We start from the raw sequence: 72089 nt of genomic DNA, 5'->3' as shown, positions 1-72089 counted from the left end.
GGTTCTACGGTCATGGCAGATATGGTTCACTGCCATGTCAGATGGCCCTTCTATGGAGCTGATGTTTCTGCGTGATGAAACTGGACCCAGAGGGGATCTCTTTTCATAAGGCTATCATGCTACTTTACTGGAATTGTAGTTGGTATTGGGGTTTAAGATATATTTAGGGGATTGAATCTTTTTACTGACAATATGATAGCCAGGCCCTGAGCCTCAACAGACTCCAGCTCCTACAATCTGAATTATTGGACTCACCTCACTCAGCTAAGATGGAGTTGAAGAAGGACAACCACCACACCATGGAGCCTAGAGTGCCTACAACTGAAAGCAGGAGGATTGCATCCAGTAACCATGTGGAATCTGAGCCTCCTCTTGACATAGAGGTGCAACGGACACAACCAATCCAAGGACCTCAGAGAAAAGGTGGCAATGGAATGGGAAAAGTGGACATGGTGGCTGATGGGAATGGGGAATGGCAGGAAGAGATGAGATGTGGAGGCACCTTTGGGACTTGGAGTTGCCCTGGATGGTGCTTCAGGGGCAATCACCAGACATTGTAAATCCTCCCAGGGCTCACTGGATGGAATGGGGGAGAGTGTGGGCCATGATGTGGACCAATGACCATGAGGTGCAGAGATACCCAGAGATGTACTTACCAAATGCAATGGATGTGTCATGATGATGGGAGTGAGTGTTGCTGGGGGGGGGAGGTGTGTGGTGGGGGTCGTGGGGTTGAATGGGACCTCATATTTTTTTAATGTAATATTTTTACAAAATCAATAAAAAGTCAATAAAAAAATAATAATTAAGGAGATACACAGAATTCAAAATGAGATATTTAGAAAATCAAAAGTCTTTGAGAGTCTTAAAAATGTATGCTTATCGAATAAAGTAAAATGGATCCAAAGATTTTGAGACATGTGGTAGTACACTAAATTATTGTAAAATTTTATTTTATCCAGGGTTGTGTAGTGAATTTTATCATTTGCTATAAACACACTCAAGGTATTATGTAAGCATAATTTGGTAAAATTTACCAGTGATTACAGCTATGTAATAATCTTTCATATAATTGTTTTAATATATCTGCTGTAATGGTTATACTCATCTGTTGACTCAGCCAGAATATGGTGCCTGGTTGTTTGAACAAGTAAGCACTGGTCTACTTGTTATAATGAGTACATTTCAGGACTTTAGTCATTAGTAAGTTGATTGAATGTATGTATAATTACATTTGACAATCAATGAAGGGATTTATATTTATGATCAACTAAGGAAATTGCCTTTAGCAATGAGAGACATATCACCCAATCAGTTGAAGGCTTTTAAAGGAAAAGTGATGGCTTCAGCAGTCAGAAGGGAGAATTTCCATCACTTCTTCAGCCAAATTCCTAGAGAATTTGATAAAAACTTTCATTGGAGTTCTCAGTTTGCAGCCTGACACACAGAATTTGGACTTCTATGTTCCAAAAGTCTCAGGAGAAAATATAAGCTTCATATTACAGATATCTCTTGGTGGTTCTGTTTCCTTAGAGAACTCTAATACAGCTTGTAACTGAGAGTGGTTAGAAACAGAATTTTAAAAATGGGTTTCAGAATTTGTTCTGTGGTTTTTGTAATTGCTTTCTATGCTGATTAGATGCAAAGGCACTAATGAATCTATTTCCAGTAATTAAGATGTGACTAATAATTCATGGTGTGAGCTGACAATAGTGATATGAAAATATCAACATTGGCTGTGGCTACTCACATGCTTATAATAGGCATGATTGTGAGTTAAAGAGTTTTAGACACCTTAATGGAATTTAGTGGAGTAAAGAGTTGACTTTTTATTCCACAATGACATTGACTGGTTGTTCCTAAATAAGCTGGATACAGTTATAAAAGAAATGGATGTGCTGAAGCCTTCAAGTTTGCAGCTAAATTGCTACATGAAGGATGGTTGAAGGACGTGAAGACGTTTATGTGTACCTGGAAATAAATTCTAGTTTCCTGCAGCTGCAGACTTGAGCTCTCTGAAAATCAGACCCAGAGTCTCATTATATAAGTAGCAGAGTTACAACAGAAACTAAATTCTCAACCTTGCATAGTGTCTATTGTTTAAGTGAGGGCATTGACTGGGAAGAAATGGACCCTGAAAATTTGAATGGGGACATGTGGATTGATAATGACATCAGAGGGCACATTGAAAACTTAAATTCTTCTAAGTCTTTGCCACATTAACTAATAATGGCCTTTACTAAGGAAACAGCCACCTTACCTTCATCCTGCACTGAGGAAACAGTCATCTAACCTCCACTTGCCTTGAGGAAACATCCATATGACCTCAAGTCATATTTTATAATATTGTCTGCAGGGACCTTGATCAATAGTCCCTCCTACAAGATATTATACTGGTCCATTATATTGATGATATCAGGGTGATTGGATCTAAGCCTACTATAGCAACTACTCTAGACTTATTGGTAAGGCATTTGTGCATCAGAGGATAGGAGATAATTACAGCAAATACAGAGGCCTTCCAAGTAAGTATGGGGAATGCAAAGATATCCCTTCTGAACTGAAGGATAAGTGGTGCTTATGGCTGCTCTTGTTATCAAAAAAGACATACAATGCATAGTTGACCTCTTTCGATTTTGGAAAAAACATATTCCTCATTTGGTTTTGATACTTCAGCCCATTTACTGAGTGACCAGAAAGGCTGCTAGTTTTGAGTGGGGACCAGAACAAGAGACTCTGCAACAAGTCAAGCCTACTGTGCAAATTGATCTGCCTCCTGGGTTATATGATCCAGCAGGTTCAGGACTGCTGGAAGTGTCAGCAGCAAATAAAGTTGCCTCTTGGAGCTCTTAGCAGGACCCTATGAGAGAATTACAATACAGACCCTTAGGATTTGGAACAGGGCCTTGCCATCCTCTGTAGATGACTAACATCCTTTTGAGAAACATCTTTTGGTATACTACTGTGTCTTAGTAGAAACCTAACCTTTAACTATTAGCAATCAAGTTAGCATGAGACCTGAGTTGTCTATCATCCATAAAGTGTTCTGCTGCATACCTGATTACAGGTTGCTTACCTTGGACCATTTCCATAATGGAAGAGGTAACAATTTGTTCTGACATGATTAGACACATACTGTAAATATGGGTTTTCCTTCCCTGCTTGCAATGTGTATTCCAATGCTACCATCCATGTACTTAAAGAATGACATCTACCATCATGTTATTCCATACAACATTGCTTCTGATCAAAAAAACTACCTCACAGCAAATTATTTGGGAGAATGAGCACATGCTCATGGAATTCATTGGTCTTACCATGTTCACATCATCCTGGAGCAGCTAGAATGAGATAACAGTGTCAATTAGTTGGCAACACTGTACAAGGCTGTGGCATTCTCTAGGAAGCTGTGTATGCTCTAAATCAGCATGCACTCTATAGTGCTGTTTCACCCATATCCAGGACACAGGGCCAGTAATTAAGGGGGAGACATGGGTGTTTCACCACTCACTATTTCCCCTGAGGATGCACTAGAAAAAAATTTTCTTATTGTTCTTGAAACCTTATGCTCTGGTGGTCGCAAGTATTAATTCTAAAAGGAGGAATGCTTCCACCAGTAAACAAAATGTTTTGATTTACCTGGAAGGGAAGACTGCCACCTGGGAACTTAGTGCTCCTCGTTCCTCTGATTCAACAGGCAAATAAGGGAATTACTATACTAGCTGGGGTGACTGGTCCAGACTACCAAGAAAAAATAGGATTACAACTACACAATGGAGGAAAAGAAAAGTTTGCCTTGAATACAGGAAATCCCCTAGCACATCTCTTTGTACTATTATTATTATGCCCTGTGATTAAAGTCAACGGAACATTCAACAACACAATTCACACAGGACAAATGGGGCTCAGATTCTTCAGAAATACACCCCACTAGACAAAGCAGCAGGACAGCCTAGGTACTTGTTGAGGGTAAAGGTAACATGGAATGGGGAGTGGAAGAAGGTAGTGATAAATATGAACTACAACCTTGTGACCAGTTACAGAAATGAGGACTGTGATATTTATGTATATTTCTTCCTTGTTTTGTTATGGGTATAACTGTATATTTACATAAAGAATGTATCCTTTCTTCCCTATCTTATCTCCTTATCATATGAATTAAGCTGTGTTAGTTTCATTAAAAATTTTTTCAGTTATAGTATATCTAGTTTAAGAATGACTTTTATCCAAGGACTTACAAACTATAGTAGAGAATTTAGTGCATTTCTGGATGTATGCAGGACAGTAGAGTACTTTTAGGTGATTAATATGACTGCTTTTTAAAAAAGAGATTAAGTATGGTTTAATATGATGCAATGTATATGACTGTCAAGTTGAAAAGGGGTAGAGTATGATGGTTAAGCTCATGTGTCAAATTGACCAGGTAATGCTGCCCAGTTTGGTCAAGCAAGTACTGGTTTCATTGTTAATGTGAGGATATTTCATAGACTTTAATCATTAATTAGTGGATTACATCTGTGGATGATTACATCTACAATGAACTGAGGATATTGTTTTCAGAAAGGAGAGACACCGAATCCAATCAGTTGGAGACTTTAAAAGAAGATCTGATGATTTCAGTGTTCAGGAGGGAAAATTACCATCTTTACTTGAGCCTGTCACCTTCTCCAAGAGATTTCATCATAAACTTTCATCATAACTTTCATCATAGTTCTCAGCTTGCAGTCTACCCTAAGTAATTTGGACTTGTGTGTCCCCACAGTTGGATGAGACAATTTGATAAGAGTAAAGGAAATACTACTGCTTTATTACTTGTCAAATTTGTCTTTTCACTGTCATTTTATTTCACTTTTAATTTTAGAATAAAGCATAATTATATATATGACAAGCAGTAAGGCAGTAATATTTCCCTACTATATACAATAATCGTATATTCTGCTACTATTGTAAAGCTGTAAAACTCAGTGTCACGGAATGGGATACATCTTATAATTTTGTAGAAAATGTGACCATTTTGTAAAGAAAAAATGCACAGTTTAACAATGAAAAAGAGATGAAACCACAAGAATAGCTCAAAAGTAATGTATTTTGATATAAAATTTGTGATGGTATACTTCCACAGCATTGTGTTTTTCTATATTATCCTTGACTGTACAAGAAAAGAATATAAAATATATTCTTTTATATAAAAATCAGTACTTCACCTAATAGTTTCTTTCTCCCCCCAGTGTGGATGCTCACTAGAAAGGACCAATACTTGATGTGGTAGAATATTAAAAACAAAAAGAATTTACTTCTGTTAAATGCAGACCTACTAGTTCTCTATCCCAGATCAAGTAGATGTAGAACCAATTAACCCCTGGATCTACACAGATGCTAATTTATTTTTGAAATGTCTAGTTTGTTGAATATATATCCTCATAAATTATATCAAATAACATTTTTCCAACAATCTGCCTCTTACAGGTTCTTAAACTACCTTCCTAATTTGGACTATAACAGTATTCATCTCTTATCAGTTCAAATGCTAACTCTTCCCTTCAGTGCTCATTTTTAGTGGAACTTTCATTCAGGCATTATCCCTAGAAAATGAAAGTGTGCATTGAGGAGTTCAATACTTGACCTTTCTGACTTGTTTGGTCCTCATATCTGATACATTTTTTTCCTCACTAAGATCCTCTAACATCTATTTATCTTTTGTACTTGAATTGTTACTAATGTTTTGCTTCTTGTTTTTTATTATCTGAATCACATTTCAAATAGAAGAAAATTTTTGTCCAAGTATGAAGTTATTATTTATTCATAATATTCTACATCTATTTTCTCTGTTTTCTTGTTTCTTCCAGATTCTAGCACTCCTAATTCAGTCCTCTTTATGACATCTTGTAAACTGGCAGAATTGGTTTCTGCATAAGGGAAGAGAGAGCATATGGATATCACAAAAATAACAAGTGAGAAAGACACATGGATGCCACAAAAATACCCTATTATTCTTTTTCACTTTCTTTAAGGTAATGCCTGGTCCTCTTTGGATTGGAAATACATGTCTGATGCCTACATCCATGGATAAGAAATTATCTTTTAAGTGTTATTCCATACATACATGAGGTGAGGCAGGCTGAAGTCTGGCTGGCAAGCATAGCCGCGCCCAGTGGGGGATATGTGCAGCCCACCACTCGGGTGTAGGACAGCTGGAACGGGTGAACTGCCCTCAGCCATGGAATGGGCGTACTGCCCTCGGCCCCGCCCAGGCAACCGACACCGGCTTGCTGATAGCCAGCAGAAGCTGCCTACACTCACATCACCCCTCCCGCACTGTCAAGCCGCAGCACAAGCCGCACCATAAAAGGCAAGGAACTAGTCCCTACCAATCACTCCCAGCCCCGTTCCCCTTTCCTGCTGGTGCCGCCCCTTCACCAACCTAGAATCTGCCTCTTCCCCCCACCAACTGCTCGCCACCGCCAATCCAATCCCCCTTTGGCCACAGCCAATCAGTCCCCTGCTCACTCCCCCATAACCCTATATAAACACATGAACTTCCCTTAATAAATTAGACCTGCATGCTCACCTCGTCTCCGTGGTGGTTTCTCCGCCACGCGCCCTCCACGCCTGCGAGCCCCCGCAGGAGCCTAGGCCTCTCCTGCCCCATCGTCCACCGGACAGGACGTACTGACCGCAACAGGATGTACCGACCGCAACTGGTGCCCCACATGGGGCACTGCCCCCTGTGAATGGGTAAGGCCCTACTCCGCCTCGCTCCATAACTTGCCGGCCCCTCCCTGCCCATGAACCCTGCTCTTTCCCTTTTCCCCATCTTTCTCCTTCTCCCGATCATCCTCCTTGCCATCCTCGCCATATTACACCACTACTGCCCCTCACTTTTGCGCTTGACCGCTCCGACCGCCGTCTTTCTCTGCCTCCTTACCTCCCTTCTCATTGCCTTTGTCGTCGCCATTTTCCTTTACCGCTGATTAGGGTGCCTCCTGCTTGCCGCCCTGTCCAAGACCCCGGGTAGCCGCCGCTACCCGATCACCGCGCTCGCTAGGTAGGGCCCCAACCCTTCCGGCTCCCTAGGCCTAAAATGGGCGGTAGGCTGTCATCTCGCCAAGCGCCCCAAGTCCGTGCCCTTGCCGGACTCTTAGACACCCACAAGTGCAAAGTTTCAGTTCGCCGACTGCAAGTTTATTGGGACCTTCTCCTTCCTTTTAACCCTTGGCTCACGACTTGCCACCTTTGGGACCCCGGTACTTATGAACGCCTTATCGACCGGGTCACCAATGCCATGGAGCACGAAGGGAAGTGTTTCCCCCCCGGCCTTGTGCCTACGCTGATTACCATCCGCTCCTGCCTCCAGGGCTCTCGCCCCCCCACGTCGCAGGTTCTGTCCTCTCAGTTGCGCGATAAGGAGGAAAAGGCATCTCCCTCTTGCCCCAGGTCTGGCTCCGACTCGGACCAGGACTCCGACACGGAGTCTCTTGTCGAGCAGCTTAACAACACACTCAACCTAGACCCGCCCAAGCAAACCAACCTTAAGCCCCACCAAGATGGCGAACTTCCTCCTTCTTCCCCCCCGCCAGAAAAGAGGAAGTCATTTGAGGAGGAACCAGACCCGCCCCATAGGGCGGTGACCTCCCTCTACCCGCCCCTCCCTGTCGAGGGCAGAAGAGCAGGCTGGCCCTCTGACGCTACCAACGTGCATGCATCAGGTCGGCCATTTTATGAGCCCAAGCAGCCATTTTGTGATGCCTTCGGTGCGCGCGCGCCTGGTCAGCCATCTTGTGAGTCTGAGCGGCCATTTTGCGCCCCGGCTGGCCCTGCACCCGCATCTGCTTGGGCGCCCCCCCCCCCGCAGACCCCTGGGCTGGTCCTCCGCCCAATCCCTGGGCACCAATGACAGCCCTCCCTCAGCACCCCGCTACCATGAGCACCAGCCCTTTCACTCCCACCCCAGCACAGGCGCCCCCACCAGCCGGTGGTGCTCCCCCGAGCACCCTACCCCCTCCCGTCTCCTGCTTCCCCATGAATGTCACTCCCTCCCTGCAGCGCCCACTCCCCTGGTATCCCCATGACCCGGAGGACATTAGATGCCTTAGAAAGGCAGTCAAGGAAGACGGGTTGGGGAGCCCATATGCCATGCAGATGTTGGAAGAGATTTCCACAAACCTCTGCATCCCTTATGACTGGACCTCCTTGGCTCAGGGTATCCTCACCCCTGGCCAGTTTATAGATTGGAGAGCCCACTTTCATGCTGAGGCAGAAAAACAAATTGCAACCAACGCCGCAACCGGCGTACAGATCCCAGCAGACGCCTTCACCGGCTCTGGCCAATTCGGCAACCATGTAGTCTACCAGCGCGCCCCGGCCGGCTTCTGGCTTCAGCTGCGCGATATTGCCCTCTGAGCATTTCGCTCATGTTCCGCCATTAAAGCTGATAATTTCACCAAGCTCACACAAGGCAAGGATGAGGACTTCCCCGCCTTCGTCTCCCGCGTCCTCCAAGCCTGTGAGCGCAAAGTCGCAGACCCTCAAGCCCAGACAGCCCTTGCCCGAGAGCTCATCTTGCAAGGCGCCAACCCCATCTGTAAGCAGGCCATTGTTCCCGTCAGAGAGAAGGCAATTCATGACTGGGTTCTAGCCTGCAGTGGCCTAGATATGCATACTGCCGCGCTCACACAGGCCTTTTCGGCCGCCATGGCGCTGAATGCAGGCTGCTTTAAATGCGGCAATACTGGGCACTTTGCCAGAGAGTGCCCTGAGGCGCCCAGGCTGCCTGCTCCCACGGCCACTCCCCCCCCACCACTTCCACCTCAGCGGCCACCCCACCGGGGGCCTCCCACACCCTGCCCCCGTTGCGGCAAGGGTTATCATTGGGCCCGAGACTGCCGCTCTAACAGCGCGCCACAGCCTTTAAACTCCACCAGGGGCAGGCCTCAGCCCCGTGCCCAAGAGGCACGCCCCCAGCTGATGCCCGACCCCAAACCATAATGTGGACCATGCCCGTCTCCCTCGAGAAGCCCCTCCGAAGCTTTAAAATTAACAACCGCTGGTACCAAGGCACGCTCGATTCCGGGGCTGAGGTATCCTGTTTCCCTGCCCACTATGCCACCCAATGGGCAGTCCAAGATGGGCCTTCGGTGGTTGGGGCCACTGGCACGTCCCCCTCTCTCCGAGCCTCTCTCCCTATAGAATGGGAAGATTCCAAGGGACACCGCAGTACCTTTAAACCGCTATTCCTGACCACCATTGACCAAATACTATGGGGCCGAGATGCCCTAGAGGCCTGCAGAGCTGTCATCACCACGCAGCCCCCCCAATAACTTGCGCCACTGCTCGTTTAACACCTCCTGCACCCACTCCTCTGCAATGGGATACTGAGGAGCCTATCTGGGTGGGGCAGTGGCCTTTACCTTCCCATAAACTTGCCACCCTCAGAGCGCTCGTAAGTGAGCAACTCAAGGCTGGTCACATTGAACCTTCCACAAGTCTGTACAACTCGCCAGTTTTTGTTATTCAGAAAAAGTCCACTGGCAAGTACCGACTCCTCCATGACCTCCGTGAAATTAACAAGCGTATCTTGCCTATGGGGTCGCCCCAACCTGGCCTCCCACACCCCGTAGCCATTCTGTGCCATTTCCACGTGGCCACCATTGACATTAAGGACTGCTTTTTCTCTATCCCACTCCATCCGCAGGACTGCCAGCGCTTCACCTTCACAGTACCCCTCCCTAACCACTCAGGTGCCTCTGATAGATACTAGTGGAGGGTACTCCCTCAAGGCATGCGCAACAGCCCTGCCATTTGTCAGTGCTATGTTGATTGCGCTGTCACGCCACTACGGCCTTGGGTGCGCATTATTCACTATATGGATGATATCCTCGTAGCATGCGAGGAGGCAGAGAAGCTCCAAATAGTTCTCGGCATGCTGCGAACTAACCTTGCTGACATAGGTCTTACCATCCAGCCCGAAAAGGTCCGGGTTGAACCGCCATTCACATTTCTGGGCTTCCAAATTGACAGGTATGTCACACCAGCAGCTCCGCAGCTCGCTGTCCCAGAGCGCCTCTCCCTCACTGAACTGCAACAACTCTGTGGTAATATTAATTGGGTTCGCTCCACTCTGCCTATCACCATGGCCCAGCTCCAGCCACTCTTTGCCCTTTTGCAATCAGACTCGGGCCCAGCCTCTGCCCTAACACGGCGTATCAGGCTCACCCCAGAGGCCAGGGCTGCAATTCAGGCCGTTAACAAGGCATTAGACAAGTGCTGCCTGCACAGGTTTGACCCCAGCCTGCCTTTGCTGGCTTTGATCCTGCCCACTCGAGGTACACCCACTGGAGTCCTCTGGCAGACTGGCCCGCTGCTCTGGCTCCATCCAGCCAAGAGCAGGCTGCGTAAGATCTGCCCTGCTGTCAGGTTATGGATCAGCTTAGCCTCGGACTTAATCACCCTAGCTATCTCTACCTTTGAGGTCAAACCTGCCACCATCATCTGGCCGCTAGATGCCAAGCAAACCGACCTCCTCATACGAGACAATGAAGACATGCAGGTCCTACTAGAAGGGTTCTTGGGTAACTTTGACAATCACTACCCCAGCCATAAGTTACTTCAAGGAATCACCAAGCTCCCCTTTCAGAGCCCCTTCCACCCCTTCCCTACTTCCAATCCTATCCCGTTTGTCACCACTGTGTTCACAGACGCTTCCACCACCAAATTCGCCATGGTTGTTTACCAACATGCCGTGTTAGAGCCCAAGGTTTTCACCCACATCAACCCGCATTCTGTGCAGGTGGGAGAATTACTGGCTGTATGCCTTGCCCTGCATACCTTCCAGGCTCAGCCAGTCAACATCTTCACTGACAGTCTATATACCCTCCAAGTCTGTCGGGTCCTAGCACTCTCCACCTTCTTCCCGGGCTCTACGCCCATCGACGAAGCCCTTGCCAGCCTGCAACGTCTCCTTGAACACTGCCAGGCTCCCTGGTACATTGCACATATCAGGAGTCACTCCGGCCTGCCTGGCCCCCTCACTTCGGGGAACGAGACAGCTGATCGGGCAGTTTCCATATCTACTGCCCAGCCCACTGGAGATACAGTCAACCAGGCCAAAACGCTGCACGCCAGGTTTCACTTCTCGGCAACCTCACTTCGTCACCTATTGGGCCTGCCCATTGAAACCTGCAAACACTTGGTGCGCAGCTGTAAAACCTTTCTGCCCCTTGGACTGCTACAGCCACAGGGGGTTAATCCCCGCAGGCTCAAGCCCAATTCGAGATGGCAATTGAATGTCACACATGTCCCATCCTTCGGGCGCCTCAAATATATGCATGTAGCCTTTGACACCTTCTCTGGCATGTGTTACACGGTACCCCTTGCGGGAGAGACCGCCAAGCATTGCATTAAGGCATTGCGCCAGGCTATTCTCTTCATGGGAGTTCCATGGGACCTAAAAACTGACAATGGGCCAGCCTATCGCAGCACCTCCTTTACCGCCTTCCTACGACTTTACAATATTACTCATCACTTTGGGATCCCCTATAACCCGCAAGGACAGGCTATAGTTGAGAGCATTCACCGCCGGCTCAAAATACAAATTCAAAAAGAGAAAGAAATGCTTCCCCAAGCGCAACCAAGTGACCTAGTCACTGCATCTTTAATATTCCTCAATATACTCACCTTTGACAAAGAGGGACTATCCGCCCTCCATAGGCACTGGGGGCCCTCCTACCGGCCCACACAAGCCCCCTTTGTTTATTGGAAAGACCCAGAAAGCAATACTTGGAGGGGGCCCTGCCCCCTCCTCACCCAAGGGAGAGGGTTTGCTTGTGTTTTCCCAGATGATGCCCCCCAACCCATCTGGATCCTGGGACACAACATCCGCCCTGCACCCGCAGACCCAGCGCCTGACAGGGAGGGAACGCCGACGACTGAGACACCTAACCCACCAGATGACGCGCTTCATTCTGGACGACCCAATTCCTCCAACAGAAGAACAACTGCTCCTCAATCTCTATCACCAAGTCCGAGCACAAACTCCCCTCCCGCCTAACCAGCCCATCAACCTTGTAGCCCTACTAATCCTCCTTCTCTCCGCAGCCACCGCCCTGCGCACTTCACGACCCGTGTGGGCTGCAGTCCGTCACCCTCCTGGCTTTCTTTTCCTCACCCCCGAAAGCCCTACCTACCCCAAGATTTATCATACTAACTGTTCTCTGCAGCTACCGTGCAACCCGAAGGAAGCGCTCCGATCTGTTACATTCAACATTTCACTTACCCCCCCTCCAGATGCTCTCCTATTCACCTTTTTCCCTAACACCACAGGGTCTAATACAACTACCAGTAGCACTGGAGATCCGGTCCCCGACCTCTATCAAAATGCCCTTATATTCACCCCCTCCACCAGGGGAGACCTTTTCCCGACCGCAACTGGTGCCGACAACACCTCAGGCACCTTTCTGCTTAAATTGGCTAGTTTATTCTGCCCGTCTTCCCTCATCGCATATGGGTCTATTGGACTCCTTTGTATTCTTCTTTTCCTCATCTTCTATGGTGTGCGCCACATTCTGCTGTCTCTCCGAGATACCCAAAATCAGCAGAAACTAATAGCTGCAGCCACATTGGCCATAAACAAAAAGAGAGGGGGAGATGAGGTGAGGCAGGCTGAAGTCTGGCTGGCAAGCATAGCCGCGCCCAGTGGGGGATATGCGCAGCCCACCACTCAGGTGTAGGGCGGCTGGAACGGGTGAACTGCCCTCAGCCATGGAAGGGGCGCACTGCCCTCGGCCCCGCCCAGGCAACCGACACTGGCTTGCTGATAGCCAGCAGGAGCTGCCTACGCTCACATCCCCCCTCCCGCACTGTCAAGCCGCAGCACAAGCCGCACCATAAAAGGCAAGGAACTAGTCCCTACCAATCACTCCCAGCCCCGTTCCCCTTTCCTGCCGGTGCCGCCCCTTCACCAACCTAGAATCTGCCTCTTCCCCCCACCAACTGCTCGCCACCGCCAACCCAATCCCCCTTTGGCCACAGCCAATCAGTCCCCTGCACACTCCCCCATAACCCTATATAAACACATGAACTTCCCTTAATAAATTAGACCTGCGTGCTCACCTCGTCTCTGTGGTGGTTTCTCCGCCAGGCACCCTCCACGCCTGCGAGCCCCCGCAGGAGCCTAGGCCTCTCCTGCCCCATCGTCCACCGGACAGGACGTACCAACCGCAACAGGACATACCAACCGCACATACATTATCCCACGTAGAGTATTTCATACCAATAATCATATTTTGAATTCCACACCTTAAAATGCTTTCAGCGGTTTTATTATTATTACTCTTAATCATTCATATAATATTTCAAATTAGACACAAAAAGAGAGAAATAAATCCATTACTAAAATACAACTACGACAAACACACACATATTCCATTTTCACTTTTGACTCAGTAATTATGGTCATTTCTAAGTTGGCATTTTTAGGAAATTCAGATGAGTTTTCCACACATAAGTCAATTCTTCAAAGTTTACTCATTCATATATAGGATCCTGCCAGGCATGACCTCCTTTTAGATAATAGACAAATAGATGGATACATGTACCAAAATAAAAATAAAAAAATAAAAATATGAAATTAGGCATTAATGGAAGATTTTAGGACCCAGAGAGTTTTAAAACTTAAAAAGACTAAATAGCAAAATGGCAGAAGAAAATCCTGCATTATCTGTAATGTCTTAAAATATAAATAGATTAAACTTGAAAGTCAAAAGACAGTGATTGGCATCATGGATAAAGAATATTCCACAACCAAATGCTGTCTGCAAGAAACTAACATTAAATTCAAAGGTGTAAGTAGATTGAAAGTGAAAGGATGGAGGAAGAAATATATATACCATACAAGTAGTAACCAAAGGAGAGCATGGGTGGCTGTACTAATATTGAATAAAATATAATTAAAATTAAAAAATTATAAAGGACAAAAATGGTCATTATATACTGATAATGGGTCAATTCATAGACATAAAATTATAAAAATGTTTGTAAATAACAGGTGATGGTGAACCTAAGTAAATTCTGGTATATATGAAAGGAGAAATTGATGATTCTACATTAAAAATAGGAGACTTTAATGCACCACTTTCAATCATAGATATAAGATCTATACAGAAGTAGGGAAAAACAAAATTTGAATGACATTTTAAACAACTAGACCTAATAGACATATATAGGATACTTCATGCAACAATAAAAGAATATATCATCTTCTTGAATGCACATGGATCATTCTTCATGAGACTATTTCAATAAATTAATAAAAATAAATTAATGTCAATAAATTAATAAAAATATTGAAATCATAAAATGTATCTTCTCTGACTAAAATATAATTAAGGTAGAAATCATTAACAGAGAGAAGTGGAAAATTCATAAATATTTGGACATTAAACAGAATTCTCTTAATCAACCAATGGGTTTAACAGGAAATCATAAGGAAATTAGGAAGTATACTGAGGTGAGTTAAAATGATAATAAAACATAAAAAAAGCTTATGGAATGCAGCAAAGATAGTACTGAAAGGGAAATTTATCACTCTAAATACTTAACATAAAAGAAAGATATCAAATGAGAGAGACCTAATCTAAAAATTGGAAGGACAAGAAAACAAGGAGAAAACTAAACCTGAAGTGAACAGAAGGAAGGAAATAACAAAGTTTAGAGAGGTGATCCAAGATATAAATTATAAAAAACAAAATGGAGAATCAACAAAACCAGAAATTGGTTCTTTAAAAACATCAATAAAATTGACAAACCCTTAGCTAGAATGATGAAGAAAATAAGAGGTAGAACACAAATAAATAAAACCAGGTGAAAAGGGAAGCATTACTACAAAAAACATTGAAGTAAAAAAGACTAAAATATGGCAACAATTAAAAATCACAGCAGGGGGGGTACTGGGTTCCTGGCCAGTGGTGCTCTGTCGTGGTCCCTAGGGGAGCAGCGACAGTCTCCCAGGTGCAGTGGCGGGGACTGGGAGGGAGTGAGGGTTCAACAGTGAGCCCATGACGCTAATGACTATGCTTGGGAGCTGATAAGCCTAAAATAAGAACAAGGCCTAGAGCAGCATTGTGCCTGGGAATTTCCTCCTGTCAGTCTTCATGTTACTCAAATGTGGCCAGTCTCGAAGCCAAACTCAGCATGTAAATGCAATGCCTTCCCCCCAGCGTGGGACATGACACCCGGGGATGAGCCTCCCTGGCACCAAGGGACCACTATCAACTACCAACTGATGATGCAACTGGAAAATGACCTCATACGGAAGGTTCAATGCTGATCAGCGGAATATCCCTGTCTACATAAAATAACATGACTTTAAAATGCTGTTTGACCTAATGTAAGGGGGAAATGGAAAGGAGAAATGAGTTTATATGGCTACGAGTCTCTAAAAAAGAGTCTGGAGGCTGTCAGAAGGATTGCCCTTATGCACAACTGAGCAGAGTCAGAGAGACAGATAAAGCAGATACAACCCCCAGATATCGGTTCCTTCGAGGGCTAAAGAGACCCATGGGAGTTATGGTCATGGCCGATGGGGTTAACTACCAGGTCAGATGGCCCCTCTTTGGAAATGGTGTTTATGTGTGACGAATCTGGACTCAGATGGGATCTCTCTTCATAAGACTTTCATGCTAATGTGCTGGAGGTGCAGTTAGTGTCGGGGTTTAAGATATATTTAGGGGATTTGAATCTCTGGACTGACAATGTGATAGCCAGGTTCTGAGCCTCAACAGACTCCAGCACCTACAATCTGACTTATTGGGCTCACCACACTCAGCTAAGATGGAGTTGAAGAAGGACAACCACCACACCATGGAGCCTAGAGTGATTACAACTGAAAGTGGGAGGATTGCATCCAGCATCCAGGTGGAATCTGAGCCTCCTCTTGACATAGAGGTGCAATGGACACAACCAATCCAATGTCCACATAGAAAAGGTGGCATTGGATTGAGAAAAGTGGACATGATGGCTGATGGGTATGGGGAAAGGCAGGAAGAGATGAGAGGTAGAGGCGTCTTTGGGACAAGGAGCTGCCCTGGAAGGTGCTTCAGGGGCAATCACCGGACATTGTAAATCCTCACAGGGCCCACTGGATGGAATGGGGGAGAGTGTGGGCCATGGTGTGAACCGTTGACCATGGGGTGCGGGGGTGCCCAGAGATATACTTGCCAAATGCAATGGCTGTGTCATGATGATGGGAGGGAGTGTTGCTGAGGGGGAGGAGAGGTGGGGTGGGGGAGGTAGGGTTCAATGGGACCTCATATATATATATTTTTAATGTAATATTATTACAAAGTAAATAAAAAAATAAATAAATAAATTGAAAAAAAAGACTAAAATACGATACTGTGAACAGTTGTACATCAACTACTTAAATAACAGAAGTGAAATGGACAAAATCTAGAAATACACAAACTACCTACACTGACTCAAGAAGAAATAGTTCTTGTAAAACCACTAACTAGAAAATATATTGAATCAATAATCAAAAACTTCCAACAAAGAAAATTCCAGGTCCAAATTGCTTCACAGGAGAATATTACCAAGCATTTCAAGAAGAATAAACACCAATCCTCCTCAAAATCTTTCAAAAAACTGAAGAGGAAATTCTCCCTAATTCATTCTATGAGACCAATACTACCCTCATGCTAAAGCCAGATAGTTTCCAAAAGAATAGAAAATCACAGACTAATATATCTTATGAATACAGATGCAAAAATCCTCAGCAAAGTATTAGCAAACTGAATACATCACTTTAAACAATTCATATGACATCATCAAGTGGAATATATTCCACACATTCAAGGATGGCTCAAGGGAAGAAAATCAATTAATATAATACATCATGTTAACAAAATGAAGGAAAAACAATATAACCTCATTTGATGCAGAAAAATTTTTCAGAATATTCACCACCCTTTCTTGATTAAAAAAATTTAGAAAACAAAAAATAGAAGGAAACTTGACCAATATGATAAACAGCATGTAAGAAAAGCTCACAGCTAAAGTCACAAATAATTGTAAAAGAATGGACGGCTTCCCTCTAGGACAGGAAAAATACAAGGATGCCAATTGCCACCATTGTCATTTAACTGAAATTCCTAGGGAGTGCAATTGGGAAGAAAAATAAATAATAGATATCCTAGTTGGAAAGGAAGAAGCTCCCTATTGCAGATGACATGATCCTATATACAGAAAGTCCTGGAAAATCCACAACAATGCTGCTAGAGCTAGTTAATAAAGCCAAGTAGTGGAGAACAATCTCAATTCTGGAATGTCAGTAGTGTTCTTGTATGGTAGAAATGAACAATCAGAAAAAGAAATGACAACTTATTCATTGTTCGTGGGAATGTAAAATGGTACAGCCACTGTGGAATAGTATTTGTCAGTTTCTCAGAAAGTGAATTATATAATTAACATATAACCTGGCAATCCCATTTCCAGGCAAACTCACTTCAATTCAAAAGAAACAAAATCAGTGACTAACAAATATTTGCACACAAATGCTCTTTGCATCATTATTCACAATTGCCAAAGAATATATAGCAAGCAAGAGTCCATTAGCTGATGAATGCATGAATCAAATGCTTTTATATGCACTCAATGAATAATATTCAGCAGTACAAATAGTAAATGAAGTTCTCATACTTGCAAAAATAAACCAAATACAAATGGATCAATATTGCACGATCTCACTGATATGAAATAATTAGAGGAAGCAAACTCATAGAATCAGAATCTAGGATAAAGGCCACCAGTGAATGGGTTGGTGATCAGGAATAGAGACTTAGAATTTCTTTTTGGAACAATGGAAATATTTTGGTATTGGATGGTGGTGATAGTGGCTCAACTTTTTCAATGTAATTAACAGCACTGATATTCATATCTGAATGTAGTTAAAGGGGGGAATATTATGTTGAATATATGGTACAAGAATAAATTTTTAAAATTCATCAAATTTCACATCAGCAAACCCTAAATTAATCCATAATCCATAATATATGAACTATAGTTCATAGTGCAATTATAAAAATGTTCTTTCCTCAGTTGTAAAAATGTAAAACAACTGTGCGATGTGATAAAAAACACTTACTATTTTAGCAAAGTTTTTATGGCACAATATATGCTAAATTAATGGACATAGAGATGTTCACTTTACAGATTTTGAATCTTTATTATTCTTAACCTTTTAAGAAATTGTAAGTCCTTTCAAATTTAAAAAAAAAAACCTAGTGATTTTTAAATGGCTGCATGCAAAATTTCATTTCATGTCAATTTAACATATCCTAAAAGTAGCATAACAGGAATGTGGGAAGATGTTGGAATAGAAATGTCTAGCATGACTCCCTCCACCAGGACAACTGTTAAACAAGCTTTAACTATCTGAGCCCACTATTTTGACACTCCTGAGTCCAATGGGACACTGTACAGCATGCAGGAAAGATCGGGAGGAAGAGGCTAGTAAATTTTGCTAAGACCAGTAAATTGCTCTCTCTGTATGGCAGTTACCAATGCCCATCCCCCACTCTCATAGCAGTGAGCATGGGGCCACCCTAGTATAGCTTGCTGGTGTTAGGGACAAAAAACATCCACTGACCCAAGATAAAAGGCATGGTATGATTGTTGATCAAGGCCTTTGATCATCTACTTCAGATCACTTGTGGACATGCCCTGATGATATTGTATATGTGGTATAAAATATAAATTTTTTTAAAAATCTATTGTTCAAACCTCAAGAAAATAGGTTGGGGAGGAGAATTAAAGATGGTATGCTACCTCAGAATGAATCTTCGGTTGAAGGCCTACATTTGTTGGTCAGGTCAAGAAAGCACAGCTTTAGGGAGCTATGGAAAAAGTTCCTGGCACCCTTTCTGTCCCCTCCATCATTACTTTCTCAGGACATTTTGAAGAGCCTAAATCAACATAAGATTAGAATATCCCATTTAAGTTGACAATACTTCCTAAGCAACCCACAAGATGTCAAATATACCTATTTATAGCATTCCTCTTTTATAAGGTGAAAGAACAAATAATTTGTGATTTTCCAGGAGCCCTATAGGAAGTCCCAAAGACAATTTTGGATCAAGAAAATGTATGTTCGTATTTGATCAGGGGAGGACAAAAAGTCAAAGTTGTCAGGAGGTTTGCAAACTTTATCAAAATTGATCATGGGTTACTGTGAAACAATAATTGGCTCCCCATTTAACAAAAGTGACAAAAAAGATTTAAAACTAATTAAGGTAAGTAAAATTATTCTTTTAAAAACACAGTTATTTTAAAAGTGAGAAGACCTGAATCTCAAACATGCAGGGACATGATAAAGGCAACATAAATTACAGGAAATTATTGTGATTAAACACAGAATATCTGCCCTAGGCTGAATTAGTCAGAAGGTAAATAAAACTTTTTACAATCTCTTAATAAGAGCAGAACAATAATCCCAGAAACTACTGTCATATAAGAGAGAAAACCAGATTTTAGCTTTGCACAAATATACTGTTTCTTAAATTATCTGATACAAAAACCCATTAAACTTCACCCATGTTTGACTGTGAAAAATAGAATTCCTTTTCCACAAACGATTTACATCTTTTTATTTCCATTCAGATTTTATCCTAATTTTTTATATTTTTTATTCTGCAATAACCAATATTTTTGCTTTGACAGACTTCTCTTTCTTTTATTTCTTAACAAAAACATATCCTTCATAACTTGCATAAATGACTTACCATAAGCCTAATTTTTTTGTTCTACGATCTCTTTAATTTTTTTAATGTTACCTTAAAAAAATATAACAAGTTCCTATATACCCCACTCTCCCTCACACCACTCCTCCCACTTCAACAACCTCTTTCATCATTGTGGCACATTCATTGCATTTGGTGAATACATTTTTGGAGCACTGCTACACCACATGGATTATAGTTTACATTGTAGTTTACACTCTCCCCGAGTACATTCAGTGGGTTATGGCAGGATAAATAATGTCCACCATCTGTCCCTGCAATATCATTTAGGACAACTCCAAGTTCCAAAAATGTCCCCACATCACAGTTCTTCTCTCTCCCTGCCCTCAGCAACTACCATGGCCACTTTCTCCACATCAATACTACAAATTCTTCCATTACTAGTCACAATATTTCCATAGTAGAATATCAGTAAGTCCACTCTAATCCATATTTTATTCTGCCATCCTGTGGACCCTGAGATAGTGATGTCCAATCCATCTCTATATCAAGAGGGAGCTTAGATTCCACATGGATGAGGGATGCAATTCTGCTTGCAGTTGAAGACACTCTTGGTTCCCCGGTGTGGTAGTTGACCATGTTTACCTCCCTGTTAGGTGGGCTGGGTATGTCCAATGAATGAAGGGGTAGGGGTTGCAACTCTGCTGAGGCTCAGGGCCAAGCAGGCACATGGATAGTCCAGGGTTTCAAGTCTCCTGAATATACACTAACCCTAGTGCCAACCACAGATTCAGTAAGTGTCAGAAGAGGCATGTGTAGAAAGGTCACATCTGAATTCAACTCCATCACATTCAGGAACATAAATTCCAAAGTAGGGCCAACTGACATGGCACTGAATTCCAGGGCCATCTGCCATGACCACAGAACCTGTGAATCTCTGTAGCCCTCAGGAGCACCAGTACCTGGGATTTTTTTTTTTAATGATCTTCAAATATTTATTTATTTATTTATTTTAATTATTTATTTTTAAAAATTACATTCAAAAAAATATGAGGTCCCATTTAACCCCACTGCTCCCACCCCCCACTCCCCCCACAGCAACACTTGCTCCCATCATCGTGACACATCCATTGCACCTGGTAAGAACATCTCTGAGCATCACTGCACCCCATAGTCAATGATCCACATCATAGCCCACACTCTCCCACGTTCCATCCAGTGGGCCCTGGGGGGATCTACAATGTCCCGTAATTGTCCATGAAACACCACCCAGAACAACTCGACGTCCTGAAACCAGCTCCACATCTCATCTCTTCCTCCCATTCCCCAAACCCAGCAGCCACCATGGCTACCCTTCCCACACCCATTCCACATTTTCTCTGTGGACATTGGATTAGTTGTGTCCATTACACATCTATGTCAAGTGGGGGCTTAGATTCCATATGGATACTGGATGCACTCCTCCTGCTTTCATTTGTAGACACTCTAGGCTCCATGGTGTGGTGGTTGACCTTCTTCAACTCCATGTTAGCTGAGTGGGGTAAGTCCAATAAATCAAAGTGTAGGAGCTGAAGTCTGTTGAGGCTCTGGGCCTGGGTGTCATATTATCAGTCCAGAGATTCAAATCCCCTAAATATATCTTAAACCCCAGCACCTATTACAATTCCTATAAAGTAGCATGGAAGTCTTATGAAAAGAGGTCCCCTCTAAGTCCAATTCCATCATGCAGAAACACAGGCTCCAACGAAGGGCCATCTGCCATGGCAGTGAACCCCATCTGCCATGACCATAGAACCCGTGGGTCTCTTTATCCCTCAAAAGAACCAATACCTGGAAGTACCTGGGATTGTATCTACTTTGGCTGTCTCTGGCATCCTGCTGAGACATCCATAAGCACAACTCCTCTGATAACCTCTTGATGCTTTTTTGAAGACTCTTAGCCATATAAACTCATTTGTCATTGCCATTTCCCCCTTTTATTCAAGGTAAAAAAGCAGCTTTTAAAACATGATTCTACATGTAGCTGAGATATTGTGTAGGTCTAAGTTTACCCTTTTATTCAAGGTCTTTTTCTAGTTACATCAGCAACTGGTGCTTGGTAGTAATCCCTCAGTGCCAGGGAGGCTTATCCCTGGGTGTCATGTCCTATGCTGGGAGGAAGGTAATGCATTTACATGCTGAGTGGCTTAGAGAGTATAAGCCTAATATTTTAAAGGATGAAAACATTTTGGGATCCATCTTTAAGCTGGTAAATGATGCAAAGCTCAGTTATTGTTTAAATAACTTTTGTCTGAATAATAACTCAAGTTGGTGAAATTAAATTTACATTTTTTAAGCCATCTTAAATATATAGTAGCATACCTTAAGGAATCATTTAAAGATGCTGTTTTAGAATCCTTAGAGTTTTTAGAAATTCATAATAATACTCAAAGAAATGTACCCCACTACTTAGGTGGAGACCTGGGTCCTCATATTCAAGTGCATGTCTCCAATGTACTGCCTGGGTTAATTCAGGTGTTCCCAAGTGGCCACTTCAAACTCATATCATGCTTGATGAGATATACCCATTTACCCAGAAGCAAATATAAATTGGGCCCATAATGATGAAGCATTTATGCTCAGGGGATTTGCAGGAGAGGACAAAAGATATTTAAACTATGAGGTCTAATTTCAACCAAAGATTCCCAAAATGAAAATTATTTGGAGTTCCCAAAACAGGAAAGCAGCTGTCTTGAGGTGTGTGAGAACTTCAATCCCACCCACCCCACTCACAACAGACAGAAGGAGCAAGTCACAAAGTAGAAATCTAGAACAAACAAAAACCAAGACCAACAATAAACCTTGAGAGCTCTAATAGGGAAGTCATGAACACACTCAGTGGCCATCTCCCAGCCCTCAAATGTACCCTCCCTTCCTTTTATCTCTTTCTTGCTGTAGCATTTTGTCATTGTTTATGAATTCCAAAAGTAGATATTGAATTATGTTTGTGAAATAGTCTGGTTCCTCTGCATATACTAGATTGCATTGGATTCAGAGGTTTTACTTTTGCTTGATTAAATTGTGATCAGGGCATTAATTGGGCCATGTAAATAGGACATTGAGTCCCTGGAGTTTCTTCACAGAGAAAACTACATGGCAGAGGAGTGAGTAGGAATTTTGGGCACTGGAACTCCAGGAAGTAAACACACAGGAGAAGAACACAGAGAAATAGTGATGGTTCCATAGACATGGCAGAGGTCCCAGGAAGAGAGATAGTCTGATAGTCTACAGCTGACCTTGTGGAGAGAGCAAAGCAGCTGTGCCTGGAGAGGAACAAGCCCTGGGAGAGATATGAGACTTATCACAGCCTACAGCTGATATTGGAAGAAGCTGGGACCACGAAGCCTTAAGAGGAATGGGGAGGCTGAACCGTTGCAGACATCAGCAGCCATCTTGCACCAACACATGGCAACAAACTTTGGTGGGGGAAGTAATTTATGCTTTATGGCCTGGTAGTTGTAATCTTTTACCCCAAATAAATACCCTTTATAAAAGCCAGCAAATTTCTGATATTTTGCATCAGCACCTCTTTGGCTGACTAATACACTTGCAAAAAGATGTTTCCATATGCTTCCATTTTGAAGCCCTAAGAGATGTTAAAACTCAACTGTGCAAAACAAGCTACCCAGAACTGGAATAGCCTGACCATACCTTGATTCCAAAATCCCTAGTATCTAGGGAATGTAGAAGAAGCCCTAATATCTAGAGAACATAGCAGGACTCCCCATAATGGGAATCCAGTATTCTTTTGGTTATTGTGTGGGTCTCCACCCACTGAGACATTTCATGAACTTTTGATCATATTAATATACTTCAGAGGCATGCCTCTGGTGCATGCCTCCCTACACATTCCCCATGACTGATACTCCACACCAGTGATCCTCCCCTGACACAGTTATGCACTTTCTGTGATCTAAATCCCCCCAAAGTGAAGCCAACAAAATAACCAAATAAAATTAATAAGAATATGAAATAATAATAGTTTATAAAATAACAAATAAGTGATTTTAAAATTGTAAATAATATAAAAATTTTTTAGACATTTTGTCTTTCATCAATATAAAATCTGTTGTCTTATATATATACAGTGACAATGTTTTGCATATATTCCCCCAGTGTCGTTTTTTTTTTTTCCATTTTATCCTCAAAGAAGCTTTAGGTGACAGAAAAGTCACATAGAAAATATAGGTGATTCCCATATACCCTACATCCTCCCCCTTTCTCACTCTCCCCTATTAATAACATTTTACATACAATGGTTCATTTGTTAAATTGATGTACAAATATTGAAGTTTTACTACTAACCATGGTCAATGGTTTATATTTTGAACTGTACATTTTTATCGGTTTTTTCAAAATGTAAAATGGCCGGTATCCATTATTGCAAGATCATACAGAACAATTCTAATGCCCTGAAAATGCCCTATATTCCATTTATTCCCTCCTCCTTCCTTCAGAAAATATGGTAACCACTAAGTTTCAATTTTTGAAGAATAAGATTCATATTTACTTGCAAAAATATTGAGGGCTTGACATATTGGTCTATGTTCTTTTATCAGACAATGTCTATGTTCTTGAGGAATTCTAGTCTCTCTAATTGAGAACATAGCAGGACTCCCTGGGATGGGAGTGTAATATTTTCTTGCTTATTGTATGGGTCTCCATCCACTAAGGTAATGCACTATGACAAAATGCACACTTACATATTCCACAAAACCATGCCCCAGGTGTGCACCATCCTGTATAACCCACCACACCCATTGCCCTATAACAGTAAGCCTCCTCTGTCATATTTGCCAAAAGAACATCCCCAACTTTGTAGTTTTAACCACAGACCTGCAAATTCCCAGATTTCATCTGCCCCTTCCTCCAAACCTACTTCCAGTTCCATGGTTAGTTCATCCCAACTGCTGCCCCCTCTTTACAGGAGACAGAAAAGGAGTAGAAGAAGGTAAAAATTATGACCTTACAAAGCAAACATGCATAACATCATAAAGGGGTCCCATACATTAACCCTCCACCAACACCTTGCATTGTTGTGTGATGTTTGTTACAAATTATGAAAGAATATTGTCAAAATGATTAGTTGTCTCAACTCCTTTATGTCATCTGGAGGCTTATCTTGTCCCTTTAACTGGGCCATAGCTTCCTGTTTCTTGATGTGGATTGTAATTTTTTTATTGGTGTCTTCGCACCTGACTTACTAGAGTATTGATTCTGAGTGCAGTTTTTCTCTTTAGTTTAGGGCTTCATGCCATTTCTCCCTTGCTGGTTGTGCAGTTGGAACCAAGGATGTAGTTGGTGCTATCAGCTGTGGAGGTTCAAGCTACCCTCATTACCCCAGGGACTGATGAAGCTTCTCCCAACTTTCTCCTTTGTCAGGGGTAGGGCCAGAGTCACAGCTGTGTGGAATAATACAAGTTGTGCAGGCCTACACTCTAATTGCCCAGAGAGAATGATGATGCTTCACGTCCCTTTCTCTCCTGCCTGGGGAAGGGATAGAGCTGCAGATGTGGGCAGAAATCTATGTAGTATGGGTCCAAGATGACTGCAGTTGCCCTGGTAGACTTCCAATTATTCCATCTGTGCAAACCAAAATTACCTGCAATTACCTGGATAGGCTGGTGCAGGGTCTGCCAGCCTCCTCCCTGCCAGAGGTAGGGCTGAAACATAGGCTGGGCTGCAGGCAAATCTGGGTGAAAGAAACAGTTTCCTTATTTTCAGTCAGCCTGGCTGCCCCTCAGACTGGGGTCAGAGTCAAAATTGCAGCTACCAGCCTCTTTCTGACCTGGGCAAGTTCTAACTTTAGCTGTTCTTAAGGTTATACTCTAGCCAGCTGAATCCACCAATCAGTAGCTAAAATCGGGGGCCAACCATGTCCTCCTCCCCTGTTTTTGAGAAATGGAGTTTCTAATTCCAGCCACTGAATATCTACAGGGGCAGCTTGTGCTGCCAAAGTAGGACAATCACCAGCCTCTGCAGCTTGGCTGGTAATTTTCTGGAGAGGCTGGCACAGGTCCCCCCAGCTTCCTCCCTGCCAGAGGTGGGGCTGAGACCTAGGCTAGAGCTGAAATCCTATCTTGATGGAAAGAAGCCAGTCCCCACCAGCACTGGGATTTTCAGTCCACCCTGATTCCCTTGTGCCAGGTGCAGAGTTAAGATGGCAGCTACTGGCCTCTTTCTGACTTGGGCAGGCTCAAACTTTAGCTATTCTCAGGATTATACTTTAGCCCACTGAATTTATACATCAGTAGCTGAAGTTGGTGCCCAACCATCTCTTCTTCCCCCATTTTTGGGAAGTGGAGCTTTCAATTTCAGCTGTGGAACAGCTCCTGAGGGGGCTTGTGCTTCCTGTAGAGGATGGGCACCAGCCTCTGTGGTGTGGAACACTCTACTTACGAATCTTCTCGGCAGATAGGCAGTCTCCTCCTTCCATTCCTTCAAGGATGTTGCAGGATGCTCTTCTGATCTCCTGGAGCCCCCAAACAGGTGCTTCAGCTAGATCCAGATAGCTCTGAGTGTTTACTAGCTGCCCTGCTAGAGTTGACTTATAGGAGCTCCTTACTCCACCACCATCTTGCTTGTTTTCCCTCACCCTCATTTTTGAAGGTCAATTTTGCCAGATATAGAATTCTTGGCTGGCACATTTTCTCTTTCATTATCTTAAATACATCATACCCTTTTCATCTCATCTCCACAGTTTCTGATGAGAGGTCAGCATTTAATTTTATTGAGGATTACTTTTTTGTGATTAATTGCTTTCCTCTCGCTGCTTTCAGAATCCTCTCATTATCTCTGATATTTGTCTTTCTGAACAGTAGGAGTCTTGCATAGGTCTGTTCTGATTTAACCTGTTTTGGGTGCCTTGTCCTTGGATATTGATATTTATGTCTTTTATAAGCATTAGGAAGTTGTGTCAAATAATGCTCAAATATTTTTTTACCCCTTTCCATTTTCTTCTCCTAATAGGATGCTAATAATGCATGTGCTCTGTGTTTCTCATTGTAATTCTATTCCCTGATTCTCTGCTCAATTTTTTCCATTCTCTTCTCCTTCTGTTCTCCTTTCTTTTCTTGTTAGGGTTATCTTCCTATGATATCACTAATTCTGTCTTTGAACAATGCACATCTGCTCTTATGTGCCTTTATTGTATTTTTTTGTTTATTTATCTGTTTTTATTACTTTTATTACTGTGCTCTCCCCCCCGTTAAGGCTCCCTCATTTGCTCATTGCTCATCTGCTGTTTCTGCTCATTGTCTGCTCATTCTCTCTGCTTACTGTGTTTGCTTGTCTGCTCATTGTCGCTGCTTGTTGTGTCTGCACATTGTCTTCTCACCTTCTTTAGGAGGCACTGAAATTGAATCCAAGACCTCCCATGTGGGAAGCAGGTGCCAAGCCACTTGAGTCACATCCACTCCCAGCTCATTTTCTCTGCTCATTGCATCTGTTCATTGTGTTAGGTTGTTGCGCCAGTTTGTGGCATCAGCTCACTGCATCCGCTCATCTTCTGTAGGAGGCACTGGTAAGTCTCACCTAGGACTTCCTAAGTGGGAGGCAGATGCTCAACTGCTTGATCCACTTCTCTCTCTAAAGGATTTTTAAATCAATTTTATTGGTACATATCAATAAAGCATACTAATCATCCAAGATGTACAATCAATGGTGTTTGAAATAATCATATAGTTGGGCATTCATCACTTTGATCATTTTTAGAGCATTTTCATTATTTCAATAATAATAAAAATAATAAAAAAACAAAGATAGAAGAAAATTCCTTATCTCTCAATCTCTGTATGTTTCTCCTCCCACTGTACATAGCTGCTGTTTCTGGCTATTCTATCCAAAATATATAATTGATGGCTTTTAGTATACTCACAATGTAGTACATTCATCACCTTAAAAATTTTAGAACAATTTCATTACTCCAAAAAGAAAGAGTCCAAACCCCTTAGCATTCCTTTCTCATCCTAACATAACAGCTAATTTCCTTTCATTTTTATGAATTGATTTATATTTACACTTTATATAAATGGAATCATAGAATATGTAATACTCTATCTATTCTCCTTCACTTTGTACAATGTTTTTTTTTCTTTTTTTGACTGATATTAACATTGTGTCATATTAACTTATATTTGTTCAGCCTCAAGAAAAAAATGGTCTTATATTTGTAATTCTACCTATATTCATATTTCACAAAACATATTTTTCATATAAAATATTTACTATATAGAGTAATCATACAATATTTTTCCTTTTGTCTGGCTTGCTTACTCAACATAATGTCCTCCAGGTTCATCCAGTAGTCATGTTTCACAACTTCATTTCTTCTTATTAATGCATAATATTCCATCATGTGTATACTCCACAATTTGTTTATCCACTCATCAGTTGATGGATACCTGGGTTGTTTCCAACTTTTGGCTATAATGAATAACACTGCTGTGAACATTGGTGTACAGATATCTATTGGTGTCACTGCTCTCAGTGCTTCTGGGTATATACCTAGCAATGGTTTTGCCAGGTTCCATGACAAGTCTATACTCAACTTCCTTAGGAACAACCAAATAGTCTTCCACAGTACGTATATCATTCTACATTCCCATGTACAGTGAATATGCATTTCTAAGTCTCCACCTCCTCTCCAACATTTAGTTTTCTGAATTTTTAATAGCAGCCAGTCTAATAGGTTTGAAATTATCTCATTGAGGTTTTGTTTTGCATTTCCCTAATCGCTAGTGATGTTGAACATTTATTCTTGTGTTTCTTCACCATTTGTATTTCTACTTTGGACAGTTGTCTTTTCAAGTATGTTGCCCATTTTTTAATTGGATGCACTGTATTTTTATTATCCAGTTTTATGATCTGCTTATATATCATGGATATTAAACCCTTATCAGATATGTAATTGCCAAATATTTTCTCTTATTGAGTCGGCTAACTTTTCACCTTTTTGACAAAATCCTTGCAGGTGCAAAAGTGATGAATTTTGAGGAGGTCCCATTTATCTATTTTTCCTTTTGTTTCTCATGCTTTGGGCATAAGATTTAAGAAACTACCACATACCACAAGATCTTGAAGATTCTTTCATACGTTGTCTCCTAGGAGTTTTTTGGTTGCTGTTTGCATATTTAAGTCCTTGATCCATTTTGAATTAATTTTTGTGTAAGGTTGAAATAGGGATCCTTTTTCTATCTTTTGGATATGGCTATCCAATTCTTCCAGCACCATTTGTTGAACAGACTGTTCTGGCCCAGCTGGGTGGAATTAACAGCCTGTTCAAAAATTGCTTGACTGTAGATGTGAAGGTCAATATCTGAGTTCTCAATTCAGTTCTATTAGTCAGTCTGTCTGTACTTATGCCAGTACCATTCTGTTTTTACCACTGTAGGTAAGTAATATGCTTTAAAGCAGGAAGTGAGAGTCCTCCAAATTCATTCTTTTTTAAGCCATTTTTTTGCTCTTCAGGGTCTCTTATACTTCCAAATAAATTTGATTATTGGCTTTTCAATTTCTAACAAAAAAAAGACTATTGGGATTTTTATTGGGATTCCACTGAATTTGTAAATCAGTTTTGGTATAGTTGAAGTTTTAACAATATTTAGTCTTCCAATCCATGAACACAGAATGTCATTCCATTTATTTAAGACTTCTTTGGTTTCTTTTAGGATGTTTTGTAGTTTTTTTAAATATAGGCCCTTTATATCCTTGGTTAAGTTTATTCCTAATGAGTTGATTGTTTTTGTTGCTATCATAAGTGGATTTTTTATTGTGATTTCCTCCTCAGATTGCACATCAATAATGTATAGAAATGCTATTAATTTTTGCATATTAATCTATCCCGCCACTTTGCTGAAATAATTAATTCTAATATCTTTGCCATGGATTTTTCAGGATTTTCTAGATATAGGATCATGTCATCAGCAAATACAGAAAGTTTTCCTTCTTCTTTTCCTATTTGGGTGCCTTTTATTTCTTTGCCTAACCTAATTGCTCTAGCTAGTACTTCTAGCACAATATTGCCAGGAACAAAGATACTATTATCCAGGAAAGATCTGTGAGGAATACTCTTGCATGATACCTTGGACTCCCATAAATTGAAGAGACTGAAAATTTTTTGAGAATTGTAGACAAGCAGATACATTAGGACTAAGACAGAGAAATGAATGAAATGGTGACTCCAAGTCCAGAGTCATGGCTGCAGGAGTCTGGGCCAAAGGGACCACCTCAGCCTGGAATATTGGGGAACCCACCCCTGGCAGGTGAGGAGGACAGAGCATTGAGCCACAGAGGAGTACTCCCAGACTTTGAAATCTAAAGTAATTTGCCCTGCTGGTTTTCTGATTTACTTGGTATCTGTGAATACTTTTTCTCTCCAATTTTTCCCTTTTGGAAAAAAAATGTTTTACTACCTGTTCCACCGTGGTATTTTATAAGCAGATAAACTGTTTTTGTTTTTATTTCACATGCCCACTGATGTAGAGGAATTTTGCTCCTTGATGAGTCACATAAATGTTGGAGTAAATTTCTCTACACATGTAGAAAATCTAGTGGATATTTAACAGGGATCACATTGCTTCTTGTATCAATTTGGGAAGCATTAGCCATTTACTACAGTAAGTGTCCCAATTCATGGACATGCTGAGACTCTCCATTATTTTATATAGCATTTAATTTAATTTATCAGTGTTTTGTAGTTTTCAGCATATTCCTGGTATATTTTGCACATGTTTTGTTTTAAAATTCAGATGGAGAAGAAAGAAGTGGGAAGCAGCCAAAAGCTCTAAGTCACTAGAACCCAGTGGAAAAAGTAGAAGAAACCACCATGTGCATGGCCATGTAACAGAATTCCTCCCTCTCACTGCTTATGAAATTGCTGTCATTACTTCATTTATCTATATGCTATAGTCATTATTCATTGTTAATCTTATGAACTTAAACAAAAACTATAGTTTTTATCAACTAATAAAAAATAAAATGTTATTTTACTTACATTTATTGCTTCTATGAGACTGTTTATTTACTTTTGGTAATCCAATTTTCTGGCCTATATCATTTTCCTGCTCCATGATAAACTTATTTTAATATTTACTGATGAGCAGTTCTCTTCGTGATGAACAATATCAGATTTTGTTTGCCTGATAATGTATTTAATACTCCTTCCAATTTTAAAAGATTATATCATTGGATAGGGAATTAAGGGCTGCTTTTTTAAAAGAAATTATTTTTAACATTTTATTCCACTATCTTCTTACTTATTGAGGGTATTTGTTAGGGTTCTCTGGAGAAATAGAAATATTATGATATATTACATATATAAATATTAAGATATTTATTATAGGAATTTACTCACCCAACCCTGGATATTGGCATGTATGAATTCCATAGGGCAGCCAAATGTTGAAAATTCAGTGAAGGTTCTGTTGAAGTCCCCAGAAGTGTGCTTACTGAAGTAGAGATAAAAATTCTTCTTTCTGACTCTTGATATCCTCTGTTTTTGCTATAAAGCATCCAACTGATTGATTGAGGAGATTCTTCTCATTGGTGAAGGTAATTTCATTTGTTGGTTTTATATGTAATCAACCATAGATATAATAAACTGAAAATGATTTAAATCTAAGAACTACACTAACAGTAATATAGAAGGTGATTCACTTCTCACAGTGTACAGCAATCAAATAAAAATGGAACAAAGACTTAAATATAAGAACCAGAATTATGTAGCTCTTAGAAGAAAACACAGGGAAGCAATATCAGGATCTTTTGTTAGGAAATAGTTTATTCACTTCTATACTCAAAGCACAAGCAAAAATTAAAAAATAAAATAAAATAAAATAAAATGAATGGGCCCTCCACAAGCTTAAAAACTTTTTCACCTCAAAGGATTTTACCCTGAAAAGAAAAGACAACCTACAGAATGGGAGAAAGTATTTGGAGACCACATATTGGGTAAGGGTTTAATATCCAGAATATATAAAGAAATTCCATAATTCAATAGTAACAAGACATGTGAGCCAATGAAAAAATGGGCAAAAGACTTGACCAGTTTTCCAAGGAAGATATCCAAATGTCCAGATAACACATGAAAGGATGCTCAGCAACATTAGCCATTAGGGAAATACAAGTCAAAACAATGTTTAGTCTTCTAAGCCTTGAACACAAATGTTCTTCCATTTATTTAGGTCTCTCTTGATTTTTGGTAATGCTTTGTAATTTTCTCTGGACAAGTCTTTTAAATTCTTGGTTCAATTTTTTCCTAATATTAAATTTATTACTAGCTATTGTGAATGGAGTTTTTCTTGGTTTCTTCTTCTGATTATTAATTGCTAGTATATGGAAACACTACTTAATTTTGAGTGTTGATCTTTTACCCTGCCACTTAGGTGATTCATTTATTAGTTCCAGTAGCTTTTTTTGTGGATTTTTCAGGATTTTCTGTATATTTGATTATGTCATCTGTAAATAGGGAAAGTGTTATTTTTTCCTTTCCAATTTTGGTGACTTTTATTTGTTTTTCTTGCCTAATTTCTCTGGCTAAACTTCCAGGACAATGTTGAATAACAGTAGTGGAAGTGTGCATCATTACCTTGTTCTTGATCTTAGAAAGCTTTTATTCTTTCACCATAGAGTATATTGTTAGCTGTGGGTTTTTAAAGACGTCTTCTAACATGTAGAGAGAGTGTCCTTCTATTCCTTGTTTACTATGTGTTTTTATCAAGAAAGGGTGCTGGATTTGGTCAAACGACTCTTCTGCGTCAATTGAGATGATCCTGTTTTTTTCCCCCCTTTGTTGTTTTAACGTGGTTTATTACATTTATTGATTATCTTATGTTAAACCACCCTTACATACTTGTGATGAGTCGAATTTGATCACAATGAGTAATTCTTTTATTGTGCTGTTGGATTCAGTTTGCTAGTATTTTGAGTATTTTTGCAGTTATTTTCATAAGGTTTATTGCTCTGTAGTTTTATTTTAGCATCTTTACCTGGTATTGGTATGAGGAATATAAGCGTACGCACAGTGAAAATATGTCTTATGTAATACTAATGTCTAGTGTATAAAGAATAGCCATGAGGAATATGAATGTATGCTTTGGCCTGAAAGAATGAGTTAGGGAGTGTTCCCTCCTATTCAGTTTTTTTGGAAGAGTTTCAGCAGAAAAGGTATTAATTCTTATTGGATTGTTTCATAGAATTCCCCATGGAAGCCATCTGCTCCTGGGCTTCTCTGTTTTGGGAGAATCAGCAAAGAAACAAATGAGAAGGGTCTCGTTACCTAACCTTTAGCTAATCTTTATCTAACTTTTGAGGCAGGCCTCACCGGCTTCCGTCCCGACCCCCGCACATCCCGCCAAGTGTCACCCCCTCAGCAGCTCCCGCTGGGCGGAGGCTGCCAGACCCAGCCACCGGCCGCCTGGCCCCGGGCCAAGGGGAGCCGCTTGCTGGCCAAGGACCCCGCGGGACGGGCGGCCGCAGTGGGATGGGGCCAGGGCGCTCCAGGGCTATCGAAGGTCAAGGGCGGAGCGCGTGGAGCACGAGCTCCCCCTGCCGGCGGGCGGCGAGTCCTGGGGGCGGGAAGGGGGAGGGTCCACGGCAGCCCGGGGCTCTGCCTCTGCGCCCGGGACTCCGCAGCCGCCTTGGGCTCTGCCTGAGACCCTCTGAGCGTCGCCTCCCGCGGCATGGAGCTGACCCGCCGCCCCGCCCCTCCACCGCCGCGCCTCGCAGCCGCCTCCTGGGAAGCACAGGAGCGCACCTACCGCGACCACAAGCCGCGCGACCACAGCCCCGAGAACCTGTAGGAGGGCCATGGGGACCCGCTGGACCGCGCCAGCTACCTGCACCCACACCAGCAACACCTGGGAGCGCCCGCACATCAGAGGGCCAGCCAGACGACCGTGCGCAGGCTTCTGCCACTCCGGCCGGGGAACGCTGCTCCCTGTGCGCAAGCCCGGAGGTGGAGAGGCCTAGTCCTGGGGCCCTTGATCCTACCCTCTCCTTGCTTTGAACCCTGACATACCCCCTACGACAAACGCACAGCTATCAACTTTGTTAAAAGCACAGCTCCCATAAAACCTGGAGCGAAAGTTTTCCACGTGCGTAGCTTGTGGCATCGCGGAATTAACACGGCTTTTCTGTAGGCGATCTCTTGTTTTCTGAGCCTGGGGAGTTTAATAGGGAAAAAAATACCAAGTTTGCATATTGTCTTCCCAAAAGTGATAATCATTTTAATAGATTTATTTCTTAAAAATCTGTGTTTTTAGATATCTGAAGAAGCAACAACAAAAAATAAAGTAGGAAAAAAAATAACGTACTATATACAAACAATGGACTATTTTCAGGTGTAAAAAGAAGTGAAATTCTAATACATGCTATAACTGAATGAACCTTAAACACGTCATGTTGAGTGAAATAAACCAGATGCACAAGTACTTGTATAATCTCACTTTTATTAAATAATTAGAGTAAGTATACTCATGAGTTAGAATCTAGAATATTGGTTACCAGGGGATAGGATGAGCATATGGAATGAGGAGTTAATGCTTAAATTGTACAGAATTTCTAATTGGTTTGATCATAAATTTTGGTTATGCATGGTGATGATGGTAGTACAACATGAACATAATTAACAACACTTAATTGAATGTCAGTGTGGTTAAAAAGGGGAAAGTTTAGGTTGTATATATGTCACTAGAATAAAAATAAAAACAAGCAAGCATAGGACTGCACAATGCAAATGGTGAACACTTCTATAGTCGATGATCTTTTATGAAGTGTAAACCATGTACCGACCTAATGCAAGGTGTTAATAATAGGGTAACACTGTATTTTATGACTTTTCTATAAACCCACAACTTCTCTAATTAAAAAGCCAAGTAAAGGAAGGATACACAAATGGCAAAAATAATGAATATTTAGACTTCCCCACCAAAGAACCATATCCAACAGAGGTGTATTTTGAAGGCAAAGGAAATATGGAATGAGCAGTAAAAAATGATAGTTTTAAATACCAATATGACCTGTGTCTAGCTGCAGAAATGATGCATGTATTCTTTTTGAGTATTTCTTATTTGTCATAAATATGTTCGCATATATGTATACATATGGTTGCCGTTGTCTGTTTAGTGGCATTTCCAACTATTTTTTTAAAAAACTGTATTCATTATCATATGCTATCTCCTATGAGATCTCTTTTTTTCTCAGCAGTCAGCCAGTGACCTGAAGGATATTTCCTTCAATGCCAAGAACTAGGAAAACATACTAAAAAATCTTCCTTTCTTTGCAGATTGGCTCTGAGCTCCAGCACTTCATAGAGAGCCTGGCTGTCCCCTCTTCTGGCTTGACCTTTACCTCCTTCTTGTGTGGATCCTAAAGATCAGCCAGAAGGGCAATCTTAGTGTCATGTTTCCAACACTGGGCGTGCACAAGAACCCTGGATACTCCAGGGTTCATGTTAACTCTAGGAGGCCCTCACTCCAATAAGAACTTACTCCTCAGCCGTGTCCTGCCCAGGTTTCTAGGTACCCCTGCTGCTTGACTCATTATGTGTACCTTGCTGCAGGTAGAGCTTCTCTTCAAATGCTTTTATCAAATACCATTTATAAAGCTGCTCTATCTTGAGATGGGTGAAATGAATGCCAACCTTTATCCCAGTCCTGCAAGGAATCCCCAGAAAGGACAAAGTTCACAATCACATTTATTTTTGTTTTTATTACAAGGTCCATATTTCTTCCAGTGTACCCTATGTGTATAATGTTATAGTAAATGGATTTGCAAGAGTGTGGCAGGAGAGAGGATTGTGTCATAAGAATAGACAATTCATTTGAGAAGTTTTCTACAAATTAGTGAAGATTAATATGGAAGTATTTGGAGAAATATAGTGCTTTATTTTTAAGATATGTATAGTTTAGTGAGAACAATCAGGTAATATTTATGGTCCGTAGATGAGTTAGAATAATTGAAGGAGCAAAGTCTTTGAGTTTTTGGTCCTGGGAATGAATTGGTTTTATGTAGAAGCAAGGGAAGTTCATCTATTTTAACAAGATATCAGGGAGGGAAGACAGAGTCTGTAGGTAAAGATATATTTGATAGTGTAAAATTGTTGCTCTTATCTTATGTATGCTCTTTAAAATTAAAGAGCATTAGTATTTATAAACAGTGCAATGGAAGGGCTGCTGGAATTTGAGGGGAAAAAGAAGCAAGTTTAATAGATCATGGCACATTTACTGATGGCCCTCTTATACTCTTAGATCATAAATGTAAGTTAAGCCAGTCAGCAGATCATGCCTCATGTTCTGAAACCATGTTCAGCAATGAGAATGGGTCCAGAACAAGCGGAGCCTTGGGTTTTGCCTTGTGAGTAAAGCAGACAGAAAGAGCAAGTGTAGTAAATGCAGTGGAAATGGATTGATTTAATTGAACAAAAATGAGATGAATATATAAGAGAAATACTTTAATCTGTCAATGATCATGACTTAATTGTAAGATAAAACCATGAGCACATTAAAGCAGCGTAAGACATTTGAAATTGAAAATTGATGATGATGAAAATACAGGCATGGACATTGGACTTAGATTTGAGAAAAAATAAAACTAATTCATAGCAATAATGGAAAACACTTTCTTTAATACCAAAACCTGAATCTGCAGGTATAAAATGAAGACTAGGTTCCTGTATACATGAGCTAAAGATTATTGAAACAAGAGAGATATTTTGGTGAACAAATCTATATTTATAAAATGAAGAAATAATTTTGAGGACACAAAAAGAGAACAAAACTCCTGGAAAGTCGGTAAATTACCTCCAGCAGCACTCAATGTTAAAAAACACTGGGGCGAATAAGAACCGTGTGATATTTTTCAATCAAATGTCTCAAATATTTAAGAAAATGTATTAAATATTGTAACCACTACTAGAATAGAGGGAAAGTAATATGGATTTAGAAATAACTAAATCAGGAACACTGATGAAAAAGAAATGAGATGAATGGATGATTAGATGTGTTAGTATTTTCTATTTTAATAATGATTGGTTGGTATTCATTAGCAGTTATTAATCAAGAACAAAAGATTTGTATAAACAAAGTTAAAATTTATCTAACAGGTAAATTTAAATCTGAGAAAAATTATTCCAAACCATCAGCTTGGCACACACAAGATAAAAGAAAATAAACACATATGTAATATATGAGAAATAAATACAGATTAAGACAACAGTTTATTTTTTTTAAAGATTTATTTATTTATTTAACCCTCCCCCCCACCCTCCCCCCCACTCCCGTTGTCTGTTCTCTGTGTCTATTTGCTGCATCTTGTTTCTTTGTCTGCTTCTGTTGTCGTCAGCGGCAGGGGAAGTGTGGGCGGCGCCATTCCTGGGCAGGCTGCCCTTTCTTTCGCGCTGGGCGTCTCTCCTTACGGGGTGCACTCCTTGCGCGTGGGGCTCCCCTACGCGGGGGACACCCCTGCTTGGCGGGGCACTCCTTGCGTGCATCAGCACTGCGCATGGGCCAGCTCCACACGGGTCAAGGAGGCCCGGGGTTTGAACCGCGGACCTCCCATGTGGTAGATAGACGCCCTAACCACTGGGCCAAGTCCGTTTCCCAAGACAACAGTTTATTACATAACTTTCTGTCATATTGATAAATGTAAATGGAAAGCATATTTGGATCAGGCAATGTTTCAGCATATATCAAATTGTTCATGTTTCTTAACCCACCCACTGATGTATCTTATCATTAAACTCAGATTGTGTGCCACATTATATATAAATGCATATTCATTATAGTAATATTTATTATAAATATAGTGATAGCAATAGAAATAAGCTTAAATGTTCATTAATAGGAGACTGGATAAATAAACTTAAAAATAGAGTAAGCTTTACTATTGAGAACAACAAAAACTGGCTTTATATAGTTGCTGTGCATGAAAGCAGTCTGGAATTATGTGCAAGACCTGGTAGATGGTGGTAACTTTGTTTTTGTTTCAATATCACACCTTAATTGAGATTAAAAAATTATATACCATATAATTAAACCTTTGAAAGTTTGCAATTCCATGTTTCCCGTTCAATCTTGGCTGCCACAACCAGACAGATAGAAAGTGCAAGGACTTCTTTTCCTTGCATCTATAGTGGAAACCTTACCAGCAGACATTAATTGCTCCAGGTCTGTCAGAGATGCTTTAGTACTCTGACACATTTGTACAACCATGAGCACTATCTAATTTTGGAATATTTTCACCACACCCCAAATAAACTACGTGCCCATTAACAGTCATTCCCTAAAACCCCATCCACCCAGTCCCTGTAAACAACTAATCCATATTCTGTCTCTACGGAGTTGCCTATTCTGGACATAGAGCATAAGTGGAATAATACAATAAGTGGCCCTTTAACACTGAGCATATTATCTGGCACTTTTAACTAAGCATAATGTTTTCTAGGTTCATCCATGTAGCCTTTATCCGTATGTTGGAAGAGAGAGACTATAGGCTAACAGCAGAATTTTTCTTTTCATTTGGAACTTTTCTGTTTTTTGTGTGGTTTTTTTTTTGCTTTAAATATATACTTGATTTATTTTAAGGGATTATATGAGTATGGAACCTATGGTTATTTTCTCATGTTTATATTCAGTAATATATATATATATAGACACACAGAAACATACACATATATAAATTGAAATTATACTTTACAAAACGCTAAGAGAAAAACTATGAAACTACACATCATATTTCTGGATCTCAGGGAAACATAAAATGCCAAAGCAATATTAATGGTTATCTCAAAACAGAAAAACTATGAAAAACTGTTTCATTCTAAGGATGAACTTGATTTTCATGATTAAAAATCAGTTTATATATTTCACCAATTAAATTAATAATTTTGCAATATATTTCCCTTTAATGAAAATGTGCATAAGGTAAAAAGTGAAAATGAAACATATTTCCAATAAAAAGAGATAGAAAAAGAGTATATTTCTTATTCGTGTTATTCTGTTTGTTAGTAAAATTAGAAATAATAAATAAATATAATGTTTGAAATTTGAAAGGAAGGGGTAATATTGTCTTTTTCTGACATGATTATTATTGCATACCTAGAAAACTAAAAGTAATCTATTGAAGAAATAGCATAATTCAATAGTTGATTCTTAATAAAAGTACACAAATAAAGTAATTGTCATTGATATAAAATTAGGCTACTATCTAAATACAATGGAAGAATGCATCTGATCTGGATCAAAAGATCAAATGAATACTTGAATACTTAAATCATTTTTTTTTTTGATGTTCCCTGGGGCCAGGGATTGAACCCAGGACCTCATATGTGGGAAGTCAGTGTTCAACCACTGAGCCACACCATTTTTTGTTTTGTTTTGTTTGGCTTGTTCGTGTTTGTTTTTTCCGGAGGCACTGGGAACTGAACATGATGCCTCCCATGTGGGAGGTGGGAGTTCAACTGCTTGAGCCACATCTGCTTCCTCTTAAATCCTTTTGAAAAGTACCTAAGAAAAATTGTACAGTGCTGCTATGGGAAAAAAAATATTCCTGAGAGATTTTTAAACAAAGCCTGGGTTTGAAAGAATTAGAAAGTTATGTCTTCATTTTAGATAGCATGACACAAAAATGTAGTAAAGGAAAAACAAACTTTTCCAAGCAAGACCAGAGTCACAAAACAAAGGAATATTAGATTAGATTAGTCTCAATAAAAGTTTATGGGCAATATATTACAAATAAAGTAAAAACATAACGTTTTTATATAAGGTGAGCCTGAGACTGTCAAAATATCTAAATAGTTAGGAACAATGTCCTCAATGAAAATATTGAAAAGCTAAGAATATATAAATACTGAAACAATGTCTCATACACTTCTTAAAATTTAGCTGCTCTCACAATTATATATATGTACATCAAAACAATGAGACATTATATATCTCCAATCATACTGCAAAGGAATGTTGGCCCCAAATATGAAGCTGAAATAATATGAAGCTGAAATTACCTGTGTCTTTTGAGATTTCCTTCCATCTCTGAAAATGAATGAGGTTGTTCTGGTAAAAACTCTTTCCTTCTGAGGACAAATGTCCTGGTTAATTTGGCTCTATCTCCAGGGTATTTACTTACCCAATTCAAGGAGGATTACTTTAAAATAAGGAAGAAGCATAGATAAGCAACCCATGATTCTTAGTCAGCTCTGCTCTATGATGTGTAGAATATCATGTAGTACTATAGCTGAATGAATTTAGCTAAGCTCTTGGTCTGCATGCCTTTCTGATACCTGCTTTGCTTTGCAACTCTTGTCAAATGTCTCCAATGCTGTAAGTGTTCATTTTCACAATTTAAATGGGGATAATAGGTCTGCTGATAATCGCAGAAGAGGTACCATGAGTAAGGCGGACAATGTAAGAGTGCAATCGACATTAGTTCTTAGTTTATCCTCTGGAAGCTCACAAGAGACAGGAGAGGACCCCACAATACCACCTCTTTGCAAGCTGCTGGATCTTTGTGTATGCCGTCCACTAGAGCAATAAAGAAATATTAGGATTTGAGGTCTGCTAAGTAAGGAGAAGCACCATGCTGGGGAGCGGAGGGTCAGTGTGTCACCTCTGCAGTAGCTTCTTATGTTGCTATCCAGAGATACAGGTAGTATATCTGAGTCCATAAAATTGTAAACAGACCTTCTGGCATAGTAATGAAATTTCTGGGATTTAGAAAGAGGCTTGCTGGGTTCAAATTTTAACTCTACCATGCATCCATGGTGTGAGCTGAGCTAATTCCTTAAGCTCTCTGCAGGTTAGATACCTCCAAATAATGGGAACATCATGGGTGGTTTTGAGAATACTTGTAAATTATATTAAAGAATGCATGGGAATATCACAGAATATGACTTTTACAGGGTAATTAGATTTTTTACTTTCTCACTAGTATATTTCTCAGGTTGTGAATTTTTCCTGCCTTTCCTCATACCACAAAATGTATGCCTTCTCAGCTTCTCTTATTCTAAAAGTAAAGAAAACACCTGTTGTACTTGGAAGGATTAGGGCAGGAATCTGGGTTGCTGGATAAACATTTTAGCATATCCTCATGTTAAAAAAAGCTTTGCTAGACTTGATCCATATATATATCCCTTTGACTATTTAAAACACAAAAGATAATGGTTCAAAAGCAAAATTATCTGATGGCCTAGAAAACTTTCAGAGGCTTATCAACACATAAGAGACATAAAAACTCTCATTTTGACTGTGATTTGCTTTAACAGATATATAAATTCATATAAAAATGACAATTTTTATATGAATTTATATAACAATTTTTATATGAATTTATATAACAATAGTCCATTGTTTCACCATTGTTTTTGCAAACACACCGGGGGGTCTTCCTGCCATTGGCAGCTCCAGGGAAGGGAAGAGAGGCAAGCACCTCGCTATTCTGAGCCCAGCCTCAAAGCCTGCGGGAGTCACCCCAGGTGAAGTGCGCTGGGGTTTCCCAGGAAAAGGATAACTTCCTTTTCCTTTAAAGTGGATCTAACAGTCTATCAGTGAGGCAAGAACTTCGTTAAATCCAGTCATAATGTTTATTTGTTTGTTTTAGGAGGTACCAGGGATTGAAGCCAGGATCTCATACATGGGAAGCAGGTGAGCACCCACTGAGTTACATCTGCTCCCCATAATGCTTTATTTGCATTTTATAATTACAGATGAAGACTGCAGGAACAAGTTATTTTGAGAGTTAAGATGTAGTTCATCCTCTCTGAGGTCAGAAAACTCTCTTGCAGAGTTTGAAAACACCTCTTTGAAAACCTAATTAGCAGAAGGGCTGTAATGCTGGTGTCTAGGACGTGGGCCAGCATGGAAGAGACGAGCATGGTGAGAAGGGAAGAGGTGAGGGGCCAGCACAGACAAGCACAGGCTACCTCCCTCCATTATGGATGCAAAATTGGGAAAATTTATAACCATGCCTATTTATCTAGAATTTTACTCTAACCTTTATTATATTTTCATTCATTCAGTAATACAAATATAATACATTAAATACTTCTATCCATTCTCTTTATCTTCCATAAGTTATTTTGTGTCTTCTCTTTCCCTTTAATATCCATTGAGACCACACAATCCTTTTTTATTTAATACTTATACTACTAGAATAATATCTTGACCCCTTTCTCTGCTTCACAAATAAATTTATTTCCAAAGAGTTTGGAATTTAAATTCTAGGAAATGCCACCTCCATGGCACCTCCATTGTACCTTCCACATTTTGGTAGTAAAACATCCTTTGCTCTCAATCTGGATGGGTGAAAGCTAAACCTCTGAGGCCACTGCTAATGTCCCTCAAGTCTCCCACCCCTCTTACCCAGACCACTTTTTGGAGCCTTTCCTAGAATACTCTTTAAACCTTTCAGGCTACTGAGGTTTTTCTTTTCTCCCATGTGTTTCCAGGTTTAAATGACTTCTTCCATTTTTTCCATCAAAACTAGTGCCCATGTTTCAAGGGTTAATTTTTACCTTTGTCACATTTTCACATCAAATCCACCTTGATTCATTTAATGTTCCTGACTTACTGCCTGTCTTAATTTGGCCTAATAAACATCAACTCATAGCCTTATCATAATTTCAAATATACAATATATGGTAGTGGGAGGAAAACTATTTCTTTTTATAACAAACATGAAAATGCAGAATCTTTAAAGAAAAGTTGAAATTTGACTTCTAATTGCTAAGACCTTATATTAAGGCTTCTATCTCCAAAAGAGAGTTTAGCGATAGAATAGAAGAAAAATAAAAATAATTTTAGGCAACACTGACTTAAAGAGATAAAATGCAAAAAGCTATCAGTAAATAGACGAAGACTTTTTATGAATAGAGAAAAAATTATTAAAAATTCAGTGGTTTTTAAAACTAGTGTGCATAAGAATCACATGGAGAAATCATCAAACCACATCTCAATAAGGTTCACCCCATAGTTTCTGTTTCTTTAGCTATGATTAGTATGCAAGAATCTGCTTTTCTAACAAGTTCCCAGGTGTTGCTGTTGCTGCTGCGCCTTGTAACACACTTTGAGAGCTACTATTCTTGGGATTTGGGGGCCTAATAGAGAAGATCCTAATAAAGAAAAGCAGCCATTTGTTGGAAATCCAGGGAGACCTCACAGAATTCTCACATTGACCTTGCATATAATAGAGGATCATTTACAATCTATATTTTGTTTTTTGTTTGTTTGATATTTGGCAGGCTTCATGACAGAAAGTAACAGAAAGTTTATGAAGGAATTAGAACTGGTAGGTAGAAGGCATCAAACACCCTTTCAGGATATATGAATTATATGGTGACAGAAATTAAAATGATTAGAATGAAAACTTAGCTTATATGAATTTTTTTTTCATGGAGGGGATAAGATATTGCCCCAAATAAAATAAACACTGAAAAGCTAAATCTACTTGTTTTCAAATCTTGCCACCCACTACAGTGCTTTGTATTTTTGCTGTTTTGTGATTGTATACAACGATTCCTAGAATAATACTAGCTTTTAGTATTTCTTCCATAGAGGCTACATAGCTATAAACAATCAACACAAATTTTTTGCTTGACTTATGTGTGATTATATAAAGGTCATTATTCAAACTGTAGGAAAGAGAGGAAAAATTAGAAAGCAAAATCTCAGATGCATAAACAGTATCAAGAATAAGAAAAAAACATTTCGTTTGAAAATCAGTAATATGCTTCAGGGACACTGATGTTTCATCAAGTGATAAATTAGTAGATTAGTCACTGAAATGCTGGACAATCCCATTCCTAATAGGACGTTTCATAGACAGTCACATTTAAGAATATGTAAATTAAATGAGTTTTATTAAACAAACTCAATATGTATTATGAATGTACAATACTGCACTACACACCAATTGAGACAAGTCGTATTGGATATTGGAGCTAGCTCAGTTCTAAGGTGATACAGGCCCTGCAGAATCTTGACATTTCAGTTAGTTATATGATGAAATGTAGGAAGGAGTCACTCTTCCTCCAAGACAAGAGGGAAGGAGAAGGAAAGGTAGTGAGAAGAAAACATTTTGGTGGAGAAATATAGAGAACATTTACTATTCTCAGCCATGTAAGTGTTGGGGCAACCCACTGAGTGACAGCAGGAAGGTGGTGAAGGCTAAGGGCAGCTGGAAGAACACAAGGAGAAAAAGGAAATCTGACCAAGCAGCTAAGATTATGGAGAGGTCCTTACTCCAGAGAATTAAGTAGGAGATTTGACTAAACAGTTGTGATTTACTGCACCAGTTCCCTAAAGGTAACAGCACCAATACTGGAGAGCCCACTGAGAAAGTAAAATTTCTAATGCATTAGATATGGATGCAAATATTTTACTGCACAATTCAAAGAATTCAGACCTACACCGAAGAGACTACTAAAATTATAGTCAGGCTTCCATCAAACAAAATAAAACAAAAAGACAAAGAATATATGGTAGATTTCTGTTGTCTATGCCTGTAATAAATTACCTAAATACATTTATATAAGAAAGATAGCTCAGGTCCTTTCATAAGGTTTGACTCTAAATATGACAGAATACTCTATATAAGTTATTAAAGGATTATTTTTAAAAGGATAAAATTGCAGCTCTCATGCAAATATAAAAAACCATGCAACAATGTTATTTAACTCATTAATTAATGAGGCAACCAGCAAGATATTAGAACTCCTTCAGAAGAGAAATCAAATTACCACAAATATAAGAGCAGGTAAAAATGACAGAATGGATTTTCAAATAGATATAAAATGTTTTGATGTAGAAAACAATAATCCTGTGCATTACACAAACACAATTTTCATTTCCTTGGAAAATAATTTGCAGTAATAACTATTTTCTGCAACTTCCAGAACTGTAAAATAGCTCAAAAACACTAAAAAGTAAAGTTAACCCAGTGCACTTGGCAAGACTTGGAATTTTTTTTTCTAATTTCAAATTTTTCACAATTTTTCCATTTACTGGCATAAGGAAGAAAGATGTAATAAGTAGAATAAATGTCATCTGATGGTCCCTTTTTGTTCAAGAAGTATGCTAGGCATTACCTACATTATTTAATTGAATATTGAATCAGAGTAGTGATCCAATGAGAAAATTCACAATGTAAATTGAGTAAAGTGATACTTAAATTATTTACCCTGGTCACAAAGCTAGTGAATGGATAGGCTGAAATTTGTTCTTACACTGACTGCTCCACACTCAATGCCCCTTCTTGCTGCATATTGCAAAATTTGCTTAAGTAAGGAAGGAACTTTAGGACTTGATCTAAATAGAATTTCAAGGTTGAAGATTTGGCATTGATATCCCTTTACAATCTCCTATCTAATGTGGAAAATGGGGGTTAAATTACTTCAGTGAAAACTTGGTGTGGTTTCTCTCATGTGGTCTTAAATTTTCTGATAGATTTGTTGGTGACTTGAAGAGAGGGGATTTGCACAAATTATAAAAACAGTCAATAACCTCACTGCAGTCTCAAGTTGCTCACTTTATTTTTTAGAGTAATTGATTAACTAGCAAGAGAAATGGACAACTTCACCTCTGGGACCACATTCTTCCTCATGGGGTTTTCTGATATTCGGGAGATTCAGATATTACAGGCTGTGCTGTTTTTGATAATTTACCTGGCGGCCCTGCTAGGGAATCTTCTCATCATCACGCTCACCACCAAAGATCACCGGCTGCACACCCCCATGTACTACTTCCTGAAGAACCTGTCCTTTCTGGATCTCTGCCTCATTTCCATCACTGTCCCCAAGTCCATCGCTAACTCTCTGACTAACCACAACACCATCTCATTCCTGGGGTGTGTTTCACAGGTATTTTTCTTATTTGTCTTTGCCTCCACAGAAGTAGCTCTCCTCACAGTGATGTCCTACGACCGCTATGTTGCCATCTGCCACCCACTCCAATACGAAGTCATCATGAACCACAGGGCCTGTGTGCAGATGGCAGCTTCTTCCTGGGTCAGTGGAGGTCTCAATGCAATTCTGCACACAGCTGTCACCTTCTCAGTGCCCATGTGTGGGTCTCTTTCTGTTCATCAGTTTTTCTGTGACATCCCTCAACTCCTTTCCCTTGCCTGTTTCTATAACATTGGAGAATTAGTAGTCATTGGGTTCAACTTAGTATTAGATTTCGCCTGTGTCATGTTCATTGATATTTCTTATATTAACATCTTCTCCACGGTGCTGAGGATGCCATCCAGAGAAGGCAGGTCCAAAGCTTTCTCCACATGCCTGCCTCACCTCGTTGTTGTGACTCTCTTTCTGTCTTCTGCATTTTTTGCCTATATACACCCGCTTCCTAAGTCTCCATCAGCCTTTGACTTGCTGGTGTCAGTGTTCTATACAGTGGTGCCACCCACCATGAATCCCCTCATCTACAGTCTAAGAAATAAAGATATGAAGGCTGCACTGTGGAAAGTGCTAATAAACAGACATTGTCCTTCAAATTAGAAGAGTCAAAAGTCCATGTGCCTGAAGAATCCAGTTTTAGAGTCTTGCAGTAATATTGGGTATTAAATTAGGATTATCATATAAACTTCGGATAGACTAAGTATACTGGCATTAAGGAGCATTCTCTATGCCCAAATCAAGTGGGTGGGGCAAAGAGTAGGAATTCACTTACAATTAGGCAGATACATGTTGGTCTTCTGTGTATCATCCTAATTGGGAAATCTTCATCTGTTGAAAAGGCTTAACTGGTCAAGATACTGGGTTATCAGGGATAAACTGGATTCTCTCAGGCAAACTAAATATATGGTTACTCTTAGTAAATGGGTATCTGAAATTCTTTGCTGTGAGTTTGTATGGATAATCCATTCTCAAATAAAAGGATCCATAATATAAGGCAATCTGTCATCCATCTGTTTTACTATTGTCTTTACCAAACCTACTCTATATCATTCTCTTGTATAGGTTTTGCCTTTATAGTACAGTGAGAAGAGGTGGGTACATTTCAAATTAAATTTATTGTATTTTGGTTCTTGTGCTTATAATATGAGAATAAGCTTCTGGGAGCAAAGAGTAAAAGCACCAAACTCAGAGGGATGCTTGGGACAGATGTAGATATTGGCAGGCAATATATCAAGATAATATCTGGAAAAGGTAATACATAAGCTTTATTTTAAAGGAAGATAAGTCAGTATCAGAAGTGGTTGGAAGATAAAGTCTGAGATGGAAACAAAACAAGATAAAAAAGGAATTATCGGGTATATGACAGAGTAGGGTGCTACAGGACTCACTGTCCTCCAAAAACAGTTAGTGGACAGGCAGAAACTGCTTTAAACAAAAGTTCTGGGGCTGCAGAGAACAGGGAAGCACTGTAGAGCACCCACGGAATAGCAGAAAAGGGAGACTCAGGAAATGGGAGACTGAGGAAAACTCTGAGTGAATCACTCAATGGCACTGGCCAGTGCCCTTCTCCCACCCTCAAAATGAACCACCTTGAGACCAGACCATGACTGACTGCTGTGGCTGGAAAGGGAAGTGGAGGTCCTCCTCTCCACAAACGTGGCAGAGCACATCTGAGTGCCAATCACAAATTATTATCTGTGAGCTGGGATCACTGTGTCCTGGCTCAAAACCACCCCATTAGCTGAAAATAGACAAGGACTGCTGATGCCATTGTTTCAACACCACCCCTGACAGGGAGAGCCAGTGGAGATTGAAATGCCACATTGCCTCCTTAAGGCTGCAGGGAACAGGTTACCAAAGAGCACAATCTACTGGGAAGGCCAGGAAAGCACAGCTTTGGAGAGTTGACCAAAAGGACTTTGACATCTTTCCTGATCAGCAACCCAGGGCCATCTAGAAATGGTATGTGCCCCCCACCATGGGACCCTGACCCTGACTTGGCTGGGGAATGCTGATTTGAGAAAGTCCTACCTGGAATGACCCTTCTCCCAGAATTTTCCTTCCAGGCAAAAGCAGCTAGAGGCAAGGAAAGAGGAGAGAGAAAAATCTATATAGGCAAAATAAAAACAAAACAGATCAAGATAACCAGAAGACAGGAAGTGTTCTCTGGGTGTGAAGCCATTGAACACACAGAGAGATATTAAAATCACACTGCATACCTAGAACAAAAATCACATGTAGAAGTGTTAAATAAATCTGAAACAGTTAAACACAGAAAATTTTAAAGGTCTAAAATAAGTTGAAACAAGTGTCAAAAACTGCCTTAAAACACAGTCAATCAATAATAAAACTAGGCAAGAAAGAGAGAGTAAATCTGACAATCAGAGTAAACTTATCAGATGACTAGATATCAGCAAATAAATTACAAGTGATACTAAGAAATAGAAGAATATATCCCAGACAAAAGAGCAAAATAAAAGATCAGAGAAGACACAGAATTTGGAACAACTAAGCAAGAAATTTCAAACAATTTCCTAATCAATTCACAGAGATTAAGGAAATGATAGCTAAAGAGATAAAATATATTATGAAGACTTTAGGTGGTATAGAGAAGAATTTGAAAGCATGCAAAGAAAATAAAAGAAATTGCTGAAAGAAAGTCACAATAGAAGAGATTAAAAATACCATGGAGGCATAAAAAGCGATTTAAACCAGAAGAATAAAGAGTCAACCAACTAGGAGACAGGGCATTCACAATCTTTCAGACAGAAGAACAGGTGGAGAAAAGAATGGAAAAATTAAACAGGGTCCAAGGGAATTGAATGACAGCATGAAGCACACAATCATATACATAATGGGCACTGTGGCAGGAGAAGAGAAGGGAAAAGGGCAGAAAAAGTATTTGGTGAAATAATGGCCAAACTTTACTGAACTCTTACGAAAAACATAAATATATATGCCCAAGAAGCACAACACCCTCCAAACAGAATAAATTCTCATGGACCTAGACTGAGACAAATACCAATCAGTGTCAAATGTCAAAGATAAGGAGAGAATCCTTGAAGCAGCAAGAGAAAAATCAATTAATCGCATGCAAGAGAACTGCAAAAAGATTAAGTTCTGATTCATCATCTACAACTGCAGGTGAGAAGGCAATGGAATGATATATTTAAGATACTAAAAGAGAAAAACTGCCAACCATTGATTCTTTATCTGGCAAAACTGACCTTCGAAAATGAGGGGGACTTTAAAATGTACAATGACAAACAGAAACTAAGACAGTTCATTGTCAAAAGACCTGCATTTTAACAAACTCAGCATGTAAATGCAAAGCCTTCCCCCCAGCGTGGGACATGACACCCGGGGATGAGACTCCCTGGCACTGAGGGACCACTGTCAACTACCAACTGATGATGCAACTGGAAAATGACCTTATACGGAAGGTTCAATGCGGATCAGCAGAATATCCCTGTCTACATAAAATAACATGACTTTAAAATGATGTTTGACCTAAAGTAAGGGGGAAATGGAAAGGAGAAATGAGTTTATATGGCTACGAGTTTCTAAAAAAGAGTCTGGAGGCTGGCAGAAGGATTGCCCTTATGCACAACTGAGCAGAGTCAGAGAGACAGATAAAGCAGATACAACCCCCAGATATTGGTTCCTTTGAGGGCTAAAGAGACCCATGGGAGTTATGGTCATGGCCGATGGGGTTAACTACCAGGTCAGATGGCCCCTCTTTGCAAATGGTGTTTATGTGTGATGAATCTGGACTCAGATGGGATCTCCCTTCATAAGACTTTCATGCTAATGTGCTGGAGGTGCAGTTAATGTTGGGGTTTAAGATATAGTTAGGGGATTTGAATCTCTGGACTGACAATGTGATAGCCAGGTCCTGAGCCTCAACAGACTCCAGCACCTACAATCTGTTTTATTGGACTTACCACACTCAGCTAAGATGGAGTTGAAGAAGGACAACCACCACACCATGGAGCCTAGAGTGATTACAACTGAAAATGGGAGGATTGCATTCAGCATCCATGTGGAATCTGAGCCTCCTCTTGACATAGAGGTGCAATGGACACAACCAATCCAATGTCCACATAGAAGAGGTGGCATTGGATTGGGAAAAGTGGACATGGTGGACGATGGGTATGGGGAAAGGCAGGAAGAGATGAGAGGTGGAGGCATCTTTGGGACATGGAGCTGCCCTGGATGGTGCTTCAGAGGCAATCACCGGACATTGTATATCCTCACAGGGCCCACTGGATGGAATGGGGGAGAGTATGGGCCATGATGTGGACCATTGACTATGAGGTGCAGAGGTGCCCAAAGATGTACTTACCAAATCCAATGGATGTGTCGTGATGATGGGAGGGAGTGTTGCTGGGGGGGGGGAGAGGTGGGGTGGGGGGGTGGGGTTGAATGGGACCTCACATATATATTTTTAATGTAATATTATTACAAAGTCAATAAAATAAAAAAAAATAAAAAATAAAAAAAGAACTAAAAAAAAAAAAAAGACCTGCATTTTAAGAAATACTAAAGAAAGTCTGCAGGTGAAAGGAAAAGACAGGTGACAGGGGGTTGGAGGACACTGTAGAAATGAGGATTATTAGTAAGGGAAACTAAAAAGGTAAAAAGAGAGCAAATAAGATATGACATACAAAAACAAAAGTACAGCACTCTTGCTGAGTTCAGGAGACAAAAATTGAAGCTCTACATAGTGGAGAGGGCTGGAACTTAGGCAGAGAATCAGAGAGGAGGAAGTTACATAGACAGAGAGCTTCAGAGATCTACACAAGGTTCCTTTTAAGTCTGTTGGTGAATAGATCCCCAGTGAGAATCTGTAAGGATGACCATATGATATGAGCCAAACAATTTCCAGAACTCAAAGAAGATTGGGAAACATTCAAGTTCTGATCATCGAGACTAGGAAATCCTAGGTGAAAACCTAGGGCATATGGCAGACACCCTGAAAGGTCATGCCCTAACACGGCTAGTGGAACCTTACAAAGTGTTTCTCAACAGGGGGAGAGATTTGTTCTCCAGGAGACATTTGGCAAGGTCTGCAGACATTTTTGGCTGTTAGAATCAGGGATGAGATGTTACGGTCATGCAGCTGGTGGAGGCTAGGGATGTTGTGAACCATAATGCGATGCACCGGACAGTATGGGGCCCAAAACGTCAGCAGGGTTGCTGTGAGAAACTCAGCCTTAGAATAAAGCTACTCTAACCATTCTCCAACAAAGCTTAAAAATATGCCTTGAAAGGTTGATCTGCAAGTAACCCAACTGCATGTCAAAACAAGTTCTTAAACAAAGACAACAAAATGCAGCACTCAATGATAAAAAGCCACAATATTCATGATCTAAATAAAAATTATAGAACTGCAGAGAAGGAAAATGTCCCCCAGAACTAGGTACAAATTAATCAATAGAAACAAACCCAGAAAAGACAGAGATGCTGGAAACAAAGAAGGATGTTAAAGCCGCCAATATAAATAATGTTCAAAGGAAACCATGAACAAAATGAGGAGAAACTCAAAAGTTATAAAAAAAGAACCAAATGGAACTTTCAAAGATGAAAAATACAAGATGGGAAATAAAACTTCACTGGATAGATTTAACACAGATTAGCAGATTAGACCCTGCAAAAGAAAAGATCAGTGAACCTAAAAACATACTTGTGTACCATTCAATGGAATATTACTTAGCGATAAAAAGTAATAAACACCTGATACACAGAATAATGTGGTTGAATTTGTAAAGCATTATGTTAAGTAAAAGAAATGGGGCATAAGAGTATACACTGGGGAAGCAGATGTGACTAGAATGACTGAGTTTCCGCCTACCACATGGGAGGCCCCAGTTCAGTTCCTAGTGCTTACTGGAGAAGACAACAAAGATAGTGAGCTGGTATGACAGGCAGGTGCAGCGAGCTAACGCAACAAAGAGACATGAACAGGAAATACAATGAGAGACACAATAATGCAGGGAACTGAGGTGCCTCAAGCAATTAAGTATGTCCCCGGTTTGGTTTCCAGTGTCTCCTAGAGAGATGAAAGGGATTGAAAAGAGCAGACACAGAGAGCACACAGCAAATGGACACACAGAGCAGACAGTGAATGTAAACAATGAGAGGCGGAATAAATGAATAAAAAATAAATCTTAAACATAAAAGAGTATACACTGTATTATCCCACTTATTTGAAATTAGAGAAGAGTATAATTAATCTGTATTGAAGAAAGCAAATCATTGGGCGCATAGGGCCAGGGATATGGGGGGGGGGGGTTGATTTAAAGGGTCAGAGGAATTTGTGGGTGATGGAGATGATTGTTGTCTTGATAGTGATTACAAGTAAGTTTACATTTATCAAAACTCAAAGTATATACTTAAATTATATCCCCAAAATGTTGATTAAAATAGATTAGTGATTAATGCTCATTTCATATGTACATTATATTTTAAAAATAAAGGGAACACTATTTAAAAAAATGAAGGATAAGAAGGTTGAAGTAAATTCTGCCTTTATATTAATAACTTTGAAAGCTAATGGATTAAACTTCAGAATCAATGGAAGAGATTGGCAGAATGGATTAAAAAGTATGATCCACCTATATGCTGTCTGATCCCTAGCAGGCAGGTGACGTGGTCCCCAGTGTCGGGGTAGGGATCCTCCAAGGGATGGCAGAGGGCTGGAGCACAGCCCTCTTTCCTGGGCCTGCAGCAGGCTGTCCTCATCATGGGAGTCAGCGACCTGGGGAGCACAGCCTCCACCCGGAGAGAGCACCACTTCCTCCTTTCCTTTCATGGAAGGTTAAGTCCAAATAGTATTTGAGTGGTTTTCCCTTTAATAAGCTAGAATGGAAAAGGCTCTGCTCTAAATGAGAACTAGTCATTTGTAAGTGCTCAGAAGCTAGTCAAAAGTTGATCATTTTCCTATGTTTTAAAAATATAAACTATTTAAATAAAAGGCAATTTAGTAGATGCTCCACAATTCTGAAAGACAAAAGGAAGCACAAAAGACAGTGTTTCCAGTGAGTTAAGTTAAATTTTGCCTCGGTAGGGCTCAGGTGGAGCTCAGGTGTGGCACAATGGGAAACTGAGGCTATAAGGCATGAGAAAAGAACATTTGTTACTTACAGGTCCCAGAGATGGGGGCAGAGGGGAGCACAGGAGCAGACCCAGAGGGACCCCTGGCTGTTGCCTTCATGGTGGTCCAGGGGTGGATGGTAGGGTAGTAGATTTCCTGCAGGAGTGGGGGTCAAGGATAAGTTAGTTTAATGCAAATAGGTGCAAATAAGGGCCTGGTGGTCCAAGGTCAGTGGGGATGGTGAGTTTATTATTTGGGATTACCTGTGAATTTGGGGTGAGGTGTGTGAGGAGGGGTGGTGACCATAGACCTGGGTTTGGGTTCTGGGGAGTTCATGTACTAAGGCTGGAAAGCTGCTCATTAACTTAGCCAAGGTTCAGTGCCAGAGAAGGGCTCAGCCAAAGTAGGATGGGTGCTGAGGCAGTATGCAAAAACAAACAAACAAAGAACATCAGATATTAATAAAAAGTGCACTGCACCAAGAAGAAATAACAATCATATTAATAAATAAATATGCACCTAACTGGGGTACCCTAAAATACATGAGACTAAAACTGGCAAAAACAAAGGGAGATAGACATCTCTGAAATAATAGTTGGAGACTTCAGTACAACACTCTCATAAATGGAACATTTGGAAATAGGATCAATAAATAAACAGAGAACATGACAAATTTGATGAATGAACTGGACCTAACAGACATACACAGAACACTGCATGCCAAAAGAGCAGGTTATATATTTTTCTCTAGTGCTCATGGATCACTGTCGAGGAAAAACCACATGATGGATCAAAAAACAAATCTCAATAAATTTAAAAGGATTGAAATTACAAAAAACACTTTCTCTGAGAATTGCAATAATATTAAGTGCGGATTTCTTATCAGAAAACATGTAGGCAAGCAGGTAGTGTTAGGGTATATTTAAGATATAAAGACATCATAGTGAAATGAAGCTGAAAGTCAATAACAGGTAGAGAAATGGAAAATTGACAAATATTTGGAGGTTAACAGTCAGTGGATCAAAAAAGAAATAGCAAAAAAATGTAGTAAATATCTCCACATTAATGAATATGAGAATGCAATATAAGGAAACTTTGGGGATGCAGCAAAAGCAGTGATGAGAGGGAAATTTATATCCCTAAACGCCTACATTAAAAGAGAAGAAAGAGTTAAAATAAAAAACCTAAATCCATACCTAAAAGAATTAGAAAAAGAAAAAGAAACTAAACACAAAGCAATAAAAGGAAATAAAGGAAAGATTAGAATAGAAATAAATGAAATTGAAAATTTTAAAAAAATCGAGAGAAAATGAACAGCACCAAAAGTGGAAGCATTGTTATTCAACATTGTGCTAGAAGGTGTAGCCAGAGCAGTCAAGTAAGAAGAAATAAAGGCATACAAATTGGGAATGAAGAAGTAAAACTTTTACCATTTACAAATCACCTGATCCTATATGTATAGAAAATGAAAAGAAAACGAGTCCACGAAACAGCTAATAGAGAAAATAAATAATTTAAGCAAAGAGGCAAGATACAAGATCAACAAACAAAAGTCAGTAGTTTTCTATACATGAGTAATAAGCAATTTAAAGAGGAACTTGTAAAAATCAATTTACAATAGAAACCAAATGAATCAAATATCTAGGAACAAATTTAACCAAGGATGGAGAAGACCTGTACACAGAAAACTACAAAACATTGCTTAAAGAAAAAAAAAAAACAACTAAATAAATTCAAGGTTATTCAGTGTTCATGGTTTGGAAGACTAAATATCATTAAAATGGCAACTCTACCCTAATTGATTTACAGATTCAATACTATCCCAATGAAAATTTGAAAAGTCTACTATTCATAAATGGAAAATCCAATTATCAAATTTATTTGGTAGGGTAATGGCCTCCGAATAGCCAAAACCATCTTGTAAAAAGAAGAATGAAGTTGGAGGACTTACACTTTCTGACTTTAAAGAATATTACAAAGCCACAGTTATCAAAAGACCATGGTACTGGCATAAAGATAGATTTATTGACCAATGGAATAGAAATGGGTTTTCATTAGGGGATTTGAATCTCTGGACTGACAATGTGATAGCCAGGTCCTGAGCCTCAACAGACTCCAGCACCAATCTGATCTATTGGACTTACCACACTCAGCTAAGATGGAGTTGAAGAAGGACAACCACCACACCATGGAGCCTAGAGTGATTACAACTGAAAATGGGAGGATTGCATTCAGCATCCATGTGGAATCTGAGCCTCCTCTTGACATAGAGGTGCAATGGACACAACCAATCCAATGTCCACATAGAAGAGGTGGCATTGGATTGGGAAAAGTGGACATGGTGGACGATGGGTATGGGGAAAGGCAGGAAGAGATGAGAGGTGGAGGCGTCTTTGGGACATGGAGCTGCCCTGGATGGTGCTTCAGAGGTAATCACCGGACATTGTAAATCCTCACAGGGCCCACTGGATGGAATGGAGGAGAGTATGGGCCATGATGTGAACCATTGTCTATGAGGTGCAGAGGTGCCCAAAGATGTACTTACCAAATCCAATGGATGTGTCATGATGATGGGAACGAGTGTTGTTGGGGGGGGGGGAGAGGTGGGGTGGGGGGGTGGGGTTGAATAGGACCTCACATATATATTTTCAATGTAATATTATTACAAAGTCAATAAAAAAAAAAAAAGAAATGGGTTTTCAGAAATAGATCTTCATTACTATGGCAAATTGATAGTTCCCACGGACTTCAAGTCCACTCAATAGGGATGGAAGCATCTCTTCAACAAATGGTGCTGGGAGAGCAGGATATCCATATTCAAAATCATGAAAAGGGTCCCCTACTTCACACCTTATACAAAAATTAGCTCAAGACTTAAATATAAGAGCCAGGACCTATAGAAGTACCAGAAGAAAATGCAGGGAAGCATCTTCAAAGTTCTTGAGTTAAGCAATGATTTCTTAGACTTTAAAACCAAAGCACAAGCAAAAGAAGAAAAATAAGAGAAATGGGACTTCCTCAAAATTAAAAGCTTTTTGTACCTCAGAGGACTTTGTCAAAAAAGTGAAAAGGCAGCTGACTCAATGTAGGAATATATTTGGATACTACATATCTTGTAAGTGTTTAATATCCAAAATATATAAAGAAATCCCACCACTCAACAATAAAAAGGCAAACAATCCAAATACAAAATGGACAAATTACTTGAATATTTTCCAAGGAAGAAATACAAATGACTGTAAAGCACATGAAAAAGTGCTCCACATCACTGCTTATTAGGGCATTGCAAATCAAATTCACAAGGACTTATCATCTCACACTTTATAGTATTACCACTATTTTAAAAAAAGAAAACTACTGATGTTGAAGAGGATGTGGAGAAAGAATAGCCACTCACTGCTGGTGGTAATGTAAAATGGTGCAACTGCTGTAAAAGTTTAGTGGTTCCTCAGGAAGCTAATTGAAGAATTGCCATATGACTTGGCAATCCTGCTACAAGTTATATACCCTGAAGAACTTAAAGTAGGGAGGCAAAAATACACCTGCACACCAATGTTCATAGCAGCATTATTCACAATTGCTGAAAGATGGCTGCAACCCAAGTGTTCATCAAATGATGAATGGAAAAACAATTTTGTGTTATATACATATGGTGGAATATTATTCAGCTCTAAGAAAGAAAGAAGTCCTTATGCAAATGACAACATGAATGAACCTTGAGGACATTATGTTGAATCAAATAAGTCAGATACATAAGGACAAATATTGTATGATTGCAACAATATGAATTAATTATAATAAGCATATTCATAGACTTTGATCTAGAATATCGGTTAACAGGAGTTAGAAAAAGGGTAGAGATTATGGAGCTGATGCTTAATTTGTGCAGAATTTCTATTTAGGTTGACTATAAATATTTGGAAATAGGTAGAAGTGATGGTAGCACATTTTTATGAATGTAATATATAATAGTGCTGAATTATATGTGTTGTAGTAGAAAGAGGAAGTTTTCAGTCATGTATGTTATTAGAATGAAAACTATAAGATAAAACATGGTATAGTATAACACAGTGAAACCTGTGGTGGATGATTACTGTGGTAAATAGTCCAAATATAAGAACGGTCTTTTATGAACTATAACAAATATGCCTCACTACCACAAGGTGTTTATTATAGAGTGCCATATCGGGAAAAACACACCTAATGCAAACTATGGACTATAGTTAATAATACTTTAATACCCTTTCATCAATTATGAAAGAAACACAAGTTATTATGTAACAAATAATGTAAATTTAGTTTTTTTACATAATTTTATGTAACCATAATTCTCTAATTTAAAAAATAATTACAATAATTAAAAATCATTACATTAAATGAAAGAAACCATACACAGTTACATATGGTATGATTCCATTTGCATAAAATATAAATATAAATAAATCTATAGAGACAGAATTAGATTAGTGATTATGTAGCACTGGGATGGACAGAGGGATTGAGAGGTTACAGATAAGTCATTTAGTTTATTTTTCTTTTGGAGGTAATTAATATTTTCTAAAGTTGTGGTTATGAATGTACAACTCTGTAATTATACTGAGAGCAATTGATCGAATACTTGCATGGATTGTATAGTGTGTATAGATTGGGTTTTATCCCAATAAAACTCCTCATAAAAAGGGAAATGTTAGACTGTAAATATGGTAACAATAAGAATAATTTTTAAAAATCCATGAACCACATTACACAGTGAACCCTAAGCTGTACCATGGACTATTATTAGTAGTATAGTTCTAAAATATGTGCTTTCAAGAATTGTAACAAGATTCCATACCAATTCAAAGTGTTGATAATAGGGTGGTATATGGGAATCCTCTAATTTCTGCATGATTGTTCTATAAATGCACAACTCAAATAATGAAATAAAAAGGAAATTTTTTTTAAGTGCCAAAGTGTGGGAAGGGATGAAGGATGAGTCTGAGAATGGGAACTACAGTGATCTTTGTCATGAAAGAAAATAAAAGGAAGAGAATGAATAGATAGAGAAAAAAGAGGTTTGACAAGCTTATAAGAATCTCAAACAGATATTGGGAGAGTTTTCATCAATTATTCCCGATCAATTTTATTGATACATATTAATAAAACATACAACTCATCCAAGTGTACAATTTGGTATAACCACATAGTTGCTCATTAATTACTTTAAATAATTATTAGAGAATTTTCATTATTTCCATAATAATAAACAACCAATAAACCAAAAAGCAAAAACTCTTCCACTCTCAATCTCTCTAGGCTTCCCCTGCCATACATAGTTACTATTCTATTTCTGTAAATCTAGTTGATTTGTATCTATACCTTGTAAAAACAGTCTTAAATATACAATAGCTCCCATATTCATAATTTACAGCAAGTCCCATATTATAGTTTTTAGGTTTCCTTCTGGTAATATATATGACCTTAGATGTTCCCTTTCAACCACTATCATACCTATAACAGCTCTGCTAGTTACAAACATTATGATGTGCTTTCACTATTTCTATTATTTCTGAAGATTCACAATCTTTTGACCAGTTCTGCGCAGATTAATCCTCAGCTTTCCGTTATCTACTCTCATTTATTTTCTTCTGCCCATATTCAAGTTAATTCCATGAGATTACATAATATATTTAATTCATAGTAGCACAACATACAGTATTTGTCCTTTTGTGACTGGCTTGCTTCATTCAGCATAATGTCCTCCAGGTTCATCCAAGTTTTCATATGCTTTACTACATCCTTTCTTCTTAGAGCTACACAATATACCATCATGTGTATACACCAGTTTCTTTATCCATTCGTCAGTTGATGGACACCTGGGTAGTTTCTATCTTTTGGCAATTGTGAATAATATCACTATGAACATTGGTGTGCAGATGTCTGTTGGTGTCACTGCTCTCATTTCTTCTGTGTATATACTCAGTAGAGGTGTTGTCTGGTCACATGGCAAATCTATATTCAATTTCTTTAGGAACTGCCAAATAGTCCTCCACAGAAGCTGTAGCATTCTACATTCCCACAAATAAGGCATAGTCTTATATAATGTCATACATTGTTTTTACCTCTAAACTACTATAATAATTTTTTAAAACTTTAACAATATAGAAAACCTTTTCAAGAAGAATACATGAGTTACACAAGTATAGAATAGAGTATGAAAACTATGACACAGATATATAGCTGACTACCACATGAGAATAGCAAAATATAACTAGACAAGATAACTCTAGATATTTTACAAGGAATGATTTAAACCTAAAAATGTACAGCAAATATAAATGACATATCTTTTTTCAAAAACTTTTTTTACATATTTTTAAATCACAGATAACCCTGGTTGGAAACTCTAAACATCTGTTGAACACTCCCCTAGAGCTGTGTTAATCTTTCTGTTATGGAGACTATAAGAGATAAATTGCCTAAAAAGAAGTACATTGGAAAGGGTAGGCATGGATTGGTCACTATGACATAATAGAAGATTCCCAGTCAATGCTTCCAGATAAATCACTAAGAACGATAGACCTTGCAGAACTTGTAGATCTGGGAGCTTGAGATATCCATGAGGATGAGTGAGTTTGTTCATATCTTGCTACAGGTTACAGTGTCCCTGGGAGTCAAAGTATAAAATTTTAAGATAACACAAAAACATAATAAAGGAAATCCACAAAGTTGCCAAAGAATGCACAAACTTTGACATCGAAGTAAGTCTTCTAACCTGGAAATCAAGATACAGGAAATCAACAAAAGGCAGACTTTAAAAATCAATCAATGCACATATTACCATTTTCATCTTGGGCTGTATACTTCAGCATTCACAGGATAAAAAATTCTAGGCAAATAAATGTATATAATATGGGATCAAGGTCCTGCAACCTTTCAATCATTCAGTCACATTTCCAATGTTTATTTAAATATATTTAAATTATTTTCTCATTTTCTATAACATCAAAAAATAAATAGGACAGTCTCTCTAAGAAAGCTTCTATATCTGCCAATGGGTTTGAACACTGCACAGCAGATAATGATTCTCTTCATGTACCAGGGAACTAGGATGACTTCTGAGATCTTCCCATTTATGACAGAAAGACCTAGAAATTTTTTTCTGTAATAAAGTTAATGAATATTTCTGAGGATCTTTTGAAAATGGTTTTATTCCAAAAGAGACCACATGTAATTCCTCATTTTTCTTTAACTTTATTTGCTTAATAAGAAATGCAGATGAGTCCTTTCTTTCCTCCTCTAGAACAATTTCTATAATAATTTTATTTGTTTAAGAATCTAATCATTCCATTTTTTCATGGCAGTGTGAATCCAGAGTTCCTTTGGTTTCATTCTTGTTAACCTTCTCTCCTACTCACAGTATCTAAGAAAAGCATTCCACCTGTGATTACTTCTCCACAAATCATCCTTTCACTGTCAGGTATGAATTCCAATATTTAATGAAGGCTTAATATACTGTCTTAGAGACATCTCATTTCAAATTATTATTTTAATGATAAAACTAGTTATGTCAAAGCGGATTTTTTAAAAATTTATTTTGTTTATTATTCTCCCCTTCCTCCTCATTGTCTGCTCTCTGTGTCCCTTCACTGCATGTTCTGTGTCCGCTTGTACCCTCGGTGGCACCGGGAAATTGCATCTCTTTTTTTTTGTTGCGTCATCTTGCTGTGACAGCTCTCCGTGTGTGAGGTGCCACTCCTGGGTGGGCTGCGCTTTTTCCATGCAGGGTGGCTTTCTTGCAGGGCACACTTCTTGTGTGTGGGGCACCCGTAAGTGGGGGCACCCTTGCTTGGCACAGCACTTCTTGCATGCGACAGCTCTGCACAGGGGCCAGCTCACCACACAGGTCAGGAGGCCCTGGGTCTCAAACCCTGGACCTCCCGTATGGTAGGCAGATGCTCTATCAGTTGAGCCACGTCCACTTCCCTCAAAGTGGATTTTTAGCACCATTTAATTTTCATTTGTGGAAAACCTAGAATTAAAGACTATAAGCATAAAGTACAGAATTTTTACTTTATTAATATTTTATTTATATATAATCCCATTGTCTTCACAAAAGTATTTTAAACTTTTAATGATTTTAATAAATAATAATAATGTTGACCTGCTTATGTTGGCTAAACCCAGATGAATTTCTATTGTATTGCAAAATATTTTGTCCAAATTGGTTTATATAATATCCTTCCCGTAGTATGTGTTTTTTCTTTTTTGTAATATTCTCATTTTTTCATTATATTAGGCGGATAATTTTAAAGTAAAACTTTACTCAGTGGATAAGCTGATAACATTAACGAATGATGCATATTGCTGATTTGACCAATACTTAATACTGTTGTTTGTTTTTTAATCAGAATTCTTCATTAGCACTTGATCATTAAAGTATCCTTCCTATCTTCCATCTCTTCAGATTGCATCTTTCTTCTCAGTCTGCAGAAATACTCAAGTTTCACTATGCTAAATGTACCTTGCATCTTCTTCAAAATGTATCACCATGTTTAAATGAATATATTTGGCCACAAGAGACGGTTCTGTGTTTTCTCCCTATTTTTTTATAATCTCTTGAATATTTAGAAAATATTACTTCACAATTTTAAAATGTGGACAATAACATACAGAGTGGGGTTGTGAATTCCATGTCTATTGTTAAAAAGTGATAAACAGTATCTTATTAAAATGATCAGCATACAGCAAAGCTGCATCATAAAATCAAGCAAATAAATATCAGCAATTGTCCATTGTAAAAAGTATATTGGAAATCTTTACATTTATTGAGTGTTGTGATGACTTTTTATTTACATTGATAGATTTCCAAGAAATTCTACTGCAACTTCCATTTGCCTGTAAATTTCTTAACTCTCATTTAAAATCTAGCTCTAGAAATATCTCTTTGTTTTTGCTTCCAGTACTTCAATTTCAGGGAATATTGGTATCAACATATTTCCATATTTCTTTTCAGTTAAACTGTGTATTCACATACAGATCTTCAGGTACCATTTTTAAAAATGAATAACATTTAAATCAGAAAAAAAAACAGTCTGTCTTATGAGCTAAAATATGTCATATGGGGAAGCTATGATTAATTATGCAAATGATCTTGAGGCATATCAATGCTGTTTAAGGGAATTATTCATTGGTAATATCAAAGAAATGAAGCAAATTTAATATTCAAAAATACATTAAAAGTGAAATAAGTGATCTTTCCTAACATTGATATATCTTATGAAATATTTAAATGATTAACAAAATTCATGATCCTACCCCTCCTTCACCAATAAAATTCATGGAGTTCCCTCTCAGTTACACTTTTAATAATCATTCTACTTCTGAATTCTTTATAAACAGATTTTTTCTTTAGAATTGACACATATGGGTCTTACCTCTCAAGAGCCCTGATTAACGGTCAAGGTCAATCTCAAGAGGCCAGCTTTCCCGCAACTGCTGCCTAGTAAGGATCCTCCCCTATACGCTTGAGATTAATTAAATTTGTAGAGGTGTTTCTTTGAAAAAAAATAGTAAACTTTTGGTAAAATTAAAAGAAATAATAATATTTTCCAATTCACAGGAGATTCAATACATTTTAAAATTTTGTATCAGATTGCAAATATAATGTATTTACATATAGAAAATCCAAAAAATTGTGTTAACCCTAAAAAATATATTTTCTGAAGATTTTGGATTAAAATTATGGCATTGAGGAAATTTATATGCAGTTTAAAATTAACTGAAGAAATTAAAAACCAATAATTTAGCAGTAGCTACTAAACTAAAAATAAATGAATAAGTAAAGGCAACATTCAATAATAGATTTTAAAAAGTAGTTTTTTTAAAAAGTGGTTTAACACAGAGTGAAAGTTATTCACTGAAACACGATTGAATAGACCTTGACACATGAGATTTGAGCAATAAAATTAGGTTGCATTTAGACTGTCAATTTTATCCCTCCAAAGACATTTTCAGTAAAGGAAATAATTGAAAGTTATTCTGAAATTTTCATTAATGACTGCCAATCTGGAAAGAAGCATAATTTGGAAGAAGCTAAGAAGCTCCAAGGAAATGTTGGAAATGAAGTAGAAGTCTCTACTTACCAATACAGGATAGGAATGTAATTATAAAATGCAGCTGAGAAATTTTAAACGGTCAAATATTTTGAAGCAGAGATCCCCTTTTACATTTTGAAAATGTCTTTAACGTCTGGATTAATAGAACACACCCAAATTCTCAATTAATTTTTTCTTTCAAAATTTTGCAACATGATTTTTTGTTGAAGAATATGATGAGAATATGGCTTCATACAAAAAGAATGTTTACAAAAATAAAAGGAAAGGAGTATATTAACAGCACTTTCAGATAACCACTGTTATTCTTTTGGTATTCTCAACCAAAATGCAAGAAATAGTGGTTTCTTAAAACCTTTCAATTTGTAATCTGCAACCACATAATGAACTTTCCATATTCTATTGCATTTAAATGCATTGATATATTTAGGCATTTGAGTGGGCCATTTACACATGCATGATTTTATAAATAAAGTTTCATCTGGAAAATATTGGTTCACACAATGTTGCATGTCATCCAAAAATGATATAATTCATTATATAATACCAAAATAATTCAAATTTATTAATATCATCAATAATCCTATCAATCAGAAAAGTCTTTACGTTTTGGGAAATTTTCATTCTCATGTGGAGGTCACTAGCTCTCTAAAATACTAATTCCTGTGAAATTCAATTTTTTACATTAGTAAATAGTATTTAGGACTTTATGACTATATTTTTTTCTTTTTTCTCTTTATTAGAGAAGCATATTTACAGAACAATCATAGATAAAATACAGGATCCCCATATACCATCAAAATTGGAATAGAACATTTGTTACAACTGATGATTGCATTTTTTTTATGATTACAGTATTAACTATAGCCCATGGTTTAATTTAGGGTTCACTGTGTAATGTAGTTTCACAGATTTTTTTTTAAAGTTTTCTTTTACCATACATACAGTCTAACATTTCTTCTTTTAATCAAATTCAGATGTATATTTCAGTGCTGGAAATTACTTTCACAATATTGTGCTACTTTCACCACCATCATTACCAAAACATTCCCATCATTCCAGATAAGTCCCTTGTACATTTTAAGCCTTCATGTCACCTTCTCTATCCCCACCTCATCACCTAATAACCTATATTCTAGATTCTGCCTCTGTGAGTTTGCTTATTATAATTGTTTTGAAGCAATGATCATACATTACTTGTCCTTTTGCCTCTGGCTTATTTCATGCAACATGATGTCTTCCACAATCATCCCTGCTGTCATGTGTATCAGGAGCTCATTGCTTCTTAGTGCTGAATAAAATTCCATAGTACGTATATACCGTATTTTGTTTACCCATTCATCAAATGATGAATATTTGGGTTGCTTCAATCTTTTAGAAATTATGAATAATCATGCTGCTATGAACACGACATTGGAAATATCTATTCCAGTCCCTGCCTTCAATTATTTTGGTTATATAACAAGTAGCAGGATTGCCATGGTCTTATAGAAATTCTACACTTAGCTTTCTAAGGAATTGCTCAATCATGTTCCACAACAGATACACAATTTTACATTCCCATACCAATGTTTGAGTCTTAATATTTCTCCACCTCCTCTCCAACACTTGTTATTTTCTTTTTTTTATGGAAGATGTTCTAATTGATCAGAATTGGTATCTCATTGTGGTTTTGATTTGTATTTATCTGATGGCTAATGATATTGTGTATGCCTTCATGTGCTTTCTGCCCATTTGTATATTTTCTTTAGAGAGAGGTCTGTTCAAGGAGTTTGCTCATTTTTATTGTTTTTTTTTTTACTCTTTTTTAAAGTTGCAGAATCTCTTTATATATTCTAAATATTAACTTTCATCAGATATGTGGTTTCCAATTTTTTTTGCAATGTGTATGTTGTCATTTAATTTTCAGGCTAAAGTCCTTTGAGGCAAAATGTTTAAAAATTTTGATGAGGTCCTATTTATCTATTTTTTTTTCTTTTGTTGCTTGTACTTTAGATATAAAGTCAAAGAAATCATTGCCTAACCAATGTCCTATAACTGCTTCCCTACATTTTCTTCTCAGAAGACTTTGATAGTTCTGGCTCTTATATTTAGGTCTTTGATCCATTTTTACTTGATAGTCTTATAAATTCTGCGGTATGGATAATTCTTTTTTCTGGAAATGAAGATTCCATTTTCTTGGCACCATTTGTTGAAAATACATTTCTATACCAATTGAGTGGTCTTTGCCTGCTTGTTGAAAATCAGTTTGCTGGGAAGTGGAGTGTTCAATGGATAGAGCATCTGCCTACCACACTGGAGGTCCAGGGTTCAAACCCAGGGCCTCCTGACCTGTGTGGTGAACTGGCCCACATGCAGTGCTGATGCACGCAAGGGGTGCCATGCCATGCAGGGGTGTCCCCCACATAGAGGAGCGCCAAGCGCAAGGAGTGAGCCTTGTAAGGAGAGCCGCCCAGCATGAAAAAAGTGCAGCCTGCCCAGGAGTGGTGCTGCACACACAGAGAGCTGATGCAGCAAGATGACTCAACAGAAAGAGACAGATTCCCGGTGCAGCTAACAAGAATACAAGTGGATGCAGAAGTACACACAATGAATGGACACAGGGAGCAGACAACTGGGAGGGTGGGCAGGGAAGGGGAGATAAATGAAAAAATATATAAATCTTTAAAAAATAAATTAATTAATTAAAGAAAGGAGAACCTGTATCTCACACCATATACAAAAATTAATGCAAAATTATCAAAGATTTAAATATTTCTCCTAGGAGAAAATATAGGGAAACATCTTCAGGATTTTGTCTAAGGTGGTGGTTTCCTAAAATGTAGACCCAAAGCATGAGCAAAGGAAGAAAAAATACATGAATAAGACCGCCTCATACTTACACAGTTTTGTGCTTCAAAGTACTTTGACAAGAAAGTGCAAAGGGAGCCTACTCAATGGGAGCAAATATTTGGTAACTATATATCTGATAATGGTTTGATATCCGTGTTATATACAGAGATCATACAACCCAATGACAAAAAGGACTAACAACCCAATTTAAAAATGGGCAAAAACCTGAATAGACATTTCTCCAAAGAGAAAATACAAGTGGCCAAAAATTACATGAAAAAAAGTAAAACATTATTTTACTTCTGAAATGCTGATCAAAACTACACTGAGATATAATTTCACACCTATATAATGGCCATTATTACAAAAATAGGAAACTTGTAGTTTCCTATGTAGAGAACGAGGAACATTCCTTCACTGTTGGTAGGAATGTAGAATGGTGCAGCCTTTGTGGAAGACATTCAGTGGTTCCTCCACAAACTAAAAATAGAATTGCCTTATGATCCAGTAATCCCACTACTAGGAATATATTCAGAAAAACTGAAAGCAAGGATGCAAACTGACATTTGCACACCAGTGTTCATAGCAGTATTATTCACAAATGTTAAAAGATGGAAACAACCCAAGTGTTCATCAAATGAAAAATGGATAAACAAAATGTCATCTTCACATACAATGGAATACTTTCCAGCTGTAAGAAAAAATGAAATCAGGATACATATGACAAAATGGATGAATCTTGAGGATATTATGTTGATTGAAATAATTCAGGCACAAAAGGACAAATATTGTATGTTATCACTAATATGAACTAAAATGATGAGTAAACTCATGGACGTAAACTCTAGAATATAGGTAACAGGAAATTGAATGTAGGTTGAGAATGGGAACTGATGTTTAATGTACATAGAATTTTTAATATTTTTTTTCTAAATGTGTGGAAATGAACAGAGTTGATGTATTATACTGAGTATAACTAACATTGCTGATTTATAGATGTGATTGTGGCTGAAAGAAGTAGTCAGTGGATGTAATATTTCAACTGGAAGGAAGCTAAAGAATAATGTGGAGACTGTATAACATAGCAATTTCCGTGGTGGGTAAAGACTGTGGTTAACAAGAAAAGAATGTTCTTCTTTTGCAAAGTATTAAAAATATCGTGATACACAGTGTAGCAGTTTGATATGGCTATGAATTCCAAAAATAGATATTGGGTTATATTTGTAATCTGGTTGGTACCTGGGTATGATTAAGTTATGATTAGGGTATGATTAAGTTATGATTGGGCCACATCATTAGGACATTGAGTCCCCACTCCTTGGTGGGTGGGGACTCACAGATAAAAGGCATGGCAAAGGACAGAGTTGAGGGTTTTTGATGTCGGAGTTTGATGCCGAAGCCTTAAGCTGGAGCCCTGGGAAGTAAGCTCACAGAGGAAAGAGAAGCAAGCCTGAGAAAGAGAGGAATCCTGAGCCCAGGAAGAAGCAAGCCTTGGGAAGAGAGGAATGCTGAACCCAGAGAGAAGCAAGTCCCTGGAAGAGAGGAACCCAGGAAGCCTGAACCCTCACAGGTGTTGGCAGCCATCTTGCTCCAACACATGGAAACAGACTTTGATGGGGGAAGTAACTTATGCTTTATGGCCTAGTATAAGTAAGCTCCTACCCCAAATAAGTACCCTTTATAAAAACCAACCAATTTCTGGTATTTTGCATCAGCACCCTTTTGGCTGACTAATACACACAGGAAAATTACAATTAACGTAACTTTCTGATGATGGCTAAGAACAATATTTATGCAGCAATGGCAAAGAAGATATATCAATTCTAAGGAACAAAAACATGGGGATATAAGTGGTTAAGAGATATTTCCTTTTTGAGTAATTAAAACATTCTAAAATTGACTGGAGCGATGACAGCACAACTCTTTGATAAATATGAGAATCACTGAGTGTACACTTAGAATGGATTATAAAGCATGTGACTGTATAACTCAATTAATCCTGTGTTGGAATAATGAACTGTGGTTAACTGAACAAATATGAGAGCATTCTCTCATGAACTGTGACAAGTATGTAATACTAATACAGGGTATCAACTGGATGGATTAAGACATTGGTTATAGTTAGCAGTAAGGTTGACAATGCTCTTTCATAGCTTGTAACAATTGTTTTACACCAAGGCAAGGTGATGGTAGTGGGGTAATATATGGGAGTCCTGTATCATAATATGTATGTTTGTTTGTAAGTTCACAACTTTTACTATATGCTTATTGTTTATGGGTGTTCATGTATGAATGATAAACTGCAATTTTAAAGGTTAAAAATATAACTTTTAAGGATTAAAAAAGAATTCTGAAGCAGAGAAAGTACAAAATCATGTTTTATACATGGCAGTGTATTCTTTACCTTTGGTTTTAATGAAAATAAAAGTATATCCACATGGTACTGCCACATATTCAGTAGCTTGTAAAAAATATATCTAGATTCACTAATTATTGGTGAATATGTGAAGGAAAGGATTTAATGAAATATTGCTTTTGTGGATTCATAAGGAGATGAAACTGCTTTGGAAAACTATTTGATAAAATATATTAGCAAGCTAAGACTTTTTAGTTTGCAGTAACCAAAAAATCTTATAGTCAATACTAAAAGGAACAAAGATTTCCCACTTAAGTTATGTGTCAATTTTGTGTTGGCTATGACTTTGATGCCCAGTTTATGCCCAAATTCTCTGTCCACATATAATCCACATTCTATGTTTAGGCTATTGGAATAGACTGCATAAGTGATGTTACTGGTTCTTATGGAAGAATGAAAAGATATTATTAAAAAGTCCTCATATTGTCTCGTATGTAAACCCACATTCATTATCTCATTTATTTTATCATATTCTTTTGGTCAAAATTGTTACCTGACCCAGTCTGCTATTAATGAATTAGGACTGTATTATCCTCACTTAAGATACAACAGAGCTATGACAGAAGGAAGAGGAATACTTTGGATAATAATGCAAATGAGGCTTTATTTATTAAACTACTTATATAACTGCTATGACCCTCAATTTCCTGTCAGGCTAGTGATTGCTTGGAAGATGGAAGAAAGGTGAGAGAAACTTTAAACCTCTAACATTGTGGGGTGTCTACATTATGACTATCTTAATATTTTAATATTACTTATTGAAATCTAAATGTGATTTTGAATATAATAGATTTTCCTTCTCTAATTAATAATATATAGCTAGGGTACCCTGAGGAGTATTGATTAAACTTGTATTGAAGCTCTCTCGGACAAAGCGATCAAATACCCATTGATATTCATTCATTTGCTTGAGGTTACTGTAAAAAACTTGCATTATGATTGGGTTGATTTCTGAAATATATTGATTCTAATTTCATCGTCATTGTTTCCCTAAAAAGTGCAAGTTTTCCTCCAGTCATAAAACAATCATACAAAAAATCCTATTATATACCTTCACCTCTTTCGTAGATAACCAGATTGTAGGCAAAGATTTCACTGGGTATTTATTCTTCCTAAAATCATAATTCTATCCATTAAATTAATATTTTCAGTATTTAATTAATGTATGGCATCATGCAAAGAATTATTCCTCTCAGCATTATCTCTTCTTTTGTAAATAAAGAATAGCCATCAAAAAACAATATCATAAGCTCAACTATTTCCATGTGCTTTCCTTGAAGTATATCAAGAAAAAATATTTTTTCAATTAAAATTATGATTTATTCAATACTTAAGTTTTATCAAATTCTTGTGAATATATGTGGTGTGAGTAAAGAATGAAAGAAACCAAAGCATCAGAATAAAGGGCAAAGGTACAAATTCACTCAGTAACACAGTATATGACAGAGGTAGTATGTGGCAATATACTTTGAAAAATATATCCTTTTCAGTTAATGGTGCTTGGACAGTTGGAAATTCACAAGGGGTAAAAATAAAGTTCATTCTTACCATCACCATGAACAAATGATATAGTATAATGATTAATATATAAAAATCAAAAGTTTAAAATTTTGGACTAAAATGATGGCATTGAGGAAATTCATGTGCAGATTGTAATTAACTGAAAATTTTAAAAAATTTATATTTGACTAACAGCTACTATATTAAAAATAAATGAACAAGTGCAGGCAACATTCACAAATTGATTATAAAAGGTAAAGAAGTTTTTAAAAAAAAAGGTTTGGCACAGAGTGAGACTGATTCACCAAAAGTGGATTGAATAGATCCTTCAACATGGGAAGTGATCAATAAAGTTAAGTTACATTTAAAAATATAAATTTTTATGCTTCTAAAGATATTCTTACAAAAGAAGACAATTTGTAATTTTTCTGAAATTTTTATTAATGATTGCCAATCTGAGAAGAACCAAAAACATGGGAGGGGCTAAGAAGCACCAAGGAAATCTTGGAAATGAAGGCTCTAACATAGAAGTCTATTTACCCCTACAGAATATCAGCATGAGTATAAAATTCAGCCAGGAAGTTTGGAGAGTGGAGATGAGAAGTCAAATATTTGGAAGCAGAAATCCCCGTTTACAGTTTTTTAAAAAATCACTTTAATGTCTGGATTAATAGAGCAGAGCTGGATTCTAAATCATTTTTTTTCTATCAAACTTTGCAACATGATTTTTTGGCTTAAGGATATGAAATAAATATGGCTTCACACAAAAGGAATGTTCACAAAAATATAGCTACAAAAGGAAAGGAGTATTTTATTAATAATTTCAGATAACCATTATTATTCTTTCATGATTCTCCACCAAAATTCAACAAAAAATAGTTTTGTAAAGACTTGCAAATTATAATCTGCAACCATATTAATGAATTTTTCATAGTCTGTTACATTATAGTCATTGATAATTTAGGCATCTGAGTTGGTCTTTTACACATGCCTGATTTCATACATGAAGTTTCTCCTGGAAAATATTGGTCACAGAGCATTGCACATCATCCGAATTTGACACAATTCATTACATACTACCAAAATAATTCATATCTATTAATAGCACCAAGAATCCTATCAGAAAAGTCTCTAAATTTTGGGAAAATATTATGCTCATGTGGAGATCACAAGTTCTTTAAAATCGTAATTCATGTGAATTTCAATTTCTTACATTAGTACATAATTTTGTTAGGACTTTTAAAATATTATTATTTTTAGACAAGTTGAATGTTTATATAACAATCATGCATAAAATACAGGATTCCCATAAACCACCCTAATATTAATGCCTTGTATTAGCATAGAACATTTGTTGTAATTGATGATAGCACATTTTTATAATTGTACTCTCAACTATACTTGCAGGTTTAATGTAGGGTTCACTGTATAGTGTAGTTATTTGGATACATATTTTTAATTTTTATTTTGTTACCATACATAAACTATAACATTTCCTCTTTTTATCAAAATCAAATATACATTTCAGTGCTGATAATTACTTTCACAAAGTTATGATATTGTCACCACTACCATTACCAAAACATTTTCATCATTCCAAATAGGACCCTTGTGCATTTTAAACCCTAACTTCACTTTCCCTGTCCCCAGCTCATCACCTAATAACCAATATTCTACAATCTGTCTCTGTGAGTTTGCTTATTCTAATTGTTTCAAAGCAATGAAATCATACATCATTTGTCCTTTTGTGTCTGGCTTATTTCATTCAACATGTCTTCCATGTTCATCCCTGTTGTCATGTGTATCAGGACTTCATTCATTCTTAGAGATGAATAATATTCCATTGTATGTGTATATATACACATACATAATGTATATATATGTGTTTAAGCATTCATCAGTTGATAAACATTGAGGTTGCTTCAGTCTTTTGAAAATTGTGAATAAAACTGCTATGAACATCAATGAGCAAATATCTAACATGGTGTCCTCTGTTAGAGGGATTTTAATAAGCTAATTTGGCTATGTCAATCATGAAGAGAAATAGTACATAAAATTGATGTCCATTTTTACATGTAAATTAAAGTCCATAAATATTCCCTCCTTAACTGAGCATGGCAGAGAAGGCTAGGGGAATTTGGGGAGATGAGACTTTTTGTAGGTTAATTGATGTAATGAATTTGGGTATGTTTTATTCCATACTTTAAAAAATACAAAATGAACATGTCTTTCCTGAATAAGAATCTACAACATGCATAACCTATACCTCCCAGAAAATTTTAATGGAACATATTACTACTCAAACATCACAGCTTCTACTTTTGCAATTTACACAAAGTATGTTAATTACAATACTTTAAGAAACTCTTACAAACACAGTATATAACGAGGTGTTTTATTATTCATGATCCTGAACTTTTGACAGTTGGATTATATTATCTCAAAGGAAACTACCAATAAACCTCATTTCCCACCAAACTAAATCACCACACAACTT

At 38.4% G+C, this 72089-nt stretch overlaps 1 protein-coding gene and 1 non-coding gene across 2 annotated transcripts; one reads left to right on the top strand and one right to left on the bottom strand.

Moving 5' to 3' along the window:
• Nucleotides 1-37821: 37821 nt before the first annotated feature.
• On the bottom strand, nt 37822-37950 carry LOC111761724 (small nucleolar RNA SNORA31). Its single transcript, XR_002795002.2, has one exon. It is a non-coding gene; the product is annotated as a small nucleolar RNA SNORA31 (small nucleolar RNA).
• A 7371-nt stretch (nt 37951-45321) lies between these two features.
• On the top strand, nt 45322-46254 carry LOC101428948 (olfactory receptor 14A16-like). The gene has a single exon (XM_004482753.2). It carries the CDS (start codon nt 45322-45324, stop codon nt 46252-46254), a length of 933 nt encoding a protein of 310 aa, XP_004482810.2.
• The last annotated feature ends 25835 nt before the right edge of the window (nt 46255-72089 follow it).

This window comes from Dasypus novemcinctus, chromosome 22, assembly GCF_030445035.2.
Source record: "Dasypus novemcinctus isolate mDasNov1 chromosome 22, mDasNov1.1.hap2, whole genome shotgun sequence".
Classification (NCBI taxonomy): Eukaryota; Metazoa; Chordata; class Mammalia; order Cingulata; family Dasypodidae; genus Dasypus; species Dasypus novemcinctus.
This window is presented reverse-complemented; position numbering and strand designations above follow the sequence as displayed.

Bases quoted from the DNA above. Each gene is read 5' to 3' on its own strand.
- LOC101428948 (XM_004482753.2), top strand. From the start codon at position 45,322: ATGGACAACTTCACCTCTGGGACCACATTCTTCCTCATGGGGTTTTCT.